A 72,089-nucleotide genomic window follows, 5' to 3' on the forward strand; every position below is an offset into this window, starting at 1 on the left:
TATATACTAACAGAAAGGACTCAACACAAGCTGTCAATAAATCTATTCAAATGCACAACTAGAGAAGCTACCTTGAGCTGTGTTTTATTATTGGGAATTAGTAGTGATGTGATGGTATCCAAATGGCATTACATTAATTCTCTATAAAATAACATACGTGATTAACGTATTATCAGTTCAGTTCAGTCCTCAGTTGTGCCTGACTCTTTGCGACCCTGTGGACCACAGCACTCCAGGCTTCCCTGTCTATCACCAACTCCCAGAGTTTATTCAAACTCATCTCCATTGAGTTGGTGATGCCATCCAACCATCTCACCCTCTGTCGTCCCCTTCTCCAACTGCCTTCAATCTCTCCCAGCATCAGGGTCTTTTCAAATGAGTCAGCTCTTTGCATCAGGTGGCCAAAGTATTGGAGTTTCAGCTTCAACATCAGTCCTTCCAATAAACACTCAGGACTGATCTCCTTTATGATGGACTGGTCGGATCTCCTTGTAGTCCAAAGGACTCTCAAGAGTCTTCTCCAACACCACAGTTCAAAAGCATCAATTCTTCGGCATTCAACTTTCTTTATAGTCCAACACTCACATCCATACAAGACCACTGCAAAAACCATAGCCTTGACTAGACGGACCTCTGTTGACAAAGTAATGTCTCCAATTTTTAATATGCTGTCTAGGTTGGTCATAACTTTCCTTCCAAGGAGTAAGTCTCTTTTAATTTCATGGCTGCAATCAGCATCTGCAGTGATTTTGGAGCCCAAAAAAATAAAGGCAGCCACTGTTTCCACTGTTTCCCTGTCTATTTCCTATGATGTGATGGGACTGGATGCCATGATCTTAGTTTTCTGAATGTTGAACTTTAAGCCAATTTTTTCACTCTCCTCTTTCACTGTCATCAAGAGGTTCTTTAGTTTCTCTTCTCTTTCTGCCATAAGGGTGGTATCATCTGCATATCTGAGGTTATTGATATTTCTCCTGGCAATCTTGATTCCAGCTTGTGCTTCCTCCAACCCAGCATTTCTCATGATATGCTCTGCATGTAAGTTAAATAAGCAGGGTGACAATATACAGTCTTGTTGTTCTCCTTTTCCTATTTGGAACCAGTCTGTTGTTCCATGTCCAGTTCTTCCTGATCTGCATACAGGTTTCTTAAGAGGCAGGTCAGGTGGTCTGGTATTCCCATCTCTTGAAGAATTTTCCACAGTTTTTTGTGATCCACACAGTCAAAGGCTTTGGCATAGTCATTAAAGCAGAAATAGATGCTTTTCCGGAACTCTCTTGCTTTTTTGATGATCCAACAGATGTTGTCAATTTGATCTCTGGTTCCTCTGCCTTTTTTAAAACCAGCTTGAACATCTGGAAGTTCATGGTTCATGTATTGCTGAAGCCTGGCTTGGAGAATTTTGAGCATCACTTTACTAGGATGTGAGATGAGTGCAATTGTGCGGTAGTTTGAGCATTCTTTGACATAGCCTTTCTTTGGGATTGGAATGAAAACTGACCTTTTCCAGTTCTGTGGCCACTGCTGAGTTTTCCAAATTTGCTGGCATATTGAGTGCAGCACCTACACAGCATCATATTTCAAGATTTGAAATAGCTCAACTGGAATTCCATCACCTCCACTAGCTTTGTTCATAGTGATGCTTCCTAAGGCCAACTTGACTTCACATTCCAGGATGTCTGGCTCTTGGTGAGTGATCACACCATCGTGATTATCTTGGTCATGAAGATCTTTTCTGTACAGTTCTTCTGTGTATTCTTGCCACCTCTGCAGAGACTTTACTTTGCCAACAAATATTCAAATATTCAAACCTATCCAGTAGTCATGTATGAATGTGATTGTTGGATCATAAAGAAGGCTGAGTACCAAAGAATTGATGCTTTTGAACTGTGGTTCTTCTAGAAGACTCTTGCGAGTCCTTTAGATAGCAAGGGGATCAAACCAGTTGATCCTAAAGGAAATCTGAATATCCATTGGAAGGATTGATGCTGAGGCTGAAGTTCTGATGCTTTGCCACCTGATACGAAGATCCAACTCAATGGAAAAGACTCTAATTCTGGGAAAGATTGAGGGCAGAAGGAGAAAGGGGCAGCAGAGTATGAGATGTTTGGGTGGCATCCCTGACTCAATGGACATGAGTTTGAGCAAACTCCAGGAGACTGTGAAGGACAAGGAAGCCTAGCACGCTGCATTTCATAGGGTTGCAAAGAGTTGGACATGACAGCGACTGAACAACAGCAACAAGCATATATTTAGCTACCACATGTTTGTGTTTCTTCCTGTTTTTTCTTGTAATTGATTTCAAGTTACATAATATGGTGTTCAGAAAATATGCTTGATTTGATTTCAATCTTCTTAAATTTACTGAGATTGCTTTTTTGCCTAACGTGACTTATTCTGAAGAATGTTTCATGTGCACTTGAAAAGACTATACTCTGTTGTATTGGGGTGGAATTTTCGGGATATATATATATCTATTAAGTTCATCTGGTATAAGATACTTGTTGTTTTTCAGTCATTATGTCATGTCCAACTCTTTGCAACCCCATGGACTGTAGTGTGCCAGGTACCTCTGTCCTACACTATCTCCCAGAGTTTGCTCAAATTCATGTCCATTGAGTTGGTGATGCTATCTAAGCATCTCATCCTCTTCCATCCCTACTCCTTTTGCCTTCAATCTTTCCCAGGATCAGGGTCTTTTCCAATGAGACAACTCTTTACATCAAATGGCCAAAGTATTGCAGCTTCAGCAACATTAAGAATTAACGACTACTTTATCCAGACTCAGGCTTTCCTGGTTACTAAGATGGTCAAGAATTTGCCTGCGATGCAGGAGACCTGAGTTGATCCCTGGGTTGAGATGATGCCCTGGAGAAGGGAATGGCAACCCACTCCAGTATTCTTGCCTGGAGAATTCCATGGATGTAGCAGCCTGGTGGGCTACTGTCGATGGGTCACAAAGAATCAGATATGACTGAGCGACTAACACACACATATCCAGACAGGAGTTTGGTGTGGGGTGTGGAAAAATAAGTGAAGAAGATTAAGTGGTACAAACTTTCAATTATAAAGTAGAGAAGTCAGGAAGATTTGATTAAAACTTGGGAAATATATCCAAAAATATTGTAACAATTTTGTATGCTGACATGTTTGCTAGACTTATTGTGGTGGTCAATATTTAATCTGCATAAATGTAAAAAATCACTATTTTGTACACCTTAAATTAACATAATATTCTATATCAACTATACTTCACTTAGAAAAAGAGAAAAATAAGATAAAAAAAAGCATTGAAAATGTTAATTAAGTCCATTATTATAACAGATTAAATGAGTGAGGATAATTATCTCAAACTGTGCAGAGCAGTTTTATGAATTAAATATTCATTTATTATTAAAATATTACAAATCTATTAATATGAGATATATCTTAATTTCAAAAAAGTATCATCCATGATGGTATTTTAAAAACAAGCATTATGTATTTAGGAGAAAAAATGCTTCCCTTCAGCACTGTACTGGTGGTTCCAACCCATTCAATATGAAAGAATCCAGAAAACAATAACTACTTGGTCTGGAAAAGATCAGGAAAAACTTGTTATTTGTTTTCTATGTACCCCCTCATGGATCATAGCCTTGTCATGGCGAAGGGACTTGCATAACTTAGTGAAGCAATGAGCCATGCTGTGCAGGACCCCTCAAGATGGATGGTCACAGTGAAGAGCTCTGACAAAATGGGGTCCACTAGAGGCTTGGGACTTTAAGAGGAATCTATACACAAAATACAAATGAATGGTAGAAAATTTCAACAAATTTAATGAATATACAATGAATATATGAAAATTTGCTGTTTTTCTGCATGAGTAATGACCTACTAAAATATAGAGCAAAAGATATTTCTATTTAATAGCTTGAAAATATATTACCTGATAACAAATCAAACAAATCAAAATCACTAAAAAGAAAAGAATAAAATGTAACTAGGTAAAGTGATATACTAGGTTTATGGATTAAAATAATCAAAATCATAAAATTATCTATTCTTTCCAAATTAATCTATAAATTCTATCCAAGTTCAATTGATATCCTAAGATTGTTATTGTCTAATTTGACAACCTATCCTAAAATCATCTGTAAGAGTTAAGTGACAAGAAGAACTTAGATATTCTTAAAGTAGCATACCTGGAGAGTATAGATTAATTGTGCTAAGTACCAACCATATTTAAGATTTTGTATTGTTGTATCTGAGAAATAAAATGACTAATGGACAGAATGATAGAGTCCAGGAACAGAGCCAAGCATAGGTGAATGTTTGATATATAGCGAAGATGACATTAAAATCAGTAAGGAAAATCTATTCAATAAATCATATTTAGATGATCACTTATATCCATATAAAATAAATTATATTCCTCTTATACAGCAATACAAAATTTAATTTCTTGTTGGGTTAAATAACTGTGAAAAATAAATGTTTAAAATTATAAACAAGTGTAAAGACAATAAAATATTTTTAGAGATTAATTATGAAACATGTACTATAGAGGAGACAAAAGTTTTAAATAAAGAAAATAAATTGATAAAGGTAACAATTAAATTTTGTGTATGTATAAACATCACAAACTTTTCATATCATCTATAGGAGTGAAGGCATTTTCAGTTTATATATTTTTTTTTTGTATAAAAATGATAGCATCTCCAAAGATTTAGCTGAAGTATGAACTAAAAAGATGAAAGAGCATGTCCAGTAAATATTCAAATTGTTGCCCAAATTCACTATTAGCCAAGAAAATGCAATAAGTGTTTTAAAATTAAAATTTAACATTTTATTTTATAATTTTTTTTATCTACCTAAATGGAAAGAAAACACAGCAATTTGCAAAATTCGATATTGATAAGTCATGGAGAAATTAGGACCATCGGTAGAGTATAAACATCTACAACTTAGGAAGAAACTTTGCAATTTCTAGTAAAGTTAGAAGGTTTATACCTTACAATTCAACACTTCCAGTTCTAGGTAAATATCCTACAAAAATTACCACATGTGCACAAAGAAGCATATATATATATATATATATATATGTGTGTGTGTATATACTTGAGCATGTATATATATGAGCATGTATACCTGTATATATATATTCAGTTGAGACACTATTTATAATAGTAAATAATTAGATAATTCTAAACTTTTTCCAAGGGGAAAGGGAAATACATTTTAGAATACCCACAAGAAGAAGACTGTAGCCATTAAAATGAATAAACTAAATTCAACAAGTGCGGTGAGAAAGCTAGATATACACATGTAAAAATGATGTTGGATTTTTAACCTTTCACCATATACCAAAATTAAATCCAAATGAAATAAATACCTAAATGTAATACCTGAAACTACTGAACTTGAAGAAGAAAAAATAGGAGATTTTAAAGATGTTGAATTTGGCATTAAAATTTGAATTTTGTTGGATAGGACAGCAAAACATAGCAAAAACAAAAATCACACAAAGTTATATCAAATTTAAAAACTTCTCCAATCAAGAGAGTGAAAAGGCAAACTACAAAATGGAAGAAAATGTTTGCAAATAATATATATAAAGAGTTAATATATATAGAATATATAAAGATCTTGTCAGTTCAGTTCAGTTCAGTTCAGTCGCTCAGTCGTGTCCAACTCTCTGCGACCCCATGAATCACAGCACGCCAGGCCTCCCTGTACATCACCAACTCCAAGAGTTCACTCAAACTCATGTCCACAGAGTCGGTGATGCCATCCAGCCATCTCATTCTCCGTCGTCCCCTTCTCCTCCCGCCCCCCAACCTTTCCTAGCATCAGAGTCTTTTCCAGTGAGTCAACTCGTCACATGAGGTGGCCAAGGTATTGCAGTTTCAGCTTTAGCATCAGTCCTTCCAATGAACACCCAGGATTGATCTCCTTTAGAATGGACTGGTTGGATCTCCTTGCAGTCCAGGGGACTCTCAAGAGTCTTCTCCAGCACCACATTTCAAAAGCATCAATTCTTTGGCGATCAGCTTTCTTCACAGTCCAACTCTCACATCCATACATGACCACGGGAAAAACCATAGCCTTGACTAGACGGACCTTTGTTGGCAAAGTAATGTCTCTGCTTTTTAATATACTATCAAGGTTGGTCATAACTTTCCTTCCAAGGAGTAAGCATCTTTTAATTTCCTGGCTGCAGTCAGCATCTGTAGTGATTTTGGAGCCCCCCAAAATAAAGTCTGACACTGTTTCCACAGTTTTTCCATCTATTTCCCATGAAGTGATCTTGTACAACTTAACAATTTGAAACCAAATAACCCATTGAAAAATAGCCAAAGGACTTGAATAGACATTTATTCAAAGAAAATATACAATAGTCAGTAAGCATGTGAAAAAGATGTTCATCCTTAATCATCAGGAAAATGTAAATCAAAACCACACTGAGATATTACCTCACAACTGTTAGGATGGCTTCTATCAAGACAAAAACCAATAAATAACAAGTGCTGATAAGGATGTGGACATTCAGAGAAATGGAAAGCCGTTGCATTGTTCAGTTCAGTTCAGTTCAGTCGCTCAGTTGTGTCCAACTGTTTGTGACCCCATGAATTGCAGCACACCAGGCCTCCCTGTCCATCACCAACTCCTGGAGTTCACTCAACCTCATATCCATCGAGTCAGTGATGCCATCCAGCCATCTCATCTTCTGTGTCCCCTTCTCCTCCTGCCCTCAATCCCTCCCAGCATCAGAATCTTTTCCAATGAGTCAACTCTTCGCATGAGGTGGCCAAAGTACTGGAGCTTCAGCTTTAGCATCAGTCCTTCCAATGAACACCCAGGTCTGATCTCCTTTAGAATGGACTGGTTGTATTTCCTTGCAGTCCAAGGGGCTCTCAAAAGTCTTCTCCAACACCACAGTTCAAAAGTATCAATTCTTTGGCGGTCAGCTTTCTTCACAGTCCAACTCTCACATCCATACATTGTTAGTGAGAATATAAAATGTCACAACCATTTAGGAAAAAATTATATTTAGTTTCTTCAAAAATTAAAAACAGAGAATAAAAATAGAGTTACCACTCAAAACACACATTTGAATTCTAAGTGTATATATATATATATTTATAAAGAATTGAAAGCAGTATCTTGAAGAGATATTTGCACACCTATGTTCATTGCAGCAATATTTACAATAGGCAAGGGGTGGAAGCAAACTAAATGCCCACTGATGAATGATTGGATAAAGAAAATGTGGCATGTACATACAATGGAATGGTATTTAGCATTAGAAAAGAAGGAAATCCTATCATATGCTACAGCATGGGTGAACTTTGAGAACATTATGCTAAGTGAAATAAGTCCATCTCAAGAAGATAAAAATACTTGATTGACTCAAGTACTCAAATCCTTAGAAATAGAATGGAGACTGGTGGTTGCCAGGGTGAGGTGAGGTGATAAGAGCACGCATAATGGCTATGGAGTTTCAGTTTTGAAAGATGAAAAATTTCTAGAGATCTATTTCACAAGGTGCATATATTTAACATTATTGTACAACTGAAAATTAAGATGTTATATTTTAACCACATTTTTAAAAAGAATGAACTAGAGCAGGATATATTTAAGTAAATGAATCTCTACAACAAAACGGTGAGTGAAAAAATAAATTTCAGAATAACGGCAATAATATATAGGTACCATCTGTATCAAGTTAAAACTGTGCAAAATGTACTTTTTCACAATGTATCAAAAATGAGGAAATATTTTTAAAAAATATACAGGTGAGTGATACTCATGGAGTTGATGATAGTTATTATCTTTGCTATGATAAAATAATTGAATATAGAAGATTGCTTGGAGGTTTTTATTATTTCTAATAATCCAGTTTTATACTAAAAAGGAATCTGAAATAAATATGGTAAAATGTTAAAAATTTGACAAAACCACATGCCATATCAGTGTCTAGATTAAACTCTACAATTGAAATAGATTATAGGAAAGATACAAATATGTCCAGTGATCTCCAAGGACCTTTCCAACCCTCCTCAAAGCATTTTTTAAAATAAAAATTTAGTGTGAAATATATCAAGCACATATGGGTAGAGAAGCATTTTAAAAGCACACTTTAGCCTATAATTAGTATGGACTGAAAGGAGATCAAACCAATCAGTCCTAAAAGAAATCAATCCTGATGCTGAGGCTGAAGCTATAATAGTTTGGCCACCTGATGTGAAGAGCTGACTCATTGGAAAAGACTTTAATGTTGGAAAAGACTGAAGACTAAAGGAAAAGAGGGCACCAGAGAATGAGATGGTTAGATAGCATCACCAACTCAATGGGCATGAATGTGAGCAAACTCTGGGAGATAGTGGAGGAGAGGAGTTTGGGGTGCTGCCGTCCTTTGGCTTGCAGAGAGTCAGATACTCCTTAAATGACTGAACAACAACAAGTTGTTTCGAGGCAATGAAAAAAAGTATTGGACAGATGCCCACAATAGGATCACTGAATGTCTGGGGAAAGCAGAGCGTTTGAATTTGATGCCAAAGAGATCATAGAATGTGTTTGTGTTCTAATACCCACGAGCTGTTTATCAAACTTGTAAATTGGCACACTTCATGCAATGCAAGTAGCTTGAATACTTTCTGTTTTATTGTGAAGTAAATAACTGAATATAGAGAGTTTCTTTATTTTTTCCTTTTCCATGTGGATTGAAATAGTACTAATGCTCTCACTTGACTCTTGATAGATACATGAGAACACCTGTGAATACAAACATGAATGATGGAATAAGGTAAAATGAACTGTATGTAACTTTTATGTTAGGGTGGAATTTCTATTTTCCTGAAGAATTAAATATGTGCTTCTTGCCAGCAGATGACAGCTATTATTTTGATCTCTCTACTTATAGAAAATTTTCCTTGTCAAAAAAGCAATAATTCTTATACGTATTATACGCAAAATTGTAAGTTTATGTGTGTATGTGCTTGTGAGTTGAGTTAATACTTTTGTATGCACATTTGGGCAACTGGAGAATTTAGCTAAAAGATCCCTCATTTTGAATTTAAAAGTGGACCAGATCATATTCGATTTCTCTTTATTTAATGAAGTTTAGTCTTGAACATTTCTGGGTTTCCCACTATAGTTAGTGAGTCAGGTTTTTTTTCCTCCTTATTTCTTCATTTAAGAAATTTAATCCCAGCTGAATTGAATTCAATTAAAAATTACTCTTTCAATAAAATAAATTATAGAGATATGATGATGGAGCATTTGGTAGGTTTAAAATACATTATGAATATTGAAAAAACTACAAAAGACAAATTAATACCAACTTATTCCAAGAGGTACTATATATGGATTATGGTCCATAAATCTTTGTCATCATGGTTGTTGCCTAGAAGGTCTTTCTGGAGCTCACATGTTGGGTCCTCAGTCTATTCATGGCTGCTTTCATCTCCTGATTTCTCAGAGTGTAAATAATGGGGTTCAGTAAAGGTGTGATAACTGAATAAAACACAGAAAGAAATTTATCCACTGAAAAACTACTAAATGGCCAAGCATAAATGAAGATACACGGCCCAAAGAACAGAGTGACCACTGTAATGTGAGCAGATAGTGTGGACAGAGCTTTGGAGAGACCACCAGAGGGTCGATGTGGAACGGTTACCAGAATGACAGTGTAGGAAATGAGCAAGAGTACGAAGGAGATGAAAGACAATAGTCCACTGTCAGCAATTACTAGCAACTCCAGAACATAGGTCTCGGTGCAGGCGAGCTTTATAACCCGCGGGAGGTCACAGAAAATATTGTCTACTATATTGGGACCACAGAAGGGCAAGGTGATGGTAAAAACCATCTGGCTCATTGTATGCACAAAGCCAACAGCCCATGACAGCAGCACAGAGCCTCTAAGTACCCGGTGGTTCATGATGGCTGTGTAGTGAAGAGGTTTACATATTGCAAAGTACCGATCAACCGCCATAACTATGAGAAGTGTCATCTCACTGCCCCCTAAAAAGTGAAGGAAGAACATCTGAGCCATACAGCCCCATAGAGAAATAGTTTTATTCTCCCTGACAAAATCTGCAACCATCTTGGGGGTTGTGATTGTAGAAAGAGACATATCAAGAAAGGAGAGGTTTCCAAGGAGGAAGTACATTGGTGTGGAGTGCAGATGAGAGTCCAAGGTTACGGTGACCACAATGAGAAGGTTTCCTGCCATAACTGCTGCATAGGCCAATAAAAATATGAAAAAAAATAGAAAAGCTCAAATACCCAAGTGTTGGTGAGTCCTAACAAAACAAACTCAGATATCATTGAGCTATTCATCGTTTTCATCAAGTTTGTGTACGTGTTTTCAGAAAGTCTTTAAAATGAAGGTAATCCAGAAAAAGTGATGATTTAATCTGTGACAGTTTTGAAGGTATGGGCATATAGAAAGTAGTATTTGATTCCTAAAAAAAAAGAAAAGGTAGATATTTCTGAAAAATACAGTTTAATTGACTAATGCAAACACATTACACTTTCACATTACTGCATTTATTTTTGGACAGAAAGGCACAAAAGGGAAAATTATTGTAAAACTTTGTAAATAGTGTTTGTGGATATAGCTTTTCTCTTCACATTTATTTGTTGTTTTTACCATGAGTTCATGAATTTGTGACCCTTGAGTTTAATGGATCATGTAATAATCAAATGGTCTTTGGTCATAAATTAATTCAAGTGTATTAGAATATAGTCACTAACTTTTTGGCAGCTAGTATTCAATCTTTTACCCTTTTCACCTTCCTAGTTTGAAATATTCAGATATGTTCATATGAGTTGAATTATATACCCACTCAGCAAATTGCTACAGTACTTTTCTTCTCTCACCTATACTACATTCTCACCCTTCCCTTTCATCTCAAATATATATACCAAATGCTTTAACTTATTCCTGAAGGTTTAAACTGGCTAGAGTCTGTCATGTGTCCCTACCTCCCCCAGATAATAACAAAATAGCTTCCCAGGAAGTTTCTGCACAAGAACATAAATATTTCCTTGTTAATGTTTCTCTCTTTCTTTGTTCTTTCCTTCTCCCTCTGTCCCTCCCTCCTTCCCTTTCTCCTTTCCTTCCTTCTATTTTCTTTCTTTCCTTTTTTTTTTTTTCAGTTGAGTTTTGTATCTCATACTTTGGATCATGAATAAAACTCTTCAGTTCAGTTCAGTTCAGTCACTCAATCGTGTCCAACTCTTTGCAACCCCATGAATCACAGCACGCCAGGCCTCCCTGTCCATCACCAACTCCCGGAGTTCACTCAAACTCATGTCCATCGAGTTAGTGATGCCATCCAGCCATCTCATTCTCTGTCGTCCCCGTCTCCTCCCACGCCCAATCCCCCCCAGCATCAGAGTCTTTTCCAGTGAGTCAACTCGTCGCATGAGGTGGCCAAAGTATTGCAGTTTCAGCTTTAGCATCAGTCCTTCCAATGAATACCCAGGATTGATCTCCTTTAGAATGGACTGGTTGGATCTCATTGCAGTCCAAGGGACTCTCAAGAGTCTTCTCCAGCACCACAGTTCAAAAGCATCAATTCTTCGGCGATTAGCTTTCTTCACAGTCCAACTCTCACATCCATACATGACCACGGGAAAAACCATAGCCTTGACTAGATGGACCTTGGTTGGCAAAGTAATGTCTCTGCTTTTTAATATGCTATCAAGGTTGGTCATAACTTTCCTTCCAAGGAGTAAATGTCTTTTAATTTCCTGGCTGCAATCAGCATCTGCAGTGATTTTGGAGCCCAAAAAAACAAAGTCTGACACTGTTTCCACTGTTTCCCCATCTATTTCCCATGAAGTGATAGGACCAGATGCCATGATCTTCGTTTTCTGACTGTTGAGTTTCAAGCCACCCTTTTCACTCTCCTCTTTCACTTTCATCAAGAGGCCTTTGATTTCCTCTTCACTTTCTGCCATAAGGGTGGTGTCATCTGCATATCTGAGGTTATTGATATTTCTCCCGGCAATCTTGATTCCAGCTTGGGCTTCTTCCAGCCCAGCGTTCCTCATGATGTACTCTGCATATAAGTTAAATAAGCAGGGTGACAATATACAACCTTGACGTACTCCTTTTCCTATTTGGAACCAGTCTGTTGTTCCATGTCCAGTTCTAACTGTTGCTTCCTGACCTGCATACAGGTTTCTCAAGAGGCAGGTCAGCTGGTCTGGGATTCCCATCTCTTTCAGAATGTTCCACAGTTTATTGTGATCCACACAGTCAAAGGCTTTGGCATAGTCAATGAAGCAGAAATAGATATTTTTCTGGAACTCTCTTGCTTTCGCCATGATCCAGCGGATGTCGGCAATTTGATTTCTGGTGCATCTGCCTTTTCTAAAACCTGCTTGAACGTCTTGAAGTTCACGGTTCACATATTGCTGAAGCCTGGCTTGGAGAATTTTGAGCATGACTTTACTAGTGTGTGAGATGAGTGCAATTGTGCGGTAGTTTGAGCATTCTTTGGCATTGCCTTTCTTTGGGATTGGAATGAAGACTGACCTTTTCCAGTCCTGTGGCCACTGCTGAGTTTTCCAAATTTGCTGGCATATTGAGTGCAGCACTTTCACAGCATCATTTTTCAGGATTTGAAATAGCTCAATTGGAATTCCATCACCTCCACTAGCTTTGTTTGTAGTGATGCTTTCTAAGGCCCACTTGACTTCACATTCCAAGATGTCTGGCTCTAGGTGAGTGATCATGCCATCATGATTATCTTCATCGTGAAGATCTTTTTTGTACAGTTCTTCTGTGTATTCTTGCCACCTCTTCTTAATATCTTCTGCTTCTGTTAGATGCATACCATTTCTGTCTTTTATCGAGCCCATCTTTGCATGAAATATTCCCTTGATATCTCTAATTTTCTTGAAAATATCTCTTGTTTTCCTATTCTGTGTAAAACTCTTAGCCTTTGCCTTTTGTCTATTTCCCTGACTCTCTTGTTGCTGGATTCCTGGCTGGAGTTTTCTTTCTTGTCTCTTTGCATTCTCTGTAAATGATCTCTAAACAATCATCAGGTCTTTCACAAGTGCTTTTTTTCCTCCTTGGCTCCTAAATGCTTACTTTTTGGTGATGATTGCTTTCCTCTGACTTTTCAAACTTGTTTCCAGACTGACTCTTGATAATTCCTGGTTCAAATATCCTTGATACTTGTACTGTTTTTCCACAATGAGTGGGCACTGTTGGCTTACTTTTGTCTATTTTTCTCTTTGATTTAGATTTTTTGGCCCCATCTTGCTGTTTCTTTTTTTTCCTTTAAAAGACTATTAATGGCACATACCAGCTGCACAGACACAGAGACAGAATCACAGATACACACATATGCTTATACCAAGTTCTAGTTCTAGAGTACAAGGACAGAATGTGGAGAATTTACTCTGAATTTCCCTTTTTTTTCTTTATAGTTCATGAAATATTCAGAATTTATTGCTTAGTCCAGTTATCAAAACTTGGAAAAACAAAACACTGAACCAAGGGTCAAGAACCAAATTTTAGTCCTGCCCTAACATGTACTAGGGAAACATACTCTTTAATTCTTTTCAACATTGATATAATTTTCTTTAAAAATAAAATAATATCTACTCTTCAACCTCTTGTTTTTGTTGTTCAGTTGCTCAGTTGTGTCCAATTCTTTGCAACCCCATGAATCACAGCATGCCAGGCCTCCCTGTCCACTACCAACTCCCGGAGTTCACTCAAACTCACATCTGTCGAGTCGGTGATGCCATCCAGCCATCTCATTCTCTGTCATCCCCTTCTCCTCCTGTCCCCAATCCCTCCCAGCATCAGAGTCTTTTCCAGTGAGTCAGCTCTTCACATGAGGTGGCCAAAGTATTGGAGTTTCGGGTTTAGCATCAGTCCTTCCAATGAACACCCAGGACTGATCTCCTTTAGAATGGACTGGTTGGATCTCCTTGCTATCCAAGGGACTTGCAACAGATTCTCTAGCACCACAGTTTGAAAGCAGCAATTCTTTGGTGCTTAACCTTCTTTATGGTCCAACTCTAACATCCATACATGACTACTGGAAAAGCCATAGCTTTGGCTATACAGACCTTGTTGGCAAAGTGATGTCTCTGCTTTTTAATATGCTGTCTAGGTTTGTCATAGCTTTTCTTCCAAGGAATAAGCATTTTTTTAATTTCATGGCTGCAGTCACCACTTGCATTGATTTTGGAGCCTGAGAAAATAAAGTCTGTCACTGTTTTCACTTTTTTCCCAAGTATTGGCCACGAGGTGATGGGACCAAATGCCATAATCTTCGTTTTTTGAATGTTTAGTTTTAATTCAGCCTTTTCACTCTTCTCTTTCACCTTCATCAAGCGGTTCTTTAGTTCCTCTGCACTTTCTGCTACTAGGATGGTGTCATTGGCGTATCTGAGGTTATTAATAATTCTCCCAGCTATCTTGATTCCAGCATGTGCTTCATCCAGCCTGGCATATTGCATGATGTACTCTACATGAGACGGAAATGCAACCCACTCCAGTATTCTTGCCTGGAGAATCCCATGGATGGAGGAGCCTGGTAGGCTATAGACTGGTAGGCTACAGTCCATGGGGTCACAGAGTCAGACATGACTGAGTGACTTCACCATCACTCTACATGTAAGTTAAATAAGCCAGGTGACAATATGCAGCCTTGACATACTCCTTTTCCAGTTTTGAGCCAGTCCATTGTTCCCTGTCCAGTTTTAATTGTTGTTTCTTGATCTACATGCAGATTTCACAGGAGACAGTTAAGATGGTCTGGTATTCCCATCTCTTTAAGAATTTTCCACAGGCAAAGGTTTTAGCATAGTCAATGAAGAAGAAGTAGATGTTTTTCTGGAATTCCCTTTCTTTTTCTGTGATTGAATGGATGTTGGCAATTTGATCTCTGGTTCATCTGCCTTTTCTAAATCCAGGTTATACATCTAGAGGTTCATGGTTCACATACTGTTAAAGACTAGCTTGAAGGATTTTGATCTATTTTTGTGTTATTTTATTCTATACATAGGTGCTAAATACCTATGTGCATTCCCCAAATTCTATCTTTAACTTTATCTTGTTTCCTGGTGATTGTGAGGATACTCAAACCAATAAGGACCACAGGAGGATTTTTACTATGCAAGAATTGGTAAAGTACACTTAGTGTTAATGAAAATGTTTTTCCTTATTAAATATGTGATGATTTTAAAAGAGTTGTTGTCATCATAATTGGTATTATATTTAATGCAATAAAAAAGTCTACATAATAGTTATGAAATTATCAAAATTATGCACTCTTCGATCTCAAAATACTAATAGAAGAAAAGCTTGAGGAGAATCCTAAAAGCAATTTTTATAGTTTATTATGTAAAATTGGAAAATTAAAAGTAAAAATTATATTTATTAATTTATGCTTTTAAAAAAATTTGCAAGCATATTTGTAAAATATATCCATCTAAATGCACATAAACATGATTCAAATATGTTATGATACAAAATAATTCATTTTTACAATTTTTGCTGCTGCTGCTGCTAAGTCACTTCAGTCGTGTCCGACTCTGTGTGACCCCATAGACGGAAGCCCACCAGGCTCCCCCGTCCCTGGGATTCTCGAGGCAAGAACACTGGAGTGGGTTGCCATTTCCTTAACTCCAATGTGTGAAAGTGAAAAGTGAAAGTGAAGTCACTCAGTCGTGTCCGACCCTTAGCGACCCCACGGACTGCAGCCTACCAGGCTCCTCCATCCATCGGATTTTCTAGGCAATAGTACTGGAGTGGCTTGCCATTGCCTTCTCCGTTACAATTTTTACATATGATCAAATGTGAAACATTTTTGAAATACTTACTCTCCTACTCAGACATAGGTAAAAATAAGTTAGAATCAGAAAAATAATGCAGTTATTGCTAACTTGAGGCACAGTTTAAAACTCAGGTAAAAAGTTTAAATTTTTGAGTGGTATGTATTTATACAAATAATATTGAACTGAAAAGGAAAGAAAAAATAATTGAATAACGCTCAATCAGGCAAGGTTTGGTTTTTCTCTAGCAGAAATTTCTGAGAATGGGATGGTTACCTGTGACTGGGGAGCCTAGCTCTTTCTGTGCTGTTTATGTGACTAAATGAGTAAGAATTAGGTCACCTATGGTGCAAACTTGAAGAAAGAAAACTATGTTTAATATTCTGTTTCTATATTCAGTAATAAAGCCTTTCTACACATTTTCATAAAAGCACTTAATGTATGTGGAGATATGTAACTGGAAGCTCTTTTGTTAAGTAATAAAGGCTGTGAAGTTTGTATTGATCTTGAATTTTTTTAATGATTATTTATCCTCATAGTGTTAAGCTGTGTATGGATTAGATAACCCATGAGTAATATTCACTTATCACAAAAAATGTTTGACATGTGAACAATCAGATTTTCTGCCAAAATAACCATTATAAATATTTTCCTAATTAAAAAATAAGCTTGCACAGTTGGTAGAAAAGTTCAAACATTATATGTGCCCAAAGAACTCTTTTCCCATATCAAATTTAAAATATTAAAGTATGTCTTTGTTATAAATGTAGGTAGAAAAGGGTGGTAAGTTTAGAAAAATTGGAAATAGTCCTTAGGTTACAAAATCACCAAAACAAATATATTAGCAGTATAATTAGACAATCATATTGAATAGAAGGTTTGTTACTTCAGAAAAATAAATATAGACTTGAGGGGAAATCTTTTAGATATTCATTTAAATTAATCACATTTAATTTAGAATTCCATAAGTGTTTTCTCAGTTGAAGTAAATATCCAATGTAGGAAAGTAAAAATATGAAGAATTAAATGAACATAAAATAAAATAAGTCAATGTTTTACATTTTCTTGATATGTAATTTTTATTAGACTATATTTTGGACTGGCTAAAGATGTTAAATATAGCCAAGGATGAAACTAATTTTTTGTTATCTTACCACATTCTAAATTATTTTGTCTTTTTATACAATAGTGGTTAAACAGTAAACAAACTCAAATTTATGTTCTCAAAATACAAACTCAAATTATAAATCTGACCCTTTAGATCAGGATGTCAGTGGTATTTTTCCATCACAGACTGGCTTTCTTCTTATTAAAACTGGGTAAATTTGTCCAGATGCTATCTGACCCAAATTGTATTTTACCGTTGCCTTCATGATCAGAATAATCTGGTTTTCATTAATTTCTAGGTTTCGTATACAAAGTTTCCTCCTTTATTAAAGTATACAGTTTCTCTACGTTATTAGCACTGCTATTTAAACCTACCAGTTCTAGCTGAGGAATGGCCTCTTCAAAGATACGTAGACGCAGTAAGATTCTGAATATACATTTATCTTTTTGCCTCTGTGGATATACACTACAATCATTTGCAGGTCAGAAAGAAAAAGGACACAAAACACATACATAAGGTGTAGATTAGTGATTAACGCCCAAAGGGAATTATTAGAGTAAAAGTGCTAGTTAGTTGTCTCTAGAGTTCAGAGTACGGACTTAGTCTCTCATTATTTAAGTTGATTATGAATTCATTAAGTGTATGAGTTGTGTGGAGTCTCCCTAATAAGTGCTTTCCAGGAAAAAAGCATTAAATTAAGTGTTTTGGTTGGTAGAGGGTAAGCAAATTTATGAAAATGGATCTACCATAGATGATGGACTTGAGAAAACTATAATTCTATTCATTTGGCTTTACTATCTGAATATATATAATGTGATAATTGAATGCATTTATTCAATTAGAATTAAAATAAATAGATACACACAGAGCAAGTCATATAAGGAAATTCATAGACTATAGACTAGTTCTTAGCACAGAGAAAACTTTCTTTTTACTCTGTAAGGGAATAAGAGAGAGAGAAAGAGAAAGAAGCACACACACTCATGAGCTAGATCAAGCAGAGGAGGCCTTCACCAGTGAAGTGAAGTGAAGAGAAGACACTCAGTCATGTTCGACTCATTGCGATCCCATGGGTTGTACCCTACTAGGCTCCTCCATCTATGGGATTTTCCAGGCAAGAGTACTGGAGTGGGTTGCCATTTCCTCCTCCAGAGGAACTTCCTGACCCATGGACTGAACCCAGGTCTCCCGCATTATAGGTAGACACTTTACTGTCTGAGCCACCAGAGAAACCCCTGGCCTTCACCAGGGTGATCAAAATGATTTATGGTACTCAATAAGTGATTAGTTAGTGGAGTTTAGCAGATTTGGAATTTCATGTAGTCTTACAATTATGTTTAACTTCATGATGGCTCAACAGTATTAAAAGAATCTTATGGAGGTTACAATAAACTGTGGAACATTCTGAAAGAGATGGGAATCCCAGACCACCTGACCTGCCTCTTGAGAAACCTGTATGCAGGTCAGGAAGCAACAGTTAGAACTGGACATGGAACAACAGACTGGTTCCAAATAGGAAAAGGAGTACGTCAAAGCTGTATATTGTCACCCTGCTTATTTAACTTATGTGCAGAGTACATCATGAGGAATGCTGGGCTGGAAGAAGCACAAGCTGGAATCAAGATTGCTGGGAGAAATATCAATAACCTCAGATATGCAGATGACAACACCCTTATGGCAGAAAGTGAAGAGGAACTCAAAGGCCTCTTGATGAAAGTGAAAGAGGAGAGTGAAAATCTTGGCTTGAAGCTCAACATTCAGAAAACAAAGATCATGGCATCTGGTCCCATCACTTCATGGGAAATAGATGGGGAAACAGTGGAAACAGTGTCAGACTTTATTTTTTTGGACTCCAAAGTCACTGCAGATGCTGATTGCAGCCAGGAAATTAAAAGACACTTACTCCTTGGAAGGAAAGTTATGACCAACATAGATAGCATATTAAAAAGCGGAGACATTACTTTGCCAACCAAAGTCCGTCTAGTCAAGGCTATGGTTTTTCCCGTGGTCATGTATGGATGTGAGAGTTGGACTGTGAAGAAAGCTGATCGCCGAAGAATTGATGCTTTGAACTGTGGTGCTGGAGAAGACTCTTGAGATTCCCTTGGAGTGCAAGGAGATCCAACCAGTCCATTCTAAAGGAGATCAATCCTGGATGTCCATTGGAAGGACTGATGCTAAATCTGAAACTCCAATACTTTGGCCACCTCATGCGACGAGTTGACTCACTGGAAAAGAGTCTAATGCTGGGAAGGATTGGGGGTGGGAGGAGACGGGGAAAACAGAGAATGAGATGGCTGGATGGCATCACCGACTCTGTTGACATGAGTTTGAGTGAACTCCGGGAGTTGGTGATGGACAGGGAGGCCTGGCATGCTGTGATTCATGGGGTCGCAAAGAGTCGGACACGAATGAGTGACTGAACTGAACTGAACTCTGCCATGTCTCCTCAATTACAATCCTCTTGAAAAGGTTACAAGAAAATGAGGGTTGTAAATATATGATAAATATGATTCATTTCCAAAGCCCATAGTAAATATTGCTAATAAATTTTTTATTCTTTCTAACTGAACCTCAGAATTTTTTTCAATGTAGTTCTCCAGGCAACTGCCAGCAATTAGAATTGCCATTAAAAAATATTTCAGCTAAGGAGATACACACCACAACATAGCATGACCTTTGAGGAGATGTTTGCAAGAGAGTAGAACATTCTTAAAAATAGAAATTAAAAGGATAATATGAGCACAATATTGATATCCAGATGAGATTACTCATACCAGTTGTTAAGGATTGTACACATTTAATTTTTCAGAATAAACTTAAATATTAGGTGCACAATGTCTAAGGTCAAAGTAAAACAGGGTGATGTATTGCTTCTCATCCTGTTTGTGATGCCAATTCATACTATGTTCTCTGTTCATTGAACCCATGGTAGATAAGGTGCAAGTGGGGAAGCTGGAAGAAAACCACAGCACAACCTCTCTCTAGACTGGCACAGCGGTCATGACTGTGTTCTCTCCTGGCTGATGCGGCAGTGGTAGCAGCAGTCACGCTGTCTTCTCTCCTCTTGTGGCTTACCCAACGGACGCAGCCGTGATGCAGCAGTAATGCCACTGCTCTCTAGGTGGAGTTCATATATCTGTATCACACAAAGTAGCCCACAGGCCAGCAGCACCTGGTGATGTGAATGCACAGCGCTCCAAGTGATCAGAGCTGTTCCATAATCATTATTTGCAAAATGTGGGGCAAGAGCATGAGGCTGTAGGGTGAGAGAGCCTGACCATGCCATCCTGGCTAATTTGCTTTTTCCCTGCAGGCAGTTACAATCGAACACAAGGGAAAAAACAAATAAGATGAAAATGAGAGAAAATATGCCTTATTCCAGGTTCCTTGTTTTGCAATATGTTAATAAAATACATCAAAAGAGGTGATCCTGAAGATGCTTGCATAATTTAGGTTTTCAATACGTCTTTAGAAGGACTCTTTGCAATGTTTCCATAAACTCACTGAATCATTAATAAATTCAGATTTGTAACCTCAAATAGCCCACTATTTTCTCTGTGTTCATTTCTATTACAATTTATTCTCCACTTAAGAAGACAAACCTTCATGACACTTTAGAAGTATGTTGAATCTATTCTCAAACCTCCCATTCTCAAAACTCTTTAATTGCTTTATGTTGCTACAAACTAGGATTCACGAGGCCTAAATACTCTGGTCTCTACCTTTCTATAGAATCTCTGCACATGTCTTTCTTCCTTTTAGTCCTCAACCTCCCTCATAAATGTCTGTCTTTGGTACCTAATATGACTTTCTCACTTTACAATATCCATATAAACTTTTCCTTCTGCCTGGAATACTCTTTTTCCCAGTCAAATGTCTATTCTTTAGCTTTTTTAATGCTTTTCTGTGAAGACTTCTTAACATGATCTTCTAACATCACCACACCTAATATGGATGCCTCCTCATTACTCTGCAAGGCAGAGAGCAGTGTTGTGTGATAACCACGTGTGTGTATTATTTATTTTAAACATTCCTAAGAGTTCCCTTGAATTCTAAAACAAGGAGTTAAAGGAGGCAATGAATGCAAGCTTATTGATGTATTACATTTGTGCTAAGAATATTTTCCAATAAAATAAAAAGATACCTTATTTTCCTCACATTTAGTAAGGTAGAAATTTAATATTATTTAACATTTGATTTCAATTATTTGAAGAAATATTTAAATGATCTTCCCTGGTGGCTAAGCCATAAAGAATCCACTTGCCAGTGTAGGAAATATGGGCTAAATCCCTGGACAAAGAAGATCTCCTGGAGGAGGAAATAGTAATCCACTCCATGGCAGTGGAGCCTCTTGGGCTACCATTCATGGGGTTGCAAAGAGTCAGACAACACTGAGCAACTAAACAATAACAATAACAACCCCCCAATTGCAGGGAACAAAAAATGATCGTATACAGCAGACAATATTTAGGGGGTGAACCAGGAACCAATATGCTGGTTGCTCAGTCTCTTAATGGCTGCCTTCATTTCCTGATTCCTCAGAGTATAAATAATTGGATTAAGGAGAGGAGTGATGACAGAGTACAACATAGACAGAAATTTATCTACAGAGTAACTATTAAATGGGAAAGCATAGATGAAGATGGCAGGGCCAAAGAAGAGAGTGACGACAGTGATGTGAGCAGACAGTGTAGACAGAGCCTCAGAGGGTGCACTGGAGGAGTGCTGCCAGATGGTGAGCAGCATGGCCACGTAAGATACGAGCAAGAGAATGAAGCAGATCAGGGCAAGAGCCCACTGTTCACGATCACCAAGAGCTCCAGGATGCAAGGATCAGTGCAGGCAAGCTTGATGACCAGGGGGAGGTCGCAAAAAAAGCTGTCCAATACATTGGGACCGCAGAAAGGCAAACCCATCATAAAAACCATCTGGCTTGTAGTATGGATAAGCCCAATCACCCATGAGAGCAGTAGAAGCCCAATGAGCACCCTGTGACTCATGATGGTCTTGTAGTGCAAGGGTTTGCATGTGGCAACATACCTGTCAATGGCCATAGCTATCAGAAGAGACATCTCTCCACCCCTAAAGAAGTGCATAAAGAACATCTGGATCAGGCAGCCCCACCAGGAGATGGTCTTGTGTTTTCTGAGGAAGTCTGAAGTCACTTTGGGAATTGCAGCAGAAGAAAGATATACATCAAAAAATGATAAATTTGCCAGGAAGAAATACATGGGGGAGTGAAGATGGTTATCAACTATCACAGAGATGACAGTGAGGAGGTTTCCTACTAGGACGGCGACATAGATCAGCAAGAAGACTGCAAAAAAGAATATTTGAGTTTCTTGAGAAGTAGAAAGTCCCACCAAAATGAACTCAGAAACGCTTGATCTGTTATTCAGCAGATCCATTCATCCTTCTGCAGAAGCTGTCTGAAAAGGGAAAACAAAGAGGGTGTGATAGGAAGTAATAGATCAGGGAACTTAATATTTACTTAAGCATTTTGCCTTTTATTCAGAGTAATGACAGTTTGGCAGTAGGACTGCTTTTTAGGTATTTAGCAGTTGGAGATATTTCACAGGACCATGAGACCGTAAAAAGGTGATGATTATGGACCAAGTTAAATCAAATTTTCTGATGGTTAGTGCAAAGCAAGTTCAGTTAGACACAGAAAACTTGTCTCCTTTCATGTTCAACTCCAGATCATACTGTGTAGAAACACTTAAACTATTAGAGTGACAAAGGAGAGTTTTCAAAATCTCCTGGAGGTAGATTTTTATCTTTCTTGAATCTCAAGAAGTACATTATGATATCCTCAGTATGCAGTAATAAGTTTACTTTACTAAAAAAAGATATTATGAAGACCAATTCAAGCCTAAAGCAGCATGAAGAAAATAAATAACAAAAATTATAGCAAAAATTAAATGTAGAATTCAGAGAAAGATAACAAAAGAAACCAGTGAAACCAAGACCTGGTTGTTAAAAAAAATGAATTAAAGCAATGATACTCTAAACAGGCTAAGAAGAAAAGAGAAGATGCAATTTAGAAAAATCAGAAATGAAGGAGAATTCGTCACTACTGGTCTACTCATCCCATAAACATTATGATAATAGTAAATAACTCTATAAAATAAATTAAAAATTATTTCCAAAATCACATTATGTGCATTATGCTTCCTGAAGTAGATTGATTAAAGACATGTATTGTTGATAGAAAGTTAAGTATTGAGACAGCTCCATGGTTTACTGAGATCAAACCCTATTCATTTACACCTGAAACACCAGATTAACTCTCAAAAGTGCAGATACTCATTTCACCTATTTTCCTAAATCTTCCCTTTATGTGGCTATGTAAATAAGTTTATTCCATCTGTGCATTCTTACCCTGCATGCTGCATACTGTCACTTCAGTTGTGTTCAACTCTGTGCGACCCTGTGGACGGTAGCCTGCCAGGCAAGAATACTGTGGGTTGCTTTGCCTTCCTCCAGAGGATCTTTCTGACCCAGGGATATCAGTTGCATCTCCTGCATTGGTAGGTGAGTGTTGCAAAATCCGTGACCGATTTTATCTGATATTTGCTTTTTAACTCACACATTTTCATAAATACAATGAGTATGTAGAAATACCAAAAATACTGTTAGTAAGACCATGAGCTAGTGATGTAACCAAGGTAGTCCTGTTCACCTTTTCACTCAAAGAGATGCAAGAAGCAGGGTGACTGAACTGTTTACCATTGTGCATCTCAACAAACAAACTAAAAGTATGATGAACTGTTCGAACAGAATAGCATCTTTGGATAGTTACTTCTCACCTTTGGACCTATTTCCTCTCGTTGATTTTCCTTAAATTTCCTTTAACCTTTAACTTTGTCAAGGATAGATAGAAGTCATAGATATTGTGGTGCTGATTGAGGTGGACTCTGTTAAGCTAAATTATTTTTTTAAAATATGAATAAAAGGAAAAGTCAATACTTCATCTACATAAATTCACTTATTTCATTGCCTCCCCTGTAGATCTGACTTTAGCTTTATTGTTCAAGTTTAATTACAGGCTCAATGATCATCCCTAGTGCTTTTATTGCCTTTATCAGAGCCTAGAGGCAGACCTAATTTCAAAATGAGAGAATAAAATAGGACATATTTGATTATTTGTGTACCTTTAACCTGTTAATCACACAGTATAGTTTTTAGAGACACAGTATATCCGGTTGATCATAACGAACGTTTTATGCACTTAGGGTATGTAAGATTAATATCAAGACACACATTTGATAAGTGGCTGTACTCTAACCATTATGTTTGACACCATTATCAGAGTTGCATAGAAACTTCGTTCTTTCACATGGTAGTCAGATAGAAAATGGAAATCTTTGATATGTGAATCATCATTCCTTCTTTGTGCTTTGTACTCTTAATGCAAGACAATGATTTTATCTAAGCTACAGCCACTGGATCTTCTATGTTTTTCTGAAGTATGCACATAAGTAGATTTGAAGATGCTCATTGACCTGGCAAACATCACATCCTAGACAGGGTGATTCTTCTTTTTTTTTATTTTTACAAACTCAGTTCAGTTCAGTCATTCAGTTGTGTCCGACTCTTTGCAATCCCATGAACCTCAGCACGCCAGGCCTCCCTGTCCATCACCAACTCCTGGAGTCACAAAAACCCATGTCCATTGAGTCGGTGATGCCATCCAACCATCTCATCCTCTGTTGTCCCCTTCTCCACCTGCCCCCAATCTTTCCCAGCATCAGGGTCTTTTCAAATGAGTCAGCTCTTCACATCAGGTGGCCAAAGTATTGGAGTTTCAGCTTCAACATCAGTTCTACCGGTGAACACCCAGGACTTATCTCCTTTAGAATGGACTGGTTGGATCTCTTTGCAGTTCAAGGGACTCTGAAGAGTCTTCTCCAACATCACAGTTCAAAAGCATCAATTCTTCAGAACTCTCACTTCTATACATGACTACTAGAAAAACTAATGTTTGTTTAAATACATGGCCATTTTCAGACTGCTGTCACTGGATAGTTTGTCATATATTCCTCTCCATAAATCTGAACAAGTGTAATGAAAGCATCAATATTTTGTACGTGTTGAAACTCTATTATTGTCCAAGCCATGAATCAGGCATTTTATCCTTGAAGTTTTGTTATCTATCTCCCTTTATAGTAACTGCATCCCTAGAAACAAATATTCAAATTCCTCTATATTATGTAGAAGCTTAAAGAATAAAGTCATTTAATCTGATCAGGGTTTCCAAACAATTAAAATATCTTGAAAACATAAAAAATAATAATTATTCTCTAAGACATTATTCTCTAAGAATAATTATCTAAGAATATTTCTAAGAATAGTATTCTCTAAGAATAATTTCTTCAGCCTGGATTGCTGCCTTAATTCCCAGCAAACATGATTACAGTGATTTTTATGTTTTTTCCACTTGTATAAAAATAAGGTTTATTTCCAGTTCAATTTCACTCTTCAACCCTCACTTCAGTTATTATTTTGGCATTTGAATTTTATCACTTACAGACACTTTTATATCATAAATGGACTAGCGTGACAGATGTGATATACAGGTAGAGTAACACATCAGGATGATGTAACCTACCAGTTGCACTTGTACTTTAGAAGTAACATCACTATGAAATCCTGAATCCTCAGTTAGTATCCAGTGATTTTATTTTCTGCTCTGGACTTCAAACTGCTCAATATATAAACGTATCCCTTAATAGGAGGTATAAAGGAGAAAACTCACTGGCTTGTTTCAGAGTCCTCAGAGACTGGCAGTAAAAAGTAACTGGGATTGTTAAAAGAGACTTTTGCCATTATGGAAATTGAGATACCATTTTTCAATTCTTAAACTGACAATTCTTTAAAGGGTACAATAGATAATCAAGGGGGTTTTGGAAGCTGTCACTAGTTGTGAATTGTGGTATTTTGTATAGTTTCTTTTGTTTTGTTGTTGTAGTTTAATTTCTAAAATAAGCATTAAGAAATGTTATATTTAGGCAAATATATATCCCAGGCGACTTTAACTATAAATTTTATTAAGGTTGAAAATGTCACATTTAAACTCAAATCTGTTGAAATATTATTGAGAAATGATATAAGGAAATTTTCCATCATTCCAATGAAATAGTTACTCCACTAACAATTTTTTTTTGTATACAGATATATATATATTTAAAACCTAGCAAATTTGTAGATGCATCAGGTTCTTTTTCAGGTCTGCTCATTTTATTCCTTGTCTTGGCTGTTAACTTTTGAGGAGGTCCTATGCACTTTATTTTTACTCATTATGTTTGATGGTATATCTTAGTGTTAGAAAGAGCATGTCCTATCTCATTGCTTTATTCATTCAAAGGGTTCTTGTATGTTTTTATATCTTTTTATTCTAAATTAAGTTGATTTTTTTTTCTAAAATTAAAACAAGTTCTACTAGTCATTTTGATATCACAATATTAAACTTATAAAATGCAGAAAAAAATAATAGAATTACAAAATTGAGTATAATAGGAAATTCTTACATCCCTTTAAATATTTACTATCATGACACAGCAAAATTTTGTCATGTTTGTTATTTCAACACATTTTTTGGTAACACATTTTTGTTAAATCTAATTTTGCACATTTTGTACTTGGGTGCTACACTTAAATTATGTTTTCCCCTAATATGATTGATCTTACTGTTATTGTTTTTGTTTTACATATATAGGTGGTAAATGGTATCATTGCTGACATCTCATTTTTAATAGTTTTTCTACTACTTTCTCTTCTTTATATTCTGTTCTGTTCCGTCGCTCAGTCGTGTCCGACTCTATGCGACCCCGTGGACTGTAGCCTACCAGGCTTCTCCATCCATGGGATTCTCCAGGCAAGAATACTGGAGTGGGTTACCATTTCCTTCTCCAGGGGATCTTCCTTCTTTATATTAGGTTAATGATAAAATGATCTCCAAACAATATTTTTTATATTACTTATCTTCTTAACTAAAATTTTCTAGCAATACTGAGTAACAGTGACAATAACTGCTATGGGCAAAACCTGTTAGCTTCCCAACCATGACTTTCTTTTTTCTTGATAATGCCACCTCATTTTCTTGGGATTAGTTGCCTATGTACTTCCACGAAGCCGCAAACTCTTTCTAAAAATCTGCATCTCACTAACCAAGGTCAATCCCAACTCCACTATTTTCCTCACCAGTATCTAGTTTAGCCATGATCGTAGACCAGGTAGCAGAGACAGCTATTATCTTCTGTGTGGCCTTCTCCTGTTCGTCATTTGTAATGGATACCTGAATTCATTTAGAGACATTGTACAGCCACCCTTGTAATTAGAACTGGCAAATAGCATAAAACAAAACAATATTATCATGTGGCTACTTGGTGGAAATTCCCTATAAGGGCTGACTCACCAACAAGTTATGCTCTTTGCCTCTTGCTGCTGCTGCTGCTAAGTCGCTTCAGTCGTGTCCAAATCTGTGCGACCCCATAGTCGGCAGCCCACCAGGCTCCGCCGTCCCTGGGATTCTCCAGGCAAGAACACTGGAGTGGGTCACCATTTCCTTCTCCAATGCAGGAAAGTGGAAAGGGAAAGTGAAGTTGCTCAGTCATATCCGACTCTTCACGATCCCATGGACTGCAGCCTACCAGGCTCCTCCATCCATGGGATTTTCCAGGCAAGAGTACTGGAGTAGGGTGCCATTGCCTTCTCCATTGCCTCTTGCTAACCCTATATAATCCAAGCCTGTGCCCCGACCAGTAATGCTGAAGAAGCTGAAGTTCAACTGTTCTATGAAGACCTACAGAACCTTCTAGAATTAACACTCAAAAAAGATGTCTGTTCATTATAGGGGACTGGAATGCAAAAGTAGGAAGTCAAGAAACACCTGGAGTAACAGACAAATTTGGCCTTGGAGTACAGAATGAAGCAGGACAAAGGCTAATAAAGTTTTGCCAAGAGAATTCACTAGTCATAGCAAACACCCTCTTCCAACAACACAAGAAAAGACTCTACACATGGACATCACCAGATGGCCAAAACCGAAATCAGATTGATTATATTCTTTGCAGCCAAAGATGGAGAAGCTCTATAAAGTCAGCAAAAACAAGACCAGGAGCTGACTGTTGCTCAGATCATGAACTCCTTATTGCCAAATTCAGACTGAAATTGAAGAAAGTGTGGAAAACCACTAGACCATTCAGGTATGACCTAAGTCAAATCCCTTGGGATTATACAGTGGAAGTGAGAAATAGATTTAAGGGACTAGATCTGACAGAGTGCCTCATGAACTACGGACGGAGCTTCATGACATTGTACAGGAGACAGGAATCAAGACCATCACCATGGAAAAGAAATGCAAAAAAGCAAAATGCCTGTCTGAGGAGGCATGACAAATAGCTCTGAAAAGAAGGGAAGCGAAAACCAAAGGAGAAAAGGAAAGATATAAGCATGTGAATGCAGAGTTCCTAAGAATAGCAAGGAGAGATAAGAAAGCCTTCCTCAGCGATCAATGCAAAGAAATAGAGGAAAACAATAGAATGGGAAAGACTAGAGATCTCTTCAAGAACATTAGAGATACCAAGGGAACATTTCATGCAAAGAAGGGCTCGATAAAGGACAGAAATGGTATGGACCTAACAGAATCAGATATTAAGAAGAGGTGGCAAGAATAAACAGAATAACTGTACAAAAAGATCTTCACGGCCAAGATAATCACGATGGTGTGATCACTCATTTAGAGTCAGACATCCTGGAATGTGAAGTCAAGTGGGCCTTAGGAAGCATCACTATGAACAAAGCTAGTGGAGGTGATGGAATTCCAGTTGAGCTATTTCAAATCCTGGAAGACGATGCTGTGAAAGTGCTGCACTCATTATGCCAGCAAATTTGGAAAACTCAGCAGTGGCCACAGGACTGGAAAAGGTCAGTTTTCATTCCAATCCCAAAGAAAGGCAATGCCAAAGATTGCTTTCTACTACCAAATAATTGCCATCATCTCACATGCTAGTAAGGTAACGCTAAAAATTCTCCATGCCAGGCTTCAGCAATACGTGAACCATGAACTTCCAGATGTTCAAGCTGGTTTTAGAAAAGGCAGAAGAACAAGAGATCAAATTGCCAACATCCTCTAGATAATCAAAAAAGCAAGAGAGTTTCAGAAAAACATTTATTTCTGCTTTATTGACTATGCCAAAGCCTTTGACTGTGTGGATCACAATAGACTGTGGAAAATTCTGAAAGAGATGGGAATACCAGACCACCTGACCTGCCTCTTGAGAAACCTGTATGCAGGTCAGGAAGCAACAGTTAGAACTGGACGTGGAAGACCAGACTGGTTCCAAATAGGAAAAGGAGTATAATAAGGCTGTATATTGTCACCCTGCTTATTTAAATTATATGCAGAGTACATCATGAGAAATGCTGGGCTGGAGGAAGCACAAGCTAGAATCAAGATTGCTGGGAGAAATATCAATATCCTCAGATATGCAGATGACACCACCCTTATGTCTGAAACGGAAGAGGAACTAAAGAGTCTCTTGATGAAGTGAAAGAAGAGAGTGAAACAGCTGCCTTAAAGCTCAACATTCAGAAAACTAAGATCATGGCATCCAGTCCAATCACTTCATGGGAAATATATGGGGAAACAGTAGCTTACTTTATTTTTCTGGGCTCCAAAATCACTGTAGATGGTGATTGCAGCCATGAAATTAAAAGATGTTTACTCCTTGGAAGGAAAGTTATAACCAACCTAGAAAGCATATTAAAAAGCAGAGACATTACTTTGCCAACAAAGGTCCATCTAGTCAAGGCTATGGTTTTTCCAGTGATCATGTATGGATGTGACAGTTGGACTCTAAAGAAAGTTAGTTGAGCACTGAAGAATTGATGCTTTTGAACTGTAGTGTTGGAGAAGACTCTTGAGAGTCCCTTGGACTGCAAGGAGATCCAACCAGTCCATTCTAAAGGAGATTAGTCCCGGGTGTTTATTGCTAGGACTGATGTTGAAGCTGAAACTCCAATTCTTTGGCCACCTAATTTGAAGAGCTGACATATTTGAAAAGACCCTGATGCTGGGAAAGATTGAGGGCAGGTGGAGAAGGAGGCAACAGAGGATGAGATGGTTGGATGGCATCACTGACTCAATGGACATGGGTTTCTGTGACTCCGGGAGCTGGTGATGGACAGATATGCCTCGCGTGCTGAGGTTCATGGGGTCGCAAAGGGTCAGACGTGACTGAGTGAATTAACTGGACTGAGCTGAACTGAAGATGTACAGTAAATATTTATAACCCTAAATAACCACTAAAAACCACAGGAAAAATATAACTATATCAACATTATTAATATGAATATATATAAATTAATAATGGAAAATACTTAAATATATCCCCCGAAAGAAAAAGGACAAAATCAGAAAAAATGGATGAAACAAATATAAAATAGAGAGTTTTGTCAGTTTTAACCAAACTGTACTTGTAATCATGATATATATAAATGGCTTAATAACCCAGTTAAACACAGAGATTGTCATATTGGTAAAATATATGTTGCAGACAAGAAGCCATTGTTAAAGCCATTGTTAAAATAATCTAATACTTAGATTAAAAGTAAAAGGACAGAAAAAGAAAAGTATGCTAATATGTTATTTTTTAATTAAACTGTGATGTGCTGGTTTACCTCTGCTGCTTTAAAAAATTACCACAAACTTAGTGACTTAAAATGCCATAATTTATTATCTTACAATTTTTAGGTCAGAAGTCTGATGCACTCTTATTGTGTTAAATTCATAGTGTTGGCAGAGTTGCATTTCTTTCTGTAAGCTATAGGAGAGAATTCATTTCCTTGTGTGTGTGTGTGTGTGTGTTAGTCATTCAGTCTGACTCTTTGCAACTCCATGGACAGCAGCCTTCTAGGCCCCAGCCTTCTCGGTCCATGGCATTCTCCAGGCAAGAATACTGGAGTGGGTTACCATTCCTTTCTGTAGAGGATCTTCCCCACCCAGGGATCGAATGCATTCTCCCACATTGCAGGCAGATTCTTTACCATCTGAGCTGCCAGGGAAGCCCTCATTTCTTCTCCTTTTTCAATTAAACCAAAAGAAAGCAGAAAAAATAGAGTAATACAAAACATCTGGCAAGAAAACAAATTTTAATGAAGTCATATCAATAATATCACTAAATATAAGTGATCTTTCATTTTGCACTATTGTCATGAATTTATACATGTATATACATATGTCATATATATAAGTCTCATGAGATATCTACTATTTTTTGTACAGTCAATTTTCAGTATGTACTTTTTTACACATATCAACATAATTGACAATCTGCTTCTATATCCCCCAGCTTTATAATTGCTATGAGGACAGTAACTTGTTTTATACACCATTTTGTTGGCAATGTTTTTGGATTATCACTGAATACCATACCAAATATACCTTTACAGCACTTTCCATGATTTTGTAAGCACTTAATGCCTTATATTACCTTATTTAAAAAATAACCAGAAAAGTTTAGTTATCTGTAACCAAATAATAATATACCAAATATACTGTATATAAAATACCTATCATTATTGTATTAAGTGAAAAGATTTTTGAGTGAACTCAAATTCCTTTCTAAGATTTAAAAAATTACCATTATGAATAACCACAAAACTCTCCAAAACTTTGAAATGTGAAGTTAAACTCTTTCATGACCATTTTCCATAGGATATAACAGCTTTCTTTACCTCACTCCACCAAATTAGGAACAAACAACTACATCTTTAAGTGTCCATTAAAATTATGTAACAGCATGATACTTTGTACTTAATGATATTTTACTATGCAAAACCCTTTATTTAGAATCTCGAGAATCCTGCTTTAAATCAAATATGAAACATTAGTCACTCTTTTACTTAATACCTTTTTTGGCCTCTCTTTGAAATTTGAATATATTGAACATCTTTTTTCACCTAAAATATATGATTTTCTTGTACTCTAGCTTCAATTTCTGCCACTTTCACACTAACTGTGCTACAGCCATTTTTCTTTATGATTTTCAAATGTATCAAGCTTATAAGATCTTTGTGTCCTTGTATTAGTCATCCTCTCTGCCTAGAATATTCAGTTCCCATGGTTATTGCATGGTTGTTTCTTTCAAATCATCTGGATATCAGCTAAATACCACTCAATATCTTGCTTAACAACCAAAAATAAAGTAACTACCATCTCTCAGTCAAACTCTAACATGCCATTATTTGTAATTAACTTCAGAGCATTATCTCTTTCAGACATTGTGTCTTTTTTTCAGTTTAATAGTATAACCTGTCTTTATCCACTCAAATACAGCAGATCTGGAATCTTATCTGTCCCATTCATATACTTAGAATAATGCCTGAAACAGGAAAGTGTTTAATAAATACATTATTTGCTAAATGATTGATTCGATGCATTAATGAATAAATAACTTATTTAATTCCAAATGAACTTACTCCCTTCCTTGGTTTTCCAGTCTTTCCATTGCATTCAGCAAACCATGTAATGACTCAACAACTTCTTCATGGAAGCTTTTACTTCCTGATTGCGAAGGGTATAAATCACAGGGTTCATCAAAGGAAAGATTACAGTGTGAAAGAGAGAAACCACTTTGTCAGCTGGGAAGGCTCTGAAGGGGCGGGTGTAGATGAAGATGGCAGGTCCAAACATGAGAAACACGATGATAATGTGTGTGGTGCATGTGGAAAGAGCCTTGCTCTTCCCTTCAGAGGAGTGCCCCTTTACACGGCAGAGGATGACTGCATAGGAGGCCAGAAGCCCCAGAAAGCACAGCAGGGTGAGCAGGCCACTGTTGGAGACCGTCAGGAGCTCCACCACAAAGGTGTCAGTGCAGGCCAGCTTGATGACCTGTGGCACATCGCAGAAGAAGTTGTCCAGTCGGTTTGGACCACAGAAGGGCAAGTGGATAATAAGAGCCACTTGAACAATGGAAGGAGTAAATCCCCCAAGCCACAGAGCCAACAGCAAGGCATAGCAGGCTCTAGGGTTCATGATAGTTGAATAGTGTAAAGGACGACAGATGGCAATGTAGCAGTCAAAGGCCATCACAACAAGAAGGAACATCTCCCCTGCCCCAAGAAAGTGCAAGAAAAAGAGCTGAGTGATGCAGCCTCTATAGCAGATCACCTTCTTCTCAGAGAGGAAGTCCACCAGCATCCTGGGAGCCACAATGAAGGAGTAGGATGCATCCAGGAAGGCCAGGTTGCCCAGGAAGAAGTAGAGGGGGGCCGTGAGCCCGGGGTCTGACCTGATGGTGAGGATGATGAGGAAATTTCCAGGGAGGATGATGAGGTAGAAAATTAAGACTAGTGTGAAAACCAGGAGTTGAACATCTTGAGACTGGGTCAGACCAGGTAGGATGAACGCTGTCACCGCAGTGCTGTTCTCCCCCTCCATCAGTGCTCAGTCTGCGGAATTACCAAGAGCAGAATACCATCTGTTATACCCACCTTTTCATCTATCCCCTAGCTCTGCTCCAAATAAAAATGATATTTTCCACATCCAGCACCTTGCCAGCTGAATGCAGTTTTTGCATCATAGGTCTCCTGTGTTTTCAGTTAAATTTTCTACCTTTCATTTTCCTGATTCTCCGAGACACTGATCTTATGGCCACACTTGCATTCCTGTTTAAGCGTGTGTTTCTGTATAATTGTGTTCCTAAGCTATTTTGCTTGAAGCATGCTAGAAAACTCCTGATCAAAGTGACACTGGTCACTATTAAGGTTGTCAGGCTGCTGTTGCTCTTGTTGCTGTCAGTGGTGCACTGTCTCTAATGCTCAGGTTAGGTGCTGAGTTTTCGTCCCCTTCTTCATCTCCACAGAGCAAAGATATTTTGCAGATGCTTCTTTCCTCCAGTTCCTGCAGAATCCCCAGTTCCTGATTTGCAGCTATGTACCTTGTTTTCAGAATTTGTGCCTTATTAGTTCCATCACAGTGTTTTGCTTTGGTGCCCTTGTGCAACCTTACTCCATTTAGTCACCTGGATCTCAGCAAGTACACTACGTTACACCTAACTCAGAGGTATTCCCCTAGTTGGGGCATCCCAGGTGACTGAGTGCTAAAGAATTCACCTGCCAATGCAGGAAATACTGGAGATGCAAGTTTGATCCCTGGATCAGAAAGATCCCCTGGAGGAGGTAATGGCAACCCACTCCAGCATTCTTGCCTGGATAATTCCATGGACAGAGGAGCTTCAACCCATGGGGTCACAAAGAGTCAGACATGACTGAGCAACTAAGCACACATTCCCCGACTTACACCTCTGACTGGTCCCCAATCCTGCATGTGTTCCACACCCTGTTCTTAAATTCTAATGAATACTAGTCTGGTCTTACTTGCTCACCATATATATCCACAGTCTACTTTTCCCTCAGATCTCAGGATGATAGCCAAATGCTATTCCCACAAATATTTTCTTGTAATGTAAACCTTATTAGAATATATAAAATATCTTGACTATCTCAACTAATAAAATCAAAGCTAGATCTGGAAATGACCATATAGAACATGTAGTCTAATATATCATTTAACAGATGAGAAAAATAGAGCAATTTCAGTTAAGATTCTTAAATTTACAATGACTTTTCTTTTTTATTCTAATTAGTAAGTCATAGGGGAGAAAAGGTATGTGTTCCTCAGTTTAAACAGATTGTGTGTGTGTGCTCAGTTGTGTCTGATTCTTTGCAACCCCATGGACTGCAGCCCACCAGGCTCCTCTGTCCATGGGACTTTCCAGGCAATAAAGTTACTACTATCAACTTGTATGATTTTATTTAGGTGCTTAAATAATTGCTATTTGCTTATGTAAATGCTTCATCCTTGTGGGCTATAATCTGATCTAAAGAATTCTGTTCATGACATCCAGAATGAAGATTTAATCTATATAGTGGTCTCCAAAATGGAATATGCTCATCTCAGTGGATAAACAAGATAATCCATTAGGGTGCATAAAAACAGTGGAACTTCTCCATATATTATTGTAAATCATGCTTTGAATTTTTAAAAGTATTTGTGATTGATTTCTAAGTTTTACATTGCTATAGTTGTAGAAACATTCTGAAGTAAATATTCATATATGTGATATTTGTGCATATTTGTTGAGAAGAATGATGTAAAAGGAGAAAGGTTGTTGACTATAACAAAATATTATAATGTGACATATAGCAATATTTCCCTTGATTTTTAATTGCACACAATGTTGATTTTCAAAAATGCTATGCATACAGTGGAATGCAATTTAGCAATGAAAAGGAATGGAGTACTGATGTATGTTACAACATGCATATAACTCAAAACCATTATGCTATATAAGAGGAGCCAGTCACAAAGGACCACATATTGTTTAATTCAATTTATGCAAAATGTCCAGACAAGGCAAATCTGTAGATATAGAAAGTAGAAGAGAGTTTGCCAAGGAATAGGAATGGGATTAGAGTGACTGTTAATGAGTATGAGATTTCATGCGGAGTGACAGAATGTTCTAAAATTATATCATGTTGATGCTTGCATAGCTCATTAAATACACTTAGCACTGAATAATATGGTCTAAATGGTAAATTTATGATATGCTTTTTGTATCTCAATAAGTATTATTTGTACTGTGCTCAATCGCTCTAGTTGTGTCTGACTCTTTGTGACACCGTGGACTGTAGCCTGCCAGGCTCCTCTGTCCATGGGATTTTCCCAGCAAGAATACTGGAGTGGGTTGTCATTTCCTTCTCCAGATTTCTTTAACTACTATTTAATGTGGCAGAGAAGAGCAGAGAGGAAAAAAATTTCTAATTGAAATTTGACATAATTATTACTAGCATCCCTAGAAAGAGGGAAAAAGAAAAGGAAAGAGTAAAGGAAGATCAGCTTTAACAAGTCTGTATAGGGAACTCATGGGAAATTCAGACAATCCACCAGTATTTTAGGCATACTTATTAGGAAACATCAGAACATGTGTTCTGTGTGATTAGTAACATTTGTAAGGAGCAGCCAAATGTGACATAAAAGGTGTTTATAACTCATGGGTGGGCTTCCCTCTTAGCTCAAGCAGTAAAGAATCTGCCTGCAATGCAGACCCGAGTTCGATTCCTGGGTCGGGAAGATCCCCTGGGGAAGGAAATGGCAACCCACTCCCATATTCTTGCCTGGAGAATCCTATGGACAGAGGAGCCTGGCAGGCTACAGTCTGTGGGGTCGCAAGAGTTGGACACGACTTAGGGACTAAACCAACCAAACCATAACTCATGGGCACATATTTGTGCATAAAAATACATATTCACACATTGTGAGTCTAAGAAAATTTAAATAGGAAAAAAGTATCTTTGGTGACCTTCAAATTAGTTTAGGAGCTTCTTTCTTTCTTTTATCCACTTAAACACTGATTTGTCTCCACATTCATTCTTCATTCTGCCTGTAGAAACCTGTTCTTAGGAAAGTAAGTCTACAGCTCCCTCTATCTGCTCTTAAGCTTTGTGCATTTCAGGTGCTCAAGGTTATTTCTTTGGGTTAATAGTTCCAGGACAGAGGGATCACTATGAGTTACAAGCTCTTCCACTCCACCTTTGCTTTTATTTTCCATCATCCACCTCTACTTCCTATTTGTTATTAACAAATGAAAATCTATACCACTTAATATTTTAAATTCACTACTCTTCTCCCATTCTCATGTACATACCTTCTATTCCAGGGATTCTCAAGTTGTGCTCATCACAGAGATAAAGGACAGATGTGCCTTGGGTGACTAAAAAAAAAGCATTCTGCTAGACTTACTGTGCTGATCATTTCATAATGTGTGCAAATGTCAAATCACTATGTAGAATACCTGAAACTAACATAATATTGTACATATATGTTTCAATTAAAAACAAATAGGCAAATAAAATTTAAAAATATACATCTTTAAGTTACCATGGTTCAAATTCAAATAATACCATATACTGTACATAGAAAGTAATGGCTTCAAGTATCATATTTGTAATTTCTCCCTCCATGCTTTATGCTCTTGTTTTCATATTCTTTAATATACTATAAACATATATATATAATAAATTGCTACTGCATTTCTTTGGATAATTTTCTAACAATTAAAACAGGAAATTAAATTTTAAAAAAAAAAGCATTCTGGGGGGAAAAAAAAAGCCCCAAGCAGTGGATCTTAGAGGGACAAGCTTTTGTCCTAATCCTATAAAGCAAAGAAGTACTCTCAACGTAGGCTAAGATAGAGATCTGAATGCTCTCATCATCTCTAATATTCCTTGTTATTTCAACTGGTTCAAAAACACATCTGGCACTGAAGATGCACGGGTAGAGATGTTTATCTCTTTTCCGTCTTTCTCAGAGTGCAGACCCGCAGCTTCCATCCACAAGCAATACTGAGCATGCCTAGCCTCCAGCTGCTGTCAGATCAGCTCTCCTCTGGGGACCTGATTACCACCCTGGCATCTCGCTCTTTAATCTTTCCCCATTTATTTCCTGTTCTTGTTTTTCTATAATTTCCCATTCTCTTCCTGTCACTTCTACCTTAATACATTCATTTTCTCAATTATTCTTTTTATATTTATATTCTCTTTAGCTTCTTTTAGTTTCAATTTTATTCTTTTATTTTTTCTTGCAATTTCTCTTCCTTGTTAGATCTCTTGCTTTCCCGTCCTCCTTACTTCCTTTCTTGTCATTCTCTTTCTTTTCCCTCTTTGTGCCCAAATTCTTTCAGTGTTAAATCCTTTTCACTTTCTTCTCTATATGTATTCTATTTCATCCTGTTCCATGCCTGTCTTTCCATTAGTTCTGAGATAATAGATTGTTTTTTCTCCCCATGGTAGAGGGAGCATGGTAGGTGCTTCCTAAATGTTCATTTAGAGTCGATTTTCTACACACTGAAAATTCTTCACTTGGTCTTCAGTGCTAGGCCTTTTCTCCTGAATACTATCCTCTGAAATTTACTCAGTCTCCATCACACATTAGTCACTCAATCACACATTCTCTCACATGTTTTGTCTGTTTTTAACTCATTCTGATAGATATGGAATGACTTTGTGCTCTAAAATTAATCTCCTTAATACCACCCTTGCCAAGATGAAAGTTCAAATATGACAATGTGGTTTCTGATAATGTATTGTTTTCTATATTTTATTACAATATATTGTTACCATTTCTACAAGTTTTAAAAAATGTGGATCAGGCAGAAGAATAAGAAATATTTAATTGATAGTAGAGTTGAGGATGATGTAAAATTTTATTCAATTGCACAAATCTTCACCCATACAGTATCTTATAAATTAAATGGAATAGTTAAATTAGATCATAGAAATTTTTATTTTCCTTTAATACTCTAAGATTTTATATAGTATCATGAATATTATTTGAAGATGTTCTATTTAATATAAGTGACTATTTCTATAGTTTGGTAACTGTATAACCTTGGGCAAGTCATTTAGTGTTTTAAAATCTTCTTTCAATCTAAAAAGGAGAAATAATATATCCCATCTTTCTGTTCTATGGGGTCAAATGAGACAATCAGTAGCCAAATCACATCTACTTAGACTGAACTAAAACATCCAGTAATTAGACAAATTCTGGTAAAGAATGATAAAGTGGACACTATGTCAGTAGATCTTTGGTCAGTGCCCTGGAGTTTATTCCATCAAAGATGATGACAGCTTCAATCTGAATCATTTCAGGGTAGAAGATTGTGGATGTTCAAGAAAGTGCCCATGTAAAGTTTTCTTAAATATTTCAGCTAGGGTTTGTGAATCAAGTCTTTCTTGTTTTAAGATCCTTAACTTGGAGCCTTACGTTTTTGTATGTTAGGACCAGATGCAAGAGGAAATACTCATGCCCATTGAGTGTGGGATCCAAGAAATTTGCAAACTTGTGAGGTCAGTGTAGTTTGTTTCTGGGACTCTTAGGACTCTGATTCTTCCTCCCTTTATATCTGATTTAGTGTGAGGAAAAATCATTCGTATGATATCCCAATTTAAATTCAGATGATTAATCTCCTAAAGCTACTGGCATTTACACTTTTTTATAATAGTGGAAATAAAAATTTTAATTTCTTTAAAGTAACACTAAGCACCAGGAGGATGTGGCAGGAGTTGTGTTTGAGGGACAGGGTAGAAGTGCTGTTGGAATGTAGATCTCACCTTTTCTCTGTTCCTGCAACATTATCCTATTATCATGCATTTTCAGGCAGCAAATGTCCCGGACAGTTACAATGTGAATTGTTTTCTATTATCTTCTTCCTTTCAATTTCTTTCAAATAGGAAGACTGAGCAAAAATTTCACCTCACCAGCTGTTTATTGTTACTCTCGAACAAATGGCTATTGTCTTCCTCCTGATGAAAAGGAGATTAACTGATCATTCCAGAATTTTTCCTTAAATATATATTCTCATGGTGAAACATGATGAATTCTAAATCTGTTCTACTACTTATAATGCAACAAGGAGTGCTTGGGGTATTATAGCTACTTTAAGCCTGCAGAGTACTTCCAGTGGGAATATTAGAATATCATCTAGAATTAGAAAGAGGGAAAGATGAGAATATTTTAAGGATTAACTGTTAAAAAATGTACCAGCTAGAGCCACACAGGTCTTGTTAGGATTTAGAATTTGACAATTTATCAGTGAGAGTGATCATGGAATGGCACATATGTTTATTAAGCATAATGAAAGTAGAAAGTCTAGGGAGATTATTTTAGATCTTATTATACAATTCATACAAGTGATGAAAATGCTGGGTTGTTTAATCAGAAATTAAATAAATCAATGATAAAAATGTTACTACCTGCATTTCTTTATATAGAAGAGTTAGAGAATATATTATGCTCAAAATGTTTTTCAGGAATGTTCTGTTCTGTTCTGTTCAGTCACTCAGTCGTGTCCGACTCTTTGCGACCCCGGGGACTGTAGCCTACCAGGCTTCTCCACCCATGGGATTCTCCAGGCAAGAATACTGGAGTGGGTTACCATTTCCTTCTCCAGGGGATCTTCCCGACCCGGGGATCGAACCCGGGTCTCCCGCATCGGAGGCAGACGCGTTAACCTCTGAGCCACCAGGGAATAATTCTCCTTAAATAAGAGAACTTCATGATGTCTTGTAGAATAGTTTCTCTAGGGATATGCTGCCTCAAATAAAAGAATTATTCTACTGTTATTTTTGTATTTATAGTTATTCACTTTTTTTAATGTGTGTTCAGCTGTAACAAAATAAAGACTTTTTAGTTTCTAAATTAATGTTATATGGAAGAAAAAATACTTAATTGTAAAAAATTAATTTAACTTTTTGTTTAAGAAGTGAAATAAACCTATTACATTAAAATTAAAATAACAAACATCTTTTACAAAAGGAATACAATATATGATCAAGTGTACTTTCATTCAAATTTATATCCAATTCAGCCATATGTGCTGCACATAAATAACTTTGAATATATGTCATTTTGCTTGGGTAAAATTAATATAATAATATAAATTCCCAGAAAGACAGATTGAAATGTAATTGGAAAAGACAGGAGAAAAGAGGGGAGAATGGAAAGACATAATGGAAAAAATAGGAGAAAAGATGTAGAGACGAAGAAACCATGCCCACAGAGATGCCTGTGCCACAGAGGCATGTATGCAGATACAGAAAAAGGAGAGAGGGGACCAAGAGAGAGGAGAGTGTCAGAGAGAGATGAAATATCTCTGGAAATGCAGTGTCCTTTGTTGTGGTTTTCAGTTTTGGTTTTTATTGCTTTTTTATATAATTACAGATTTCTCAGGGATCTCAGTTTTCAGTGTTGATTGATAAGAAAGATTCTAGTTCTTTGAGAAGCCTCTGAGAAGTTGAGGTGTTAGGTGCATGGCTCGATTCTTTCCCTCCCCAGGGAGAAATTGAGAGCTGAGGTTTTCAATCACCAAGTAATATTCTATACTGTGGATACAGCACATTTTGTTCTATCCATTCATCAGCTGATGAACACTTGAGGATGTTTTAGCTTTCTTATTATTATGATTAAGGCTGTTGCAATCATTTGTCTACAGTTTGTTGTGTGCATATGTGTTTTTGTTTATGTTGCATTGATATTTGAAATAAACTTGCTGGGTCATATGTTAATTCTATGCTTAACATTTTGAAAAACTGCCAGAATTTTCTTTAAAAGTGTTGCACCATTTTATGTTTCACCAGCTATGTATTAGGGTTCCAATTGTTCTACATCCTTGTTGACCCTTGGAATTGTCTATCTATTGGATTATAGCCATCCCAGTGGGTGTGATGTAATTTCTTATTGTGAATTCTATTTGGGTTTCCTCCTGATACCAATGATGTTCAGCATCTTTTAAAATACTTATTGGCCATTTGTATATCTTTTATGGAAACATTTATTTAGATTATTTGCCCATTTTTAATTGAGTTGTCTTTTGATTCTAGAATTTTCTAAATTCTTATATTCTGGATACAAGTCCCTAATCAGATATATGATTTATAATTGATTTATACCATTCTGTGTATTTTCTTTTCCCTTTCTCCCAATTCTCAGTTATGCTGAACTTTTTCTTTGCTTGTCTTGGGTTTTTTTATTGTGAAAGTGTGAAAGTTTCTCAGTCATGTCCAGCTCTTTTGTGATCCCATGGACTGTCATCCGGTCATGCTCTTCTGTCCATGGTTTTCTTCAGGCAAGAATACTGTAGCCGGGCAGGCTCCTCTGTCCAGGCAAGAATACTGGAACTGGTAGCCATTCCTTTCTCCAGGGGATCTTCCCAACCTCAGGACTGAACCTGGGTCTCCTGCATTGCAGGCAGATTCTTTATTGTCTGAGCCACCATGGAAACATCTTTTATTGTGAGTTTTCTTTTAAAATATTTCTATGAGAATAAGTATAGCCTGTCTGAAAATTAAGAGGAAACCTTAACTAAAATTGGATTTGGGAAGGCCTGTAAAGGGAGCTCTCATGCCCTACCATTTATCCTCAGTTACCCCAAACAGGAAGTAATCAGGCACTAACCTCAACGGGAATAGATGTATATATATATAGTTCTCCCAAAAAGGAAGGACAATCATTCTACTTTCCCAGCAGGAGGAAAGAATACTTTCTTCTTGTCCAGCAACAAGTTCAAGCCAAAAGAAAATGCCTAAGCTCAGACTTCATCTGAACTTTTACTTTCTTTCAATGAACTTTCTTCTTTTTACTTACATGTGACTTCCTTTGCTTATCTCCTCTCCCTACTATCAAAGCTTCCATGTGTATCTCATAGTATCTTTCTGGCAGATGAGCCTTTCTACCTGACATGAATTGTTTAATAAGCCAATTAGATCTGCAAATTTACTCAGTTGAATTTTGTATTTTAACCGGTGATTCAAACCACAGTTTTTTCCAGTGAACTCTTGTGTTTTCTTCTACCAAATACCCAAGCCTATCACTTTGAAGTTGCATGTTAAAAGAAAATTCTCACCTTGATGTTTCAGGACATACAAATAATTTGATGACAAGACAAACTCTTGTTAGGGAAGCACTTATTTTCAACTCCACTAAAAATCAAGTTTGAGAGACTTTTTTTTCTTTTTTTCTTGCTGTCTGCTTCTGCTGGGCAAGCTTTCTACTGATTTTCTCTTTTTCTTCCCCCAGACTCTGAGCTCTCGTTCAAGTGAAGTCTGAGCCATCTCTGTTCAAGCTCAAAGTCTAGTCCACAGTGCTCTCCCAAATTCAGTTTTACTAGCAGGCTCTAGGCAGTGTATTCTATAGATGTTCTCAAAGTAGGCAATGGTTCCATGTTGGTGTATTTTCCTGGAATGCCATTCAAAGTTCAAACTAGAGTTCAGGTATGAATTTTTTAAATTTCTTTTAAAAATCATTAATTTAAAAAATATTTTAAATGATTTTTGACAATTCTATATGTTTTGTCAACCAAGTGACTGAAGAGCTTGAGCGATTTATACTGATAGACCCAAAAATCTTACATAATAATTTATGAAATGACATATAATTCCATCTACCACTGATTGGATACTTTACCTTGCAATTAGTTAGGATTCCTTTAATATCAGGTGTGCTATATTGTAGGACTGAGATATTTTTGTTTACTATGTAGAAATAGAGTTGAATATAATTCTTATGGCAAATATTCTTAAATTATGATATATAACATAAAATCAAACAATGAACTTCTTTTTTTTAATTGACATTTGAAAGTCAAATCACACTTATGAGCATGTGGTTTCAAGGCTGCTCTTGTAGTTCTATTGAAATTGTCCTTCCATTATTTCTTTTTCCTTTCTGGTATCTTATATTCACTCTGTCATCTTATATTAACTATAGTATCAAATTTATTTTTGTTCTTTATCTCATTGGTTCAAGAGGTTGAAATTAAATTTTTGCCTTTGCTGTTATCATTCTTTTAATCATGATTTATTCAGGGTACCGCATTTATGGTAGTAGTAGTTAGTGATAATCATTAGCAATCTATATTAAAATAATCTCTAATAGTACCACTACATATTTTTATATTTATCTCTTCACTAATAAATAAATATTGAATATATCATAAAGTATTTAATGACATTATATGTCTATTTTGCTGCAGATAACTAATTATCATTATGTGCTATAACAACATTAACTGTGAATTTAAAGCATTTTATCATTAATTAAAATAAAAGAGTAAAACCATGTATTACATATAATATATTCAAATTTTGTTAGCCTTATATTTGAAAGCTGGGTTATTTATACAATTCTAAAATCTAAAAATTCTATGTGGAGCTAACATTTTGGAACCTTAATTTTTTCATGGCCTCTTGCATTTTCTGATTTCTCGAGGTGTAAATAATAGGATTCAATAAGGGTGTGAATACAGTGTAAAATACAGCAAGGACTTTATTGCTGGCAAAACTCTTGAATGGCCAGGCATAGATGAAGATACATGGCCCAAAGAACAGACTGACCACAGTGCTGTGGGCAGACAGTGTGGACAGAGCTTTGGAGAGGCCTCCCGATGATCTTTGTTGCACAGTGGCCAGGAGGACAGTGTAGGAGACAAGCAGGAGGAGGAAACAGAGTCCACTGTCAGCAATGACAAATAATTCCAGGGTGTATGTTTCCACACACGCAAGCTTAATCACAAGGGGAAGGTCACAGAATATGTTGTCTACGATGCAGGGGCCACAGAAAGGCAGGTTTACCGTTAATACCATCTGACTCATGGTGTGTATAAAACCAGTTGTCCATGAGAGTATAACAAACCCGTTCAGCAACCTGTGGTTCATGATTTTCCTGTAGTGCAGGGGTTTACATATGGCCACATATCTGTCAAAAGCCATGGCTATCAGAAGAGTCATCTCAGCACCTCCAAACAAGTGCATAAAGAACATCTGAGCCATGCATCCCCATATAGAGATGGTCTTGTGTTCAGTGAGCAAGTCTCTGATCATCTTGGGTGTGGTGACCGTGGAGAGATACTTGTCCAAAAAGGAGAGGTTTCCGAGGAGGAAGTACATGGGAGAACGAAGGGTGGAACTGCATGTCACTGTGACCATAGTGAGAGCGTTTCCCAGCACAGTAGCCCCATAGATCAAGGAGAATGTCACGAAGGAGACAATCTGAAGTTCCCATCCTGCAGAAAATCCTTGCAAAATAAACTCGGTCACTACAGATCCATTTTTCAGATCCATTTACTCAACTCAAAAAAAGTTCCAGAAGTTTTTTCTTATCTCAGATATTTTCAAGAAATGATTAGTGCCTGCAAATTAGAGAAAATAAAATGAAAATAATGTTGTTACTGTAGGTTAGCCTCCAGAAGCATACAGAGTGGATACTGAAATGTTGACTGTTTACCTGGGAAGTACACAGAGGACAGAAGCACACTAAGCCTTCTATGAAGAGTTGTGCTACATGAATAAAATGTAAATGAGCATAAATATTACTATTGACACTTTTGTGGCAGTAAATGCAATAATTACATGCACTATGGAGAAATGACAAGGCTCGATAACTATTAAAATGAAAACCAGCTATAATTTGGGAACCATTGCCTTTGTCACATGGATTTATCTTTTTTACTTCCAGAATTATATTTTGTTATTTTTTAAAACTAAACATAAAGGTTTCTATTGTAAATGCTCCTGTTAATGAAAAACAGACTATATTTTTCACATAGTTCCTATGTTAGATAGAATTTTACAACCCCTGATACAACTAACAAAAGAAAAACCTGAATATGAAATTAATTCAATTAAGCAGAAATTGATTAAAAAGACTTATACTGGCCTTTTACTTTATTTCAGAGGGAAAGAGGGCATGAATTTAAGTTGATGACTTTCCCAGCGCTTGTGTCTCTTATTCTTCTTCCTGAGCAAGTCTTCTCAAAATATTTATTTCTGCACTTAATAGACCTGTTCTTCTATTATGAATACAAAGGTAACATAAATGAAAGGAAAGAAATTATTATATAGCTTAGACAACAACATGTATTGGTAAAGAAACTTTAATTCCTCTTGAATAATTAATTGCCAATTACATTTTATTACTTTCACTAAATTTATGATCTACTTTGGAGAAAATTGAAGGTAGAAAAATAATACATTAGCACTAGGAAAGAACTTTCTAATCACTTTTCTCCACACCTTATTTAGTAAATGAAAAATCAAGGTCTAGATAAGTAAGTAAATCTCCCCGAGTCCTAAAGGCAAGACCACTCCCAAGAATGTATAGTGACTATTAGATGAGATAGTGTATATATAAGCTCCTGGCTTGGCACAGAATGAGCACCGAGAAGGCGTATATTGAGTCAGTTATTCATGAAAATCCAAGATTAAAGCCTGAGAATAATTTATATAAATCCCTATTAGAAAAGTAATAAACCAAGGCTTATTTTATTATCAGATATGAACAATACACATTACTTAATGTAACAATTAAGCATTCTCTTTCTGTTTTATTATAGACATTTTAAGAAAACAAACATAATTTCAATAGATGCATTTTATATTTTTTAAAACCTATGCACACTTATCCTAGACAAATCTCAAAAACTAAATAAAAGAGACCTAACACAAAAGACCACATGTTATATATCTTGCTTTATATGAAATATTTAAAAACAAAAGTCCATAAAGACAGAATTATGTCAGTAGTCCCCGTGAGTTGGGATGTGAGTGCCAGTGGGCACTGATGATGATAATGACTTAAAATCAGATTGTGGTGATAGATACACAAATATATGAGTATAAAAATAATCATTGAAATGTGTACTTAAAAAGGGTAAATGTATACTATGTGAATTATATTCAATAAAATGTAAACCATTATACATTTTTAACTTTTATTCTTGTTAAAATTTTGTGTTTGTAAATTATAGTTTTCTAGTACTGTACAAGTACATCAAGTACTTGTTAAGTACTTGTCAAGGCTGTGTATTGTCACCTTGCTTATTTAACTTATATGCAGAGTACATCATGAGGAACGCTGGGCTGGAAGAAGCACAAGCTGGAATCAAGATTGCTGGGAGAAATATCAATAACCTCAGATATGCAGAAGACACTACCCTTATGGCAGAAAGTGAAGAGGAACTCAAAAGCCTCTTGATGAAAGTGAAAGAGGAGAGTGAAAAGGTTGGCTTGAAGCTCAACATTCAGAAAACAAAGATCATGGCATCTGGTCCCATCACTTCATGGGAAATAGATGGAAAAACAGTGGAAACAGTGTCAGACTTTATTTTGGGCGTCTCCAAAATCACTGCAGATGGTGACTGCAGCCATGAAATTAAAAGACGCTTACTCCTTGGAAGGAAAGTTATGACCAACCTTGATAGTATATTAAAAAACAGAGACATTACTTTGCCAACCAAGGTCCATCTAGTCAAGGCTATGGTTTTTCCAGTGGTCATGTATGGATGTGAGAGTTGGACTATAAAGACTGCTGAGCACAGAATTGATGCTTTTGAACTGTGTTGTTGGAGAAGACTCTTGAGAGTCCCTTGGACTACAAGGAGATCCAAACAGTCCATCCTAAAGGAGATCAGTCCTGGGTGTTCATTGAAAGGACTGATGTTGAAGCTGAAACTCCAATACTTTGGCCACCTGATGCGAAGAGCTGACTCATTTGAAAAGACCCTGATGCTGGGAAAGATTGAGGGCAGGAGGAGAAGGGGACAACAAAGGATGAGATGGTTGGAATGCATCACCGACTCAATGGACAAGGGTTTGGGTGGACTCCAGGAGTTGGTGATGGACAGGGAGGCCTGGCGTGCTGAGGTTCATGGGGTCACAAAGAGTCGGACACGACTGAGTGACTGAACTGAACTGAACTGCTCTCTTGAATATGAAGGATTTCCAGGTGCCTCACCAATAAAAAATTCTTCCTGCAATGCAGGAGACCCTAGTTCGATCCCTCAGTCAAGATGAGCCCCTGGAGAAGGAAATGACAACCCACTCCAGTATTCTTACCTGGAGAATCCCAAGGACAGAGGAGCCTGGCCTGCTGCAGTGCATAGCGTTGCAGAAAGCTGGACGCTACTGAAGCGACTTTGCACTTTAATACGAATATCCTGTAGGGACTTCTCACTCTTTCAGATTTATTTAAAATCTCATTGTATTAATGGTACGTTTTATACAGAGATTTTCTAAATATCTAGTTTGTGTCTACCTAATTCTACCTTGCCAAGTCCTGCTTCAACTGTCATTATATATGCATATTTACATGTTCTGCCAACACTTGAAGCTTGATCCCTATTCTGCAGAAAATATCATGAGTTTCTGGGTTTTCCATTATTTTCAATGATAGTATGAATTATCTGGATACTCAGGGTTTACTTTTCTTAATTTTAGTCATGATTCCTAATCACATCATCTATTGTCATATTTTACTTTGCAATATCATTTTGAGAATATTTATCTTTTAAATTTTCATGAAAATTGTTGATTATAGCTCATTGTGAAATAAGGATGTGATTTCATATCTTAAAATCCATAGCCTTTTCCTTTCAGCCAGTACAGGAGTAATTAAAATACCTTTTTCAGTGTATGAACCTTCTAATGAATTAGCTCTCTGTAACATTTTACTTACCTGCTCTAAAGGCACAGTATTAGGAGCAGCATGTTCAAGGGTTTATTCAAAATGACAAATCTACTTTTCACTCTCTGTGATTCCCTTCATATGGTTCTGGGTACTATTTTAGGCCTGTTTTATAAAAATGTGAACCACCTTGGAGGCAGACTTGTTGAATCTCTGGGAATCCAAATTTCAGTGGGAGTAGTTAAAACACAGGCAAGATGTTCACACTCAATTTCTGATCCTGGAATATACTGTCACTCTCCTGTCATTTCCTGGAGTATTCACATTTTCCTTTATTCTCTTGAATATGAGGGGCTTCCCTGGTGGGAAGTTGGAATGATTAAAATAGGCATGAGAGTGTTGGTTGATTGTGATATAGTAAGTGTAGACAGCTTTGATTTAACACACACTTTATTTTCCTTTACTTCCCTGGTGGCTCAGACGGTAAAACGTCTGCCTACAATGCAGAAGACCTGGGTTCAATCCCTGGGTCGGGAAGATCTCCTGGAGAAGGGAATGGCAACCCACTCCAGTATTCTTGCCTGGAGAATCCCATGGACAGAGAAGCCTGGTAGGCTACAGCCCATGGGGTCGCAAAGAGTCAGACGTGACTGAGCGACTTCACTTATTTTCCTCACTTCACTCCCAAGAAATTTTCTTACATTCCTTCTAACAACTCTGCAGTAATTTTTGAGATGAATAATCGAAAAATCGTTCTGTCCATCAAAATATTAATATAAAAATTTATCTACACATATTGTATAAAAACAATCTTATGTATATGTTTACATGTTACAGTAGAAATTTTTAAAGATAAAATTGAAATAAATTATGCTAAATTATTTAAAATTGATATTCATTAATGATTAATCATTAAGCTAACTAAAATATAGCTATTTTCGTTTTTCAGCTATCTTTCTATGAAATTTTGAGAGAATGTTTATACTTGGCACAAAATAGTTTCATAATCATTTCTGTGTGCTGTTGTGCTGTGTGCTCAGTTGTGTCTGTCTCTGTGACCCCATGGACTGTACCCTGCCAGGCTTCTCTGTCCATGGAATCTTCCAGGCAAGAATACTGGAGTGGATTGCCATTTCCTACTCCAGGGGATCTCCCCGACCCAGGGATCAAACCTGTATCTCTTGCATCTCCTGCATTGGCAAGGGGATTCTTACCACTGTGCCACCTAGGAAGCCCTTTCATAATCATTATCTTTTTTAAAAATAAAATATAATAAATTCTTATTTTGTGAGGTGTTGTTTTTACTAAAATAATCATATTGATATTTCTGGTATACTCTGCAACACAGTCTTCAAAGTCTGTTTCAATAACTTGACAACAAGGGCTGCCCTGAATAACTTTTGAATTGGTTGACATCTCTGTTCCTTATCTCTAAATCTTTATTTAATTCTAGTCAAATTCATCATTTAACCCATGGTTTCATATAGAGTTTTTGCATAGATATTGCTTTTTTGCAAGAGTCATTGTAGTTTTGGGAATTTCTCATATACAAATGTTAAAATCTCCCATAGTCTTACAATAAGCAAAATTCGTTTCCACAAGATTTAATTTATTCTATCACTATATTTGCAAGCCTTAGAAATGGTTTGTGTGTACCTTTCCATGGTGTTTGCTGATAAGGAATGCATTTTATTTATTGTCATATTGCTCATCTTACCCATTTTTACAGAATAGCAGAAAAACAAGTATTTTCTCAGTGGAATGTGGCTTTGTTCATTTGCTATTAATAAGAAACATTCTAAAACACTTTCTATTACATTAAGTGAAAATGTTAAAGCCTTCCATTGATTATTATATAACTATTAATATTTCAAAGAAATATTCATTATGGCATTATTGGAAAAGGTGTTTGATATATTTTCAATCTTATGTTTATTGAGACTTATTTTATCACCTAACTTGATATCGACCGTAGAGAGTGTTCTATGTGCAATTGAAAAAATGATGTAATGTCCGATAAATATCTGTTAAGTTTTTCTGTTCTAATCTGTCATTAAAGACCAATATTTCTTTACGATTTTCTATCTGGAAGAATATCCGTTGATATAAGGAGTGTGTTAAAGGTCCCCTACCATTATTGTACTGTCCTTTTATGTCTGTTAATATTTGCTTTATGTATTTAGGATTTCCTATGCTGAGTGCATAAATACTTACAAGTGCTATTTCTATTTTGAAAATAAATGATTTTCATTTTTACAAGATGTAATACCAGTCAATCTTGTTTATATCCAGTTTAGCAAATAAGGCATGAATAGCTGCAAAGAGATTTTAATATTTTAGTAAATTAACAGAGCACTTGATCGTGTAACACAACCTGTAATTTAAAATTGTATTTCATTTAATCATAAATTTCTGATATTAAAAGCAGAAAATAATCAGCAGCTTAGAAAATAACAGAGAAGAAACCAAAAAAAAAAATTTTTTTAAAGAGAGACAGGGGACATAGGAGAGCTACTTGGTAAGTTTGGTGTCTCAGTGGCATGTTTACTGGATGACTTGAAGACAGAAATACAAAAAAAAAAAAAAAAAAAAGCAGCCATGAGGTTGTTCTCTGATACCTGTTTCTCCTGCACTACCCTGCCTTTTCAAAGCTTCTGCTCCAGCCGTGTCTTCCCTGATTCAGACTTGCTCGTTGTTTCCTAGCATTCCAGAAATTTATTTCTCTTCTATTTTAGTTCCTAAATTTGTTATTTTAAACTTAGAAATATTTCATTACTCTGCAATTATTCACTTATTCTTGTTTATTTCTAGGTGAAAATTTTGAAGAAAATATTCCTCTGTAGTAGCATTCCGTTCAGTTCAGTCGCTCAGTCGTGTCCGACTCTTTGCGACCCGTGGACTGTAGCCTACCAGGCTTCTCCGTCCATGGGATTCTCCAGGCAAGAATACTGAAGTGGGTTACCATTTCCTTCTCCAGGGGATCTTCCCGACCCAGGGATCGAACCCGCGTCTCCCGCATTGGAGGCAGACGCTTTAACCTCTGAGACACCAGGGAAGCCCGGTATAGCCAATATATTCATGGGCGATACTTCAATTCAGTTCCATTGCTCAGTCATGTCTGACTCTTTGCAACACCATGGACTGCAGCACGCCAGGCTTCTCTGTCCATCACCAACTCCTGAAGCCTGTTCATGTCCATCAAACTCATGTCCATCAAGTCGGTCACGCCATCCAATCATCTCAACCTCTGTCATCCCCTTCTCCTCCTGCCTTCCATCTTTCCCAGCATCAGGGTCTTTTCCAATGCATTTTCCTTTGCATCAGGTGGCCAAAGTATTGGAGTTTCAGCTTCAACATCAGTCCTTCCAGTAAGTATTCAAGACTGATTTCCTTTAGGATCGACTGGCTGGATCTCCTTGCTGTCCAAAAGACTCTCAAGAGTTTTCTCCAACATCACAGTTCAAAAGTATCAATTCTTTGGCACTCAACCTTCTTTATGGTACACCTCTCACATCTGTACATGACTACTGGAAAAACCACAGCTTTGACTACAAGGACCTTTGTCGGCAAAGTGATGTCTCTGCTTTATAATACACTGTCTAGGTTTGTCATAGCTTTTCATTCAAGCAGCAAGCACCTTTTATTTTGTGGCTGCAGTCCCCATCCACAGTGATATTGGAGCCCAATAAAATAAAGTTCATCACTGTTTCCATGGTTTCCCCATCTATTTGCCATGAAGTGACAGGACTGGATGCCATGATCTTAGTTTTATGAATGTTGGGTTTTAGGCCAGCTTTTTCACTGTCTTGTTTCACCCTCATCAAGAGGCTGTTTAGTTCCTCTTTTCTTCCTAATATTAGAGTGACTATTACCTGCATATCTGAGGTTGTTGATATTTCTACCAGCAATCTTGATTCCAGCCTGTGAGTCATCCACATGATGTATTCTGCATTTCACATGATGTATTCTGCATAGAAGTTAAATAAGCAGGACGACTGTATACAGCCTTCACATATCTGTTCCCAGTTTTGAATCAATCAGTTGTCCAATGTAATGTTAGAAATACTGCTTCTTGTCCTGCATACAAGTTTCTCAGGAGACAGGTAAGGTGATCTAGTATTCTCATCTCTTTCATTTCCCCTAAAGTCAGGAATAAGACAAGGATACCCACTCTCACCACTACTATTCAACATAGTTTTGGAAGTTTTGGCCACAGCAATCAGAGCAGAAAAAAACATAAAAGGAATCCAAATTGGAAAAGAAGTAAAACTCTCACTGTTTGCAGATGACATGATCCTCTACTGAATACTAAACTGAAAAAAAAAAATTTCCACAGTTTTGTTGTGATCCACATAGTCAAAGGCTTGTATTGAGGAAATAAGCAGATTATCAAAGGAGATAATTCAGTATAAAAAAAGAACCCGATATACCACCATTCATCATTGGATCTTGATTGCCAACTAAGTTCTCAATTAATAATCTGAACATTTTAAAATAAATAGAACCCCTGGGATATGTCTTATTAAATACTCATATTTATTTATAATAAAATTGTGACCCAGGATTTGATTTTCCCAAAAAACTTGACAAATTATCTTGTCAAAGAAAACAACTGAAGCTCTCTCTCATCATATAAAATAACCCATGTCTTTGATGATTAATTTTCTTCAGTTTGAACTGAGAAGTTCATATAATGTTCTAAACTATGTTTTAATTTATAAAAGATGGTCATTTATGGTAGTCTTAGTGCTTGGGAAAAGGAAAGAAAAAGGCAATAAGTAATTTACTAGTGAATTGCATCTATTTTTCTGAAAAAAAAATAGAAAACTTGAAGAGGTATTAATTTTAGTGCACTGCTAGTTTAATTTTAGCATATAAGGCAAAATTAGAGACAAATATAGCACACAAAATGCCCCAAAGTAGAGAATATTAAAAAAATAAAAATAAAATTTCTATTAGGACCAGTAAAACTAGAACTCCTCTCTGTCACACCTACTTTTACCATGGAAAATGAATTAGACATTGGCTTTAAGAGCTTATAGCTGCATCCCAGGAGAAGGAGAAAAAGGTTTTTGGTAAGAAAACAAATCAAGATATTGCTCTATTATAATTAATATTATTTCCATAAAGCATCCTCAAAATTTCTTTTATTCACTATTGAAAGGATACCATCCCAAATAACTTTATTTGATATTTTTGCCATTTTTTTAAAGCCAGTCTTTAAATTCTGTTATCTACATGATAAATAATTTATAGATGTTAAGATGAACCAATCTTAAATGTATAGTTTGAAAATTTTGTTTTCTTGTGCAGGCATCTATGAAACTACCACACTTGTCAAATTTCTAAATAAATTTTTCTCACACCAAAAAGTTCCCTTCTACTGCTTTGCAATAAACATTCACCAGCAGAGATAAGGACTATTCTCATTTCTCTCACATAATATCAGTTTTGTCTACTGTTGAATTTCTTTTAAATAAAATCTTACAATATGTATGCTTTTGAGTATCTTCTCTCTAAAATTACAGTCTATTAGAGATGTATCCAGATTGTTTAACGTACAAGTTTAATTTTTTTTAATGTATTACCGAGTTTTATTCCACTGTGTGAATGTACTATGAATGTAACCTCATCTTGGTATCCATTTCTCAGAAGACCTAAATTAACATAGTTGGTACTGGGAGTGGTCTGAGAAACAGATGAAAATGGGGATTTGTAGCTGGCTCATCACCTGGTGGCCAATAAGATTCCACTGCAAATGGTAGGGTTCCCAGGTGGCTCAGTGATAAAGAATCCAGCTGCCAGTGCAGGAGATGCAGGTTCAATTCCTGGCTCAGGATGATCCCCTGGAGGAGGAAATGGCAACCCACTCCAGTATTCTTGCCTGGAAATTTCCTTGACAGAAGAGCCTGGCAGGCTACAGACCATGGGGTCATAAAGAATTGGCTATGACTGACTGAGTGAGCACGCATTCACTCAAGTGGTAGATGGGACACAGGCCCTCGCTTAGTGCAGTTGGCTGATGGCTAAATATTTCATGGGTGGTGATCTGGGAATACAACCTGTTGGAAAGGAATGCTATTGCAGGTGAATGATTATTTGGAAGAAAGAGAAGAGAAATTCCTATAAAGAGTGCAGTTGTTTGGTTATTGTAAGTTGTATTGATGCCTTGAAATAAAAAGAAATTGAAAGTCGTTAACTAACAAACGTTAAAGGTTAGGTGTAAGGATTTAAAAACTCTTTGGTAGTTTACAAAGAGTTCCTTGTCTCCTGAGTAAGTAGACACAGACAAGCAAGATACTGAAGATCTAACAGAGTTACACAAGTATACCTATAGAATATCCTTCACCTTTGAAACTGTTAGTTACTCAGGAGTGTCTAACTCTGCAACCCCATGGACTGTAGCCCGCCAGGCTCCTCTGCCCATGGAATTCTCTAGGCAAGAATACTGAAGTGTGTTGCCATTCCCTTCTCTAGGGGATCTTCCACAGTTACACGGATCCAAAAAAGTACAAACACTCTAGGCATGTGTATCATGATAAGGTCAGAGCACTGGTTGGGAAAACTTGAAAACCCTGAAGTATGGAATGAGTACATCTGGATAAATGCCCTGATAGACTTTGGTTCTACAGATTCCTCAACATCAGTAAGAGCTAGAACTTTCTGCTGCTCCAGGAGCTTCAGAGGCATCACTTCTGCAAGGAAATAGGTCATCTTTTAGGCCTGGACTAACTTCCTCTTCTGCTTAATAACTAAAGTAGAAGCCCAGCATAACCCCTGGGATACGCTGGGCCTGATAAAAATGAAAGAGACTATATACTAAAGTAATTGTGAGATTTTACTGTCATGTTCTGGCAGGAGCCATGAGACTATTATTGAAGGGAGTCACGAGACTGTTACTGAAGGGAGTATTCATGCTTTGCTCTCTTCATTCCAAAGGGAATCTTTATGACAGTTACTTTCAATTCTCAGTTAGGTAAATCATGAACTCTGTTTCACTAGTGTCAGTTTCTGGAGATTTACCTTGCTTCTTTGTTTAGAACATCTTTGCCTGGTTCTCTGTTGATTCTCTGCATTGGTCTCTAAACATTAGACCGTGCAGGCACCTCTGCCAGTCTTCACAGATACGCCTTGTACAGGAGGAGGTCCTCACCAATAAACCTGAACAGAGGTTCTGGAGACCTCTGCCAATGGTTTCCCTCCTCAGGAGGAAGCATGCCTCTTGGCAGTGATTTTTGTTTTCTCACTCTGTGGACAGATCGTGGTGGGGTATGTGGTGAAACTTTGGCGTCTAGAAGCCCAACCTGCTATCCCCTTTCTCCCCCAGCACCTGGACTCTATCTGAATCATCACAGCTCCAAGCCTGGTGAGATAAGTACTCGTTCTTTGGGAATCCTCTGTGAAGTTGTGATGATAGATCCATAAATTAACTCTTTCCTTTACAGGTGGAGAGAGCTGGAATATTTTATCCACTCATTCTGTGCTGAGTTATGGAGAATCAATTATATAACTGGCTCAGCTAACTGCCTCTGTCTTCCCCCAGACAGCCAGACTGTGACAGACCTGTAAAAGCTCCAAGACTAGCAAGACCTGAATCTCCTTGCCTGATTTGGTGAGTCTGATTTTTCATTCTCCAGAGATAAAAGAGACTTTCAATTGGTTTCAGGGTTCTCACAAAGAAAATCTGTCCACTCAGTTCAGTTCAGTTCATTTCAGTCGCTCAGTCATGTCCGACTCTCCGCGACCCCATGAATCACAGAACGCCAGGCCTCCCTGTCCATCACCAACTCCCGGAGTTCACTCAAACTCATGTCCACAGAGTCGGTGATGCCATCCAGCCATCTCATTCTTTGTCGTCCCCTTCTCCTCCCGCCCCCAACCTTGTTAAGAGATCTTAAAAAAAAAAAAAAAAAAAAACACGGAAGAGTTTCTAGCTGAGCAAAGAAAAATATTTTTTTTAAATATTTTAAGAATTCGGAAAAGTAAAAAATACTATAATAAAGATCATCCTGTTTTCAGAATTAACAAGTATGTGCATTTTTATCATTTTGCATCAAATTTTTTAAAGAAAATAAAAAATACTGGCAGAGGTAAAGTTCACTTATCATCTGACTAGTTTGTGTATGACATGAAAATGATTACGTGATATCTTGTCATAACAACATTTTGCAAATGATTTTATTTTTACTGACAAACTGATATTCTAAAATTGTACAATATACTTGTACATATCCATTTACATGTAAAAAATTTTTTCAAGATTACATTACCAGAAGCACAATTACTAGTCATTTTCAACTAATCAAATAATGCAAATTTCTCAATAAAGATTTATATAAATACTACTTTGCACAAATATTGGTATTTTTTAGCTCTCATTCTAACCACCTTATTTTATTGTAGGAATGCAAAAATGGTTCAATACTAGAAACTCACTTTATATAATTAACAAAATTAAAGAGTTAGGCAAGTAACATAATTTACAAGTGACAACAAAATAAGCATCTAATAAATATGAGGTTCAAAAATTATAAAATATGCCAATTATCTTTAAGTTCATATATATATTCATATACTCCCAATCTGAATTCAAGTAGGAGTTTTTGGAAAATTGACATGTTAATTCTAAAATGTATATTGAATTACAAAAGATCAAGATGAGCCAAGGCTGTTTTGAAGAACAAAGCTAGAAGATTTGTACTGCCAAAACCTACTTATAAAGCCATATAAGACAGTTTGATTTTGGCTCAAGGATATAAAAATAAACCAGAGAAACAAGTGAAATATCAGAAATGACAACAACAGATAACATAGTAAAGCACATTTGTGGAGAAACAAATATAACTGTTTACTGATGAGCCAGTATGTAATAAGTAGCTGATGCTGGTGGCTCTGTTTTGGTAAAGAGGACATTTCTAATGTCAGAATTCCACAATATCAATAAATACCATTAGTTGGCTTAATCATATTCTCCTAAAAATTTGGCTTCAAAATTAATATTGTTTAACTTTAAAGATTTGATATTTTAATATTTTCTTCCAGTTTGTTCTCAGGTTTGCCTGATTATAAAGTAGACCAGGCAGTGGGTGAGATAACTTTCCTAGGATGCATTATAAGTCTACATGCAGCAATAACCCAGCTTCCCACGAGAGGATGAGAAAAGAAGGAATTTTGCTAAATTTTTGCTTATAAGTTTTTCCACTAAATCATACTTTTCACATATGACTCTGCCATGTGACATAGCGGTGTTTGTCTTCATGCTCTGTTTATTCCACAAATTACAGATTTCAGAGAGTAAGGACCCAGAGCAGAAAGAATGAGTCAGAAAAATGAAACAAACCTACAGTTGACCGTTGAATAACAAGGGTTTGAACTGTGCATATGCAGATTTTTTCCAATAATAAATACTGCAGTATTATATAATTGTTTAGTTCCACTGTGTTGGAGAGTTGGTGCCCCTAATCTCCCCATGTGTTCAAGTTAGTAGCTCAGTCATGTCTGACTGTGATCCCATGGACCATAAATAGCTCACCAGGCTCCTCTTTCCATGGAATTCTCCAGGCAAGAGTACTGGAGTGGGTTGCCATTTCCTTCTCCAGGATGTGTTCAGAGTCAATTGTATTGTCCACACCTACACACAAACACATAGGTAAATGAGATATATAATAAAGATAGATTTTGGGATCAGTAAGGGAAATAGTAAATGATAATGGGGCAACTACTTAGCAATCAGGAATGGCAAGATCAAACCTCTAATTTCACTTCTCTTTTGCAAATAAATCTCAGAAGTGTAAAAGATTTAGATTAGAAAAATACAGCTATGAAAACAGTAAAAGCAAACATAGGTACATATTTTAACCCATTAAAAATAGCTCATTAAAATGTTTTAGATAGATATGGACTAGTAGATTTTACTTTACTAAATGTAAAAAATAAAAAAGTGATCATAAAAAAGAGATGAGAATATACTTTCAACAAATAAAACTAAGAACTGTTTCAAACTAAGAACTTTGATTAGTAAGAAAAGGTTAAAGAAACAGTGGGAAAGTGGAAAAACCATATAGATTAGCAATTCACAGAAGCAGAACTTCAAATATCTTTAAAAAACCCTTCTCAACTTTATTGATAATTAAGGAAATGCAATTTATAGCAAAATATGTAATTTTACTTATCACATTTAAAAATAAATTTAATTTTGACAGAATGTGAGATAGAGTTTAATAATTCTCTTTTTTATATTGGCCCTATATATATTTTGGGAGGGGGAGTTGGCACTATATCTTAGATTTAAAGGTTTTACGACAGTTTAATGGAGAACTTCCACTTGTGAGATTTATAGGCTAAGTGTTCAAAGAAACATAATTGCATGCTCTTTGCATCATTGTCTTTAATAACCAAAAATCGAGAAGCTCCTCAAAATTCCACTATTTGTGGGATTATTTTAAAATGGAAATACGTGTGTGCTAATCTGGAAAAACATATGACATATTAAATTTGTAAATGTTATATTTTAAATTGCTGCAATATTTTAATGAAATATTTCATACAAATTTCAGAGAAGTATCAGTTCATTAAACTACCAAGACTGCCTACCTCTGGCATATTAACATATAAAGTTTAATAAAGATTCTAAATTTTATAAGTTCAAATTCTGTACAATTTAATAAAATTGAATTAGAGTCTAGTCCTGGATAAGTGCTCTCAAAAATGTAGTTGGCGTTTGTCTACCGAAAGCTTTGAATCAGAGAGTCATTTATTTTACACACAGCTATAATGGAATATTTAAAATTATCCATAAGTAACCTGCAACTTGTGATATTACCTTGCTGTGCCAGTTTATCATCTACTGCCTAAAGCATTTAGAGTTGCAGTGGCAACTCTAAGTTGGTAATTATGGATTTGGCAATCAATCATGCATAGCCAGAATTGGAAACATATTCTAAGTTGTATATCAACTTTGACAAAGAAACTTCAAGAAAGTCAGGACGATATCTCTGTCCCCTTACCCTTCAGCCTTTCCAAAGTTTCCTCTGTGAATAATGAGAAAAATTCTTGAAGTGAAGGACAATGAAATCTGATATTAAAATGTACTACAAAGCAGAGTAATAAAATGATATTTTAGTTTCATAACATTAGATGGAGTAATGAAGTGATTGTAAGAAACCTGAGAATTTAAAAATAGTCATAGATTAAAAATATGTTCTTAAGGATAAATTTTCAGTTATTTGAGAATAAATATGGCTGGTTAGCTACATATCTTAAAGAAAAATAAATTCTAATTTCAAAAATAAAATACTGACATAAATATATGTGAATATATATGCTCTTTTGTATTAATATTGGGTAAGATCAAGATAAACCTATAAGTAAATATATTCATTTTGTTATTTTATAGTATTGAGTTAGGATCATGTAAAAGGCAAAAATAAAGGTGTATAGATTTTATTCAGTGAGGATGAGTAAACTCTCTATTATATAAAAAACATAAAAAGATTGTAAGAGGCAAGAGCTAAACTGGAGAGAAACAGTCAATATATATGCCCTTAATGTCAATTTTTTACGAGTCAACAGGACAATATCAAGAGCCATGTAAAAAAATTAAGACAAAGTGAAGTATAAAATGTTTAGGAAAATATATGTGATGTTTGAACCTGTGGAAAAAAGAAATTAATTTCCATAAAAATATAGCTTGAGATCATACACAGCAAAGTTTTGGTGATTTAGTTGGATGGTAGAATTAGATTTCTGGTTATATTTTCCCATATATCTTGATTTATCACAAATATGTTGTAATAAAGATATTTAATTTTTAAAATTAAAGATGTTTGAATAAATATTTTATTTAATGTATTCAAACATAAAAATGTCTTTAGTTTTTTTCTCCCTACATTGTACCTGCTTTGAGAGTTGTGGCTGAAAATCACTAGAATTTTTTTTTCACTTGTTCCCACTTTTCTTTAATCTTCTTTCTGTATGTGCAAATTCTAATAAAGGAGAATTTTACTTGAAAATGTACAAGACAACATGAAAAATGTGTCAATTATCGACCTTGGGAAAATCTGGCATCTTATAACTGAATTCCCTCAGCAAGTTAAAGGACATGTATTTGGCAAGCTAGAGTATTCGAATTCTCTCATTAGTGTGTAGTTTTTCCCAATAACAAGGGACAAAAATAAGGCTTTGCCAACCAAACAATGCATCCACATTTCAAAAAGCAGACATGGATATAAAAACTGAGTATCTATATAAAGTGTAGATAAAATTTAATTTTCAAAAATACAAAGTAAGAATGATTTATAAATAGAAGAAACAAGATTAATTATAATTCACTTTATATAGAAAATTTCTTCAAAAAATACTTTCCTAGCCATAAACATCTCTTTCTTTAATCCTATTATCTGAATAAAAGTCAAGAGAACAAATTTAATTGGAAATATTGGAAAAAACTTATTCCTAAGAGTCACATTCCTCTGATACCTTTCTATTTTCCTCTGTAATTAGTTCCTCTTGGATTTGCAAGCTCCCCCATAACTGCATTGTCCCAGAAGAGTTCAAACTGGTTAAAATTTGGTTAAAATTAAAAAGATTTACTGTTTTTTGATTTCTTCCATGTCAAACAGCAGCTAATTTTTTTCTCACATTTGACTGCCAATGTTTATTATGTCAATAAATGGCCTATGCAACCAATTATTTTGTTGAATTATATTGTGATTTCGGTGAAAAGCCTGGTTAATAATATCCAAAAGTACTTATTTTCTGCCTCTATATTGAAGTTTCACATATTGATTACTTCACGTATTCATAGTTTCAGTTCAGTTCAGTCGCTCAGTCGTGTCCGACTCTCCACGACCCCATGAATCACAGCACACCAGGCCTCCCTGTCCATCACCAACTCCCGGAGTACACTCAAACTCATGTCTACAGAGTCGGTGATGCCATCCAGCCATCTCATTCTCCGTTGTCCCCTTCTCCTCCCGCCCCCAACCTTTCCCAGCATCACAGTCTTTTCCAGTGAGTCAACTCGTCGCATGAGGTGGCCAAAGTATTGCAGTTTCAGCTTTAGCATCAGTCCTTCCAATGAACACCCAGGATTGATCTCCCTTAGAATGGACTGGTTGGATCTCCTTGCAGTATAAGGGACTCTCAAGAGTCTTCTCCAACACCACAGTTCAAAAGCATCGATTCTTCGGCGATCAGCCTTCTTCACAGTCCAACTCTCACAGCCATACATGACCACGGGGAAAACCATTGCCTTGACTAGACGGACCTTTGTTGGCAAAGTAATGTCTCTGCTTTTTAATATACTATCAAGGTTGGTCCTAACTTTCCTTCCAAGAAGCAAGCGTCTTTTAATTTCATGGCTGCAATCAACATCTGCAGTGATTTTGGAGCCCAAAAAAATAAAGTCTGACACTGTTTCCACTGTTTTTCCATCTATTTCCCATGAAGTGATGGGACCAGATGATCTTTGTTTTCTGAATGTTGAGCTTCAAGTTTAGATACTCTTAAGAAAATAACATACCTGTTAAAGGGTTAATGTGTTATTCCCAAATCCGCTATAAGCATTCTTGTACATTTCTTTTGGACATGATCATTTCTTTCTCTTTAGGTGTATACCTTGCAGTGAAATTACTGGCTCCTAGGTAGGCATGTCTTTTAGAAACTACCAGTTTCCGATGTTGTTTCACCAATTTATCCTCCCACCAGCAGTGTACAAGAATTCTAGATGTTCCATATCCTTCACAGACTTTGATATTCTCAACCTTTTTTAATTTAAAGCTATGTTCTTATGTACATAGCAATACTAATTGTGGTTATATGTACATTTCCCTGATTACTAGTAATAAAGAATACCTTTTCATATGATTATTATCTATTTGAATATTCCCTTTTGTGAAGTACCTATTTAACTCTTTTTGCCCAAATCTTGTGAATGGACAACTTAAGTGAAACAAGCAAATCTTGAAACCACAAATTATACTACTGGCAAGAGAAGAAAGAAAATGTACATGCTGTGTATCAAAGAGATTAAAACCATAATTTAAAATAATCCCTTTAAAAAAGAAACACAAGGAACATTTGTTTCACTAATGAAAAATTTCCAAATGTTTTAAGTGAAATAACTTGGAGTAGACAGAGATGATGGTGGAATGCTGCTGCTGCTAAGTCACTTCAGTTGTGTCTGACTCTGTGTGACCCCATAGATGGAAGCCCACCAGGCTCCCCCATCCCTCGGATTCTCCAGGCAAGAACACTGGAGTGGGATGCTTATTTCACCTCCCCCCAGAAACACATCAAAAACATCTACACATGGAGCAATTCTCACTGAAAACAACTTTGAAACTGGCAGAAAGACTCTTGTTTGTAAGAAAGATACACACAGAATTGGGTAGGAAGGGAAAAGCTGAGATCAGTTCAGGACTCACAACCCATCAGAGGGGACATAGAAGAAAAGGGGTTTGGAGATCCTCCCTGGAGAGTGAGAAGTTCAAATCGCATATTTGACACCCCAGCCCTGGAGTCTGATGGTAGGAAGATGAGTCCCATTAGCTGATTTGAAAACCAGTGGAACTTACAGAGGGCTGTGAGAAACCCAGACCCACTGATGAAGGGCATGTACATCTTTTTTACTCCCAGGAACAAGGAAGAGGAAGCAGGTTGAAACTGCCTCAGGCTCTGGCTGGTTTCCAGAAAGCACCCCAAAATGTACCTTTGCCCATGCCAGTCACCCAGTCTGGCCCCTCTACCTCCAGCACAATCCCCCAGTAGAATGAACACTGCCTTTGTCAAGCAGAGTGTTCAGTGTTGATGAATTTATGCCTAAAAAATTCCTGAGACTAAAAAAGGAGACAAATATTCAGGCAGAAGATAAATATTCAGATATTCATCACAGAGAACCCTAATCAAGAAGAACCTGAAGAGACCCACACCAAGTCATATCATAACTAAAATGACAAAAATTAAAGATCGAGAATTCTAAAGGCAGCAAGAGAAAAACCGAAGAGTCATATACAAAAGAACCCCTATCAGACTATCGGCTGAATTTTCTGCAGAAACTTTGCAGTCTGGAAGGGAATGACACGATATAAATTGCTGAAGGAGAAAAAAATAAACCTAGAATACTCTACCCAGCAGGATTATCACTGAGAATTGAAGGAGAGACAGACAAAAATTAAGAGTTCATCAACCTCATTTTGTTCTTTGATCTGTGGGTTCATTGTTGTTATTCAGTCATCAAATCACATCTGATTCTTTGCAACCCCATAGACTGCAGTGCACCAGGCTTCCCTATCCCTCACCATGTCCACCGAATCAGTGGTGCCATCCAACCGTCTCATCCTCTGTCACCCTATTCTCCTTCTGCCTTCAGTCTTTCCCAGCATAAGGGTCTTTTCCAATGAGTCAACTGTTCGCATCAGGTGGCCAAATTTCTTCTTCTTCAGCATCAAAACTTCCAAAGTGTATTCAGTGTTGATTTCCTTAAAGATCAACTGGTTTGATCTCCTTGCTTTCCAAGGGCCTCTAAAGAGTCTTCTCCAGCACCACAGTTTGAAAGCATCAATTCTTTGGCACTCTGCCTTCTTTATGGTCCAACTCTCACATCTGTACATGACTACTGGAAAGACCATAGCCTTGACTATATGGACCTTTGTCAGCAAAGCGATGTCTTTGTTTTGTAACACACTGTCTAGTTTTGTCATAGCTTTCCTGCCAAGAAGCAATCGTCTTCTAATATCATGGCTGTGGCCACCAACCACAGTGATCTCAGAGCCCAAAAAGGAAATCTGTCACTGCTTTTTCCCCTTCTTTTTGCCATGAAGTGATGGGACTGGATGCCATGATCTTAGATTTTTAATATTGAGTTTTAAGCTGGATTTTTCACACTACTCCTTCACCCACATCAAGAATCTCTTTAGTTCCTCTTCACTTTCTGCCATTAGAGTGGTATCATCCACCTATCTGATGTTGTTGATATTTCTCCTGGCAGTCTTGTTTCCATCTTGTAACACATCCAGCCCAGCATACTTTTCATTAAATTTAGATTTTTTTAAACATTATTTCTTTAGATATTTCTTTCTGCCATCCCTGACTCCAGTACCACATGTGGTATATTATGTGATATTTTTCATGGGTTATAGAGGCTCTTTTAAGTTTTTTGCCAATTTTGTTCTGTTTCTGGTTTAGCTTAGATGATTTCTATTTTCTATCCAAGTGTTTTATTTTTCCTTTGTTTCCCAAAAGGAATTTTTCAGTTTCTGTATTATATTTTCAGTTCAGTTCAGTTCAGTGGCTCAGTCGTGTCTGACTCTTGGCGACCCCATGAATCACAGCACACCAGGCCTCCCTGTCCATCACCAACTCCCGGAGTTCACTCAAACTCATGTCCACAGAGTCGGTGATGCCATCCAGCCATCTCATTCTTTGTCGTCCCCTTCTCCTTCCGCTCCCAACCTTTCCCAGCATCAGAGTCTTTTCCAGTGAGTGAACTCGTCGCATGAGGTGGCCAAAGTATTGCAGTTTCAGCTTTAGCATCAGTCCTTCCAATGAATACCCAGGATTGATCTCCTTTAGAATGGACTGGTTGGATCTCCTTGCAGTACAAGGGACTCTCAAGAGTCTTCTCCAACACCACAGTTCAAAAGCACCAATTCTTCAGCGATCAGCTTTCTTCACAGTCCAACTCTCACATCCATACATGACCACGGGAAAAACCATAGCCTTGACTAGATGGACCTTTGTTTTACCGCCCCCCAATTCCATTTGGTTATTTATTTCATATCTTCATTTTTTTCTCTCATGTTCATATTTTCCTTTAAATTCTTGATTTATTTATATAATGTCTATTTCAAAATTTTTAATTTTAAAAGCTTATTCATCTAAATCATTTCTGAATATGTATCTCTTGATCATATAGATCATATCTTACTTCTTTGAATTTTTATTAGCTAATGATTGGATGTCATATATCAGTGGGATTCTCCATGAAGGGACATTTGGCATTATCTGGGGACCTGGTTGGATGTCACATGTGGGGGCTGCTACTGGAATTTAATGGACAGAAGAAGGAATGCTGCTAAATATCTTAAAATGATCAAGAAGACCTTTGAACCTACAATAAAGCTACCTTTAAAACTTAAAGTTGAAGTCAAGACTTTTTAAAGCATACAAAAGATTAAAGAATTCTTAGCAACCTGATGCTTATATAAATATGTTAAATGAAGTTGTAATGAAAATTTTTACATTTATTTATGTACAAATAAAATTTGAATATGACAATAGTTCATAGAAGAAAAAGTGCATAAAGAAGTTTCTTACATTTATTTAATGAAATGTTATAATTATCTGGAGGTATGAGAAATAGAATGTTTCTTGCCATATCAGTAAACGAAGATGTTACAGTCATTAGCAATTGCAGCCACCACCATGGTGAGCTGGTAAGCTCTGAGGGAACTCAGAAGGAGAAGAATACCTGCCATATTGAAGTCATCAGATTATAGCCACTCCCTACAGTGAGCCACAAGGAAACTCAGGATGTGACCGACACAGGATACTGGTCCTACACAGCTCAGGTGCAAATAAATGGGATGATTTCAGTGAGCCCAAACTCTTGCATCTTCCCATACATGGAAAAGAACTAAATTCCTTAACTTGAGTTATCCAGTTTTAAGTAACAACAATATTTTGTTGTTCAGACTATGTGCCTTTTGTTGAAAAAATTTTATATAACCTGGTTCTTCCCTTCACCTCCTTGGAGCAGTTCTCTCAGGGTCACTTTAGATGCTGTCTTCTAGGTTTGAAGTTCTAAATATCCTCACTGGAAAAAACAATAGCTCTCAACTTTTAGGTTGTGAGTATTTAAGTTGACAGAAATCAGAAAGTGACAATTTAAAGTTCAGTTCAGTTCAGTCACTCAGTCATGCCTGACTCTTTACAACCCCATGAACTGAAGCACACCAGGCTTCCCTGTTCATCACCAACTCCCAGAGCTTACTCAAACTCTTGTCCATTGAGTTGGTGATGACATCCAACCGACATCCAACCATCTCATCCTCTGTCATCCTCTCATCTTCTGTCGTCCCCTTCTCCTGCTGCCTTCAGTCTTTCCAAGCATCAGGGTCTTTTCCAATGAGTCAGTTCTTCACATCCGGTGGCCAAAGTATTGGAATTTCAGCTTCAGCATGTCTTTCCAATGAATATTCAGGACTGATTTCCTTTAGGATTCACTGGCTTGATCTCCTGGAAGTGCAAGGGACTCTCAAGAGTCTTCTCCAACACCACAGTTCAAAAGCATCCAATTTTCAGCACTCAGCTTTCTTTATGGTCAACTGTCACATCCATACATGACTACTGGAAAAACTACAGCTTTGACTAGACAGACTTTGGTCGGCCAAGGAATGTCTCTGCTTTTTAATATGTGGTCTAGGTAGGTCTTCTTCCAAGGAGCAACTGTCTTTCAATTTCAAGGCTGCAGTCACCATCTGCAGTGATTTTTGGAGCCCAAGAAAATAAAATCTCTCACTGTTTCCATTGTTTCCCTATTTGCCATGAAGTGATGGGACTGGATGCCATGATCTTAGTTTTTTGAATGTTGAGTTTTAAGCCAGCTTTTTCACTCTCCTCTTTCACCCTCATAAAGAGGATCTTTAGTTCATTTCTGCCATAAGGGTGGTGTCATCTGTGTATCAGAGGTTATTGATATTTCTCTCAGCAATCTTGATTCCAGCTTGTGCTTCACCCAGCCTGGCATTTCACGTGATGTACTCTGCATATAAGTTAAATATACAGCTTTGATGTACTCCTTTCCAAATTTGGAGGGCTTCCTTGGTCGCTCAGACATTAAAGACTCTGCCTGCAATTCAGGAGACCCAGATTAGTTTCCTGGGTTGGGAAGATTCCCTAGAAAAGGAAATGGCAACCCACTCCAGTATTCTTGCCTGGAAAACTCCATGGACAGAGGAGCCTGGCAGGCTACAGTCCATGCGATTGCAGAGTCAGACACAGCTGAAAGACTAAGGCTTTTTCCAATTTGGAACCAGTCTGTTGTTCCATGTTTGGTTCTAACTGTTGCTTCTTGAATGACATACTGATTTCTCAGGAGGCAGGTGAGGTCGTCTAGTGTTTCCATCTCTTGAAGAATTTTCCACAGTTTCTTGTGATCGACACAGTTCAATAAAGCAGAAATAAATGTTTTTCTGGAACTCTCTCGCTTTTTTTATGATCCAACGGATGTTGGCAATTTGATCTCTGGTTCCTCTGCCTTTTCTAAATCCAACTTGAACATCTGGAAGTTCTCGGTTCATGTACTGTTGAAGCCTGACTTGGAGAATTTTGGTCATTACTTTGCTAGCATGTGAGATGAGTGCAACTGTGTGGTAGTTTGAACATTCTCTGGCATTGCCTTTCTTTGGAGTTGGAATGAAACTGTGGCCAGGACTGGAAAAATTATGTAAGTTAAAGTTACATATTACATACTCTAAAGAAACCACAGAAATGAAACAGAGAAAGAGAGTATGACAGAAGGAGGAAGGAAAGAAAGAAGGAAGAAAGGAAAAAAGAAGAAAAGAAAAGAAAACTGAAACAGAGGTTATCTAAAATAATCGTGTCTGTCTAGTAGTTACTAACTTGGAAAACCCAGTCTAAGCCATTTGATTCTTTCCTGGTCAAACCAAACAGGCGTTTTGGATTAGCGATGGGCTTTCCAGAATGAAGGCCATGTTGCTCTTTGCATTATTAATCAGCCAGAATCAGTCCCAATAAGCAATAAAAATGTTGAAAAAGGTAAATCTGTATGACAAATGTGCCAAGTATCCCATGTTAGTATTGCAATAGGAATTCTGTTCGTAGTCACAGTGATATCTTCAGACATTGATAGACTCTTAAACCAGTGTTCTTCCTATGTGGTAAAGTACATGGGCTCCAGATAATTGGAAAATAAAACCACTCTTATTTTGAGAACTTGGTCATGGAAACTTTCATGGGAACTTTGAGGAAGATTTAAAAGGTCATGTAGAAACCTCTTGAGAAAAAAAAAAAAAACAAAACCTAGATCCAGGAAACTGGAATGCATCTGCAAGTTCTTTCAGATGACTTAGAATTCTTAGAAACAGCTACTTGGAGTCATGAAATACACTGACATGGGAACATCAAACAAAAAATAGGTGTGCATATTTCTCTCATACACAGCTGCTGAAGCCACTTCTCTGAACTGAACTCGGTGCCCACAGGAAAAATAATGTGAAGATGAGTTTAGGCAAATTTCTCTGATGGCAAACCTGCACAAAATCAGAAAATGGATTGTATTGGATTCACTCCTGAAACCCCAGTGGTATAAAAACAGATATTCAATAGAATTGACACCTATTCAGCTCTTAAATCTGCTTAGCCTCTTATAAAAGCAACCACCATGAATACAAGTAAAGATTTATAACATTGCAGAGTCTATCAGGGTACTTCATATGAATGCAATTCCTCTGGTCAAGAAAGGCATTTTTTAAATTAATATACAAAAATTATCCAAGAAACATTGAATTATGTGGTATTCACAGTTCTCATCATTCTTAGAGCATTGGTCTTACTGAAAACTGAAACAGGCAATTCAAAGCATATGTTACTTTGAATAGGAGTGGATACAGACACAGAAATCTGCTAATATTAACGGGAAAATGTACTTTTCAGTTGAATATGAGAGTAAGAGGAAATAGTCCACAGGAAAATTTTCTTAAAACTGGGGATGGAAATGAAGAAATAGAGGGAAATATAATTACCTAACATTATCTTTTCAAGTCTTGTATTTTAATAGGCCCAGTTCTATTTAAAATACATTATACATTAAAAAAAAAAACTAAAGTTAGTTTTCAGTAAACTTTAGATATATTTTGCATTTGATGCCTTTTAATACTCTTCAAGTAAATTTTCATAATTTGAATACACCAGACCTGAAAGTGGTTTTATATTGCCCTCTTATCTGTTGTCCATAAGTAAAGCATATCAATTTCTATAATTATGTGATACTAGAAAAGAATGTTTACTACTATTGTAATTAAGGGAAAACAATGTAGCATCTTTAATACTTCCCATTGGTATTTGCTCATCAGTTGGGTATTGTTAGGTCTCAAAATATATCCTTTTTTATTATCACCCTCTCAATATTTATGATCCCTTTTTCCCTAAGAAAATGAATATTCACATGTGTCACTATTTTAGGGATAATGCAATTATTTTGAAATGAGACACTGTTCAGGTTTCAGTGTGCCCGGAGTCAAGCGATGTTCTGAAGCACTCTGTACAGTTGGTAAGTCATGGAGTCAGTTTTAATTTAGATTAAGACAATACAGAAACATTCCTGGATACTGGCTTATAATCACATTGTCCATAGGTAGAATCAGATGTGAAAAGTCAATTAGAAGCTGAACAATGTGATAAAATTATTGAATTCTAGAAGGCATTATTACTCTAGTTGTCAAACAAATATATCATAGTCTCATAATGTGTGTGAAAACATGAAGAACATTATATGATTGAGTATACTTTGATACAACTCAAGTGATTTTATTTTCAATCTGCTAAACAGTGTCCATGTCATACTTTATCATGTCAGTGTTATTACCAACAAAAATTTTATGGCGAACTATGCCAAACAGTGTTTATTTAAAACAGTAACTGGGTGAATGGAAACTTCCCTCTTGTTTTCCAAGAAATGTGTTATTCTCTTGTGCTTATCAACCTACCACATCTAACACATCAATTTATCCTATTCTGTTTTTAAAGAAAAATAAGTCAGCTAAATTGACTGGTATAATATGGTTAAGAATATGACTTTTGGCAAATCTGACCTAAGAATATTCACTTTTACTTAACATTTTTATTAAGATTACAAATATTAAAAATATAAACCTTAAATAGAATAAATCTTTTATCTGTTCTCTAATACTTGAACATTTTGTTCTTTCTAGATAAAGCACAGGTGCATGCTAAGTTACTTCAGTCATGTCCAATTCTTTGTGACTCCATGGACTGTAGCCTTCCAGGTTGCTCTGTCCTTGGGATTCTCCAGGCAAGAATACTGGAGTGGGTAGCCATTGCCTTCACTAGGGGATCTTCCTGACTCAGGGATCGAAACTAGGACCTTATGTTTCCTGCATTGGCAAGCGGATTCTTTACCACTAGCATCACCTGGGAAACCCTAAAGCACTAGGTAATCAACCACAGTTTGTCCTTTTCTTATCGGATTTTGATGACTATAATCTTCTATGAGTAAATTTCAAATTCTAAAACTTAGTTCAGTGATACTTCCTGCACATGAGTCTATGTGCTCTACTTAGTCACTCAGTCACGTCCGACTCTTTGTGACCCCGTGAACTGTAGCCTGCTAGGGTCCTCTGTCCACAGGGGTTTTCCAGGCAAGAACACTGGAGTGGGTTGCCATGCTCTCCTCCTGGGGATCTTCCCAACCCAGGGAATGAACCCAATTCTCTCGCATTACAGGAAGATTTTTTACTGTTTGAGCATTAGAATTAAAATGTTAATTTTAGGATTTCATATATCCATCTTTATCCTCAACCATTTTAGAATAATCTGAAAGTTTTTCATCTAACAAAGGGAAGTTAAGGACTTTGCTTTTGCAGAAAGGGAAGATGACAGGCAAACAATCAAAATGATCCTTTTGAAAACAAAAGAGATTCTTTTCTCTGTCTTCTGCCTTCTCCATACCCTTAGGAGTATGTGTGGGTGAGTGTATGAGTGTGTGTGTGTGCTTTCTGTATGTATATGTGTAAGGTTTTGGATTAAAAACCTATATATAAAAATGTTCTTTAAAGGAAAATCATAGATTAGTGTAACACTATAAAAACAGAAAGAAATAAAAGTAGAAAAATCCTTTGGCTGTAAAAATTATTAGTTATATATTTTTAGAAATATTACCCTAAAAATATCAACAAATTTTTAGAATTTTTTCTTTTTAAATATCTATATGCTTTCACTCATTCAACAGCTTTATTGATGGCTTTCATAAGCTGTATTAGTATTATGAGAAATAATTTGTATATTTTCAAGTACCTTAAAAATTCCTTATTTGGGAAGGAAAACACACTAGCAATTTAACCCTAGAAGTCAGAGATACCTAGTGTTAAAATAAATTGTGCCTAATTCTTATTAGAAGAATTAAAGAAGAACGAAAGAGCCTCTTGATGAAAGTGAAAGAGAGTGAAAAAGTTGGCTTAAAACTCAACATTCAGAAAACTAAGATCAAGGCATATGGTCCCATCATTTCATGGCAAATAGATGGGGAAACAGTAGAAACAGTGGCTGACTTTATTTTGGGGGGCTCCAAAATCACTGCAGATGGCGACTGCAGCCATGAAATTAAAAGATGTTTACTCCTTGGAAGGAAAGTTATGACCAACCTACATAGCATATTAAAAAGCAAAGTAATGCTTTGCCAACAAAGTTCCGTCTAGTCAAGGCTGTGGTTTTTCCAGTAGTCATGTATGGATGTGAGAGTTGGACTATAAAGAAAGCTGATCGCCAAAGAATTGATGCTTTTGAACTGTGATGTTGGAGAGGACTCTTAAGAGTCCTTGGACTGCAGGGAGATCCAACCAGTCCATCCTGAAGGAGATCAGTCCTGGATGCTCATTGGAAGGACTGATGTTGAAGCTGAAACTCCAACACTTTGGCCACCTGATGCAAAGAACTGACTCATTTGAAAAGACCCTGATGCTGGGAAAGACTGAGGGCAGGAGGAGAAGGGGACGACAGAGGATGAGATGGTTGGATGGCATCACCAACTCAATGGATATGAGTTTGGGTAAACTCCGGGAGTTGGTGATGGACAGGGAGGCCTGGCGTGCTGCAGTTCATGGGGTCACAAAGAGTGGGACATGACTGAGCAACTGAACTGAACTGAATTCTTATTCTGAGCTTCCCTGGTGGCTCAGTGGTGAAGAATTTGCCTGCCAATGCGGGCAATGCAGGTTGAACCCCTGTGTCTGCAAGATCCCCTGGAGAAGTAAATGGCAGCCCACTACAGTGTTTTTGCCTCGGAAATCCCACGGACAGAGGAGACTGGTGGGCTCTAGTCCATAAGGTCACAAAGGAGTCGGACATGACTTAGAAACTTAAACAACTCTTGTTCTAGTGCTCCTTTAGAAGACTGAGAATTAATAC

General features: G+C 36.7%; 3 protein-coding genes and 2 pseudogenes across 3 annotated transcripts in view; 1 reads left to right on the forward strand and 4 right to left on the reverse strand.

Annotated features, from left to right (window-relative positions):
* Positions 1-9,385: 9,385 nt before the first annotated feature.
* On the reverse strand, positions 9,386-10,329 carry LOC148776523 (olfactory receptor 4L1-like; annotated as a pseudogene).
* An 11,041-nt stretch (positions 10,330-21,370) lies between these two features.
* On the reverse strand, positions 21,371-22,311 carry LOC148776524 (olfactory receptor 4K13-like; annotated as a pseudogene).
* Positions 22,312-32,420: 10,109 nt separating this feature from the next.
* On the reverse strand, positions 32,421-33,531 carry LOC148776525 (olfactory receptor 4N5-like). The gene has a single exon (XM_088840323.1). The coding sequence runs from the start codon at positions 33,345-33,347 to the stop codon at positions 32,421-32,423; it is 927 nt and encodes a 308-aa protein (XP_088696449.1). The 5' UTR covers positions 33,348-33,531.
* Positions 33,532-43,666: 10,135 nt separating this feature from the next.
* LOC148776526 (olfactory receptor 4L1-like) lies at positions 43,667-44,584 on the reverse strand. Its single transcript, XM_088840324.1, has one exon. The coding sequence runs from the start codon at positions 44,582-44,584 to the stop codon at positions 43,667-43,669; it is 918 nt and encodes a 305-aa protein (XP_088696450.1).
* A 20,731-nt stretch (positions 44,585-65,315) lies between these two features.
* Positions 65,316-72,089, forward strand: part of LOC148776527 (olfactory receptor 4K13-like) — a 12,890-nt gene continuing 6,116 nt past the window's right edge. Inside the window, exon 1 of the mRNA XM_088840194.1 lies at positions 65,316-65,351. Coding sequence (XP_088696320.1) covers positions 65,316-65,351 — 36 coding nt within the window. The remainder of the gene's footprint in view (positions 65,352-72,089) is intronic.

This window comes from Moschus berezovskii, chromosome 9 (genome assembly GCF_049115385.1).
Source record: "Moschus berezovskii isolate FMDL1 chromosome 9, NW_MosBer_1.0, whole genome shotgun sequence".
NCBI lineage: Eukaryota > Metazoa > Chordata > Mammalia > Artiodactyla > Moschidae > Moschus > Moschus berezovskii.

Bases quoted from the DNA above. Each gene is read 5' to 3' on its own strand.
- LOC148776525 (XM_088840323.1), bottom strand. From the start codon at position 33,347: ATGGAGGGGGAGAACAGCACTGCGGTGACAGCGTTCATCCTACCTGGT.
- LOC148776526 (XM_088840324.1), bottom strand. From the start codon at position 44,584: ATGGATCTGAAAAATGGATCTGTAGTGACCGAGTTTATTTTGCAAGGA.